Genomic DNA, 72,089 nt, shown 5'->3' on the forward strand with positions numbered 1-72,089 from the left:
GTTAACTGCCATATTATATTGAGAATGGGGCTGCTATAAGGCGTTGTGTTCAAGTTTTCTAACGAGAGAGATATTTAACTTGGTTTAAGTTCTAATCCCTAAATTATGCCCCTTAATCTGCTCCAAACTTCAGAGGTAAAAGCACAATTGAGAAAAATATGTTGCATATTCTCCGATTGCACGCGGTAGAGGCTGCATATAGAGGGGCCTGCAAGGCCTCTTTTCTGTAGATTTTTCCATGTGAGCCTCTTTTTCCGCAACAACAACCACAGAAAAAATGTTATTTTCGGCCAATGCTTTAATTTCCATAGGTTCTTCCACAACGCATTCTGATCACTCCACTGGCTGTTAGTCAAAAATTTATAGGCTTCAGAGCATGTCAGAATCTAAGGTTACTGTAGTATTTCGAGTGGCTAATTCTTGTTGCAGTAGTTTTCTTTCCTCTTCATGAATGTGAGCATATAGAGGGGAGGAAACATTCCAGGAGGGCCATTTAGAGTTGGAAGGAGGATGCTCCCAGAATTGAGCCACCATAGAAAGACCTTGATGCAAATGACAGTTTCTTATAGGAAGAGAGTTGGGAAGTGAAAAAAGTATAGGCCATTGGTTCCATGAATCCTCTAAAGATAAGGTCGTTTTGCCATCTTTGATTTCCCAGAAGCTATGGTCGTGAATGGGCTCTTTATTACTACTTGCAACATTCCATACATGAGAGACTTTTGGGCCATTTGCTAGTCATATACGTTGCCGAGGCGGTGAATTTGGAGCATATTTGTTTTCCGACCTGATGCACCAAGGTAGAAAGGGTTTTTAAGCTAACGCCACCAGGGTTTTGCACTTATTTTATTGAGAATGTCGAGATGACGAAGACCTAACCCTCCTACTACTTTAGGAAGACAAATTTTGTCCCCAGCCACGAGAGCCCACTTTTTCTGCAGGTTAGCACCTCCCCATAAAAAAGATCTGAGATACATAGGAATAGAGTTGTAAAACGTGTAAAACATATTTAAGAAGTGAGAAATGTATAACAAAATTAAGAGATCTAAAAGTCCAGCTAGAGAGCTTGGTTTCAAATTTCAGGAGAATATTTTCCCAAATTGAACATAGGAGAGGATTGGTAGTGAGAGGGGTGCCAAGATATTTGGTCGGAATGGAGCTCTTTTGAAAACACGGGTAGCGAGAGATATGCAATTGAATAGCAAGAAGAGTATTAAAGAAGAAAATCTAATATTTTCCTTTATTGATTTCAATGCTTGAGGCAATTGCAAATGTGTCTAGGATATCCTTTAAAATCTTCGCTTCTTTAATGGAAGGTTGAACCATAAGAAGGGTATCATCTACAAATTATTGGTGAGATGAACGTTAATGATTAGAGCCCAACGAGAGACCTATGAGTCTTTGAGTGGCAAGTGCATGCGTTATAGAACATCTGAGGCCCTCAATTACAAGCAAAAAGATGTAAGGTGATAGGGGTCCCCTTGCCTGATGCCTCTGGAGGAAGAAAAAGGTTGAGAGGGTGATCCATTAACACCAATGGATAAAAAAGCCTTAGAGATGAGAGCCATAACCCAAGAGATCCACATGTTGTGAAAGCCAAAGGATTTAAGGACATGATAGATATATTGCAAATTGACTTTATTAAAGGCTTTGGACAAATCAAGCTTGAGGAACATGCCAGGAAATTTGGAGGACCAGAGAGAGTGAATGTGTTCCTAGATAAGGATAATATTGTCTAGGATTTGACGACCCTTGACATAACTAGTCTACTCATGGGATATGATGTCAGGTAGAATGGACTTGAGACGGTTGGAGATGATTTTGTAAATTACATTGCAAAGGGAAATGGGGTGGAAGTTAACAGGAGAGAGGGCATGAAAAGATTTGGGCATAAGTGAAAAGAAGGTCGCGCCAAACGCTGAGAGAAGGGAAGTTGAGCTTCTTGAGTCCTCCACGACTTGCCAAAGATCCTTTCCTATAATTGGCTAGCAGAATTGGAAAAAATATGTCGTGAATCCATCTGGGCCTAGAGCCTTGTTCTTGGGCATGTTCATCACTATTGCTTCCACTTCCTAAAGAGTAATTGGTTTCAATAGTGTTTCATATTGCATGCATAAGATAGTAATTTAATAAGTCCATAAATTCTAAGGAAAATTAACCCTCATAGTATAGATTTTCAAATCTCAATAAATATTTATCATATTTGTTGTGATGAACTATCCAGTGGAATAACCACAACAGTTTACAGATTATCAATAAAATAAAATAAAAAGCATATATTCTATAATTATGGTAGTCTATAGAAGCATTTTTGCCCTCTCCAATGGTCTTGGATTACGTCTAAAAGTAGCTCTAAAACTAGGACATTCTCCATAGCTCTTGTAAGGCACAAACAGAGGAAGGCCCACCAAATCTTCTTAATCTAATAGATTTAGCTAAGTAAACTGTATAGCTATCCCAATATGGATATTAAAAATAAACATTAATTTAGAGGGCTATGAGAAGTGAAAATTAATCTCCATCACTAAATTTCATTGATTCATGAGTTCTTTAGTGAGACTTTTAATAAATTATTTCAATTGTTCTATGAAGATTTCCATCACTTAGTCTTCACTATAAACAAAAAATTACTTCTTTTGATTAGATCCATTAAATTCCCCTGGCCAACCTGCCCTTAAGTAGCATGTCAAGGGATTGATTGACATGGATGGTGCATGCCCATATCTCTTAAATAAGGTCTCTTAGAATATTCCTCTACAAGCTATCCATCAAGGTTGTCCAAGAAACTAACAAGAAAATTTTCGAGCTGCGCTTCCAACCATAAAATTCTCTTTCAAAGGGCCTACTCCAATCATGTTATCCTAGATAACCAAGGATTACAATTTTTTGTGATTCCCATGCTCATGGTAACCATCAAGTTATGCACACAACCATAAACATGCATCATTAGAATCAAATTACAATTTAAGTAGAAAACCATTAAAAACTAAAAATAATCCAAAAATAGAAATCCAAGTTCATACCATAATTGTCGCAATACTAACTAAATCATAAAACACTTATATAACTTTAATTAAAGGTTGTTTGCAATAGAGTAAGGGTGATCGATCCACTCCCAACCATAGGGCCCTTAGTGGTATGTTAATATCTCTTGCAGTTGAGTACCCCCTAGCTAGACCATAAATCCATAAGAGGAATTCTCTCTCTCTTAATCAATAAATCATGGAAGTATTAAGACCATTCTCCTTCATGAAAGAAAATTAACAAGACTTCACTTTAAACCCCATGAGCCAAGAGCGTACTCAAACCATGGGTGGTTTATCTAATGGCTTGCATAGCATAAGAGAGTCCCTTCATTACCCTAGCTATCCCTCAGTGACTTCCCCTCTTAGTGCTTCCATGATTTTCCTATCAAGCACTTAAAAATGCAATTCTTTTTTGCATGTTGGGTTGAGGGCACTTGTGTTCAATTTTCATATAATATTTAACATATGTGGATAATATTTAACATATCATTGAAAAGAGAGATAAGGATAGGAATTTGGAAAAATGGATGTGTTTTTATATAGGTGATTGATCCAATGTTTGTCAATTTGAAGCTTAAACCAAAAAAGTGTTAGAAATATGTTGGCTATCAACTATGCTTCATGTTGAAGAATGTAACTAGTGTCGGTCTTCATAATTGTATTTGATTCATGATGTAATGTATTTGTCAAAAGAAAGGAAATGAATTTTACTATTAAAGAAATTGACTTATTAAAGCATGGGTTTCATGCTTGGTTCAATTGTTTATAGGTCAAAGCCTCCATTGCAGGCTTCTAGGGTTTAATTCAAGTGTCATTGTCTTTGTCATGATGTAAAATACCCTTCTTGAGCTTCATCTGCCAAGAAAGAAATTTATTTTTATGTAAAATAGGTCATTTAGGCCTCCTCCACCAAGTTGGACTCAACCTAGACAAGTCGTCCTAATTGAGGGGCATAATCTACTATATAAAGGCAACAATTCAACCTCATTTGGAGGACAAGACACTCAAGGTCGACTACAAGAATTTGGGTTTGATTACAGGAATTCAAGACTACATGAATTCGGGGTTGATTACAAGAATTCGTAACTACAGGAATTTGGGTGTGATTGCAGGAATTCACAATTACAAGAATTCGCATATGATTGCAGGAATTCGCGATTATAGGAATTTGTGTATAATTGCAGGAAATCAAAGTTCAAGGACAAGTTGAAGTATTGAAGCTAGAGGACCAAAGTTTTGAAGTAGTTGGGTTGAAGTTATGGATTGTTGCTGGGGACCGAAATTTTGAAGTTACTGGGTATCGAAGTTCTAGATTGTTGTTGGGTTGTAGTTGCTAAACAAGAAGGGACTACCTAGGTTTGTTGAACCATCCTGATAGGCTGACTTGGTGGAGGAGGGAGGTCTTTTGGGTCTAAAGTCTTGTTCTATCTCAATTTGATTTACTAGTGGAAGAGTTTGACTAGGTTTACCCTTATAGAGGGGTTTTAACCCTAGATGAGAGCCTACATCTGGTGTCGTTGATCTTCATGTTTTGTTTTGATGATTTCTTGATGAAACAAAGATAAAAGAAGAACATAAGAAAGCTAATAAGAGCACAAAGGTATCACAATTATCAACATAAGAAAATATTTCTTCCTTTTCGATTTTCTAACACTTCATAGATCCAGAATAGATCTTCTCATAAATTTGTTACTGGAAAAACACATTATGAGGCCTGGACTGGGATGCAACCTGAAGTTAGTCATTTATGAATTTTCATATCTCAAGCATGGGCCCACATTCCTATAGAGAAGAGAAAGGATTTGGAGCCTCTGAGCAAGGAATGCATGCTTGTTGGATATTCCAATAGAGTCAAGGGGTACAAATTGCTTGATATCAATACTGAAAATCTCTTTATCAAAAGGAGTGTAAATTTTGAATAAGATCCTTTGCATGCACTACCAAATGAACCTATTACAAAGTCACCCTCACCACTAGTTGATGAGTATGTAGATGATACTTCAAATCAGATTTCTAATCTAATTAGACCACTAGTCACTGAACATTGAGATAATACTTCCTCATGCAGTTCAGAAGATTCTTGACCACCTTCAACACAAAAATGGTGTAGCATGAGTGAACTCTTCGATGATCCTACCATGAGACCTTAGTTCAAGGAAGCCCCATAAGTACTCTAAGCTATGGAGCCATGCATGCCCATGCATGCTTATATGATGCATGCATCTAATCCATAGACTTATGTAGAAGTAGTTGGGCATCATGCATGGGAAACAACTATGGATGAGGAATACAACTCTCTCATTGAGAACCAAACTTAGGACCTAGTTCCACTACCTTCCAATCATAAACTTGTCAAGTGAAAGTGGGTTTATCAGACCAAGCAAGCAATCGATGGCCAAGTTATTCGATATAAAGCACGGCTGGTGGCCAAAAGTTATTAATAGGTACATGGTGTTGACTATGATCAGACTTTTGCTCTAGTGGAAAAAACATATTCTATTCGGCTAGCTCTCATCATTGCAACAACAAGACAGTGGGAGGTGCATCATATGAATGTGAATAATTCCTTTCTTCATGGTGATCTTGAGGAGGAAATCTACATGGAGCAATCACAGGGATACATGAAAAATTCATCTTTGGTATGCAAACTAAAGAAATCTCTTTGGCCTCAAGCATACACCTAGAGCCTGGTATGCAAAGATGGATTCCTATTTGTTGTCTCAAAAAAAATTATGCTACAAATCTGATTCCAACATTTATTTGCTGAAGAAAATTGACTGCTTGTTGATCATAATACTAAGTCTATGTAGATGATCTTTAGATAATAGGTAGTTTAGTTGATGCCATTACTAATATTTAAAATGCATTGCATGAGCAGTTTTCTATGGCAAACGTGAGCCTACTCAATTTCTTCCTTGGACTAGATATCAGTCAAAATGCTTATGGGATTGCCATCTTTTAGTGGAAGTATGCTAGAGATATTTTGGCATGATATCACATGAGTGACTGCAAGTGAGTAGCCACACCTTTCTTGTCAGGGATAAAGCATGAGGATGACAAAGACACACCATTGGTTGTCTGCACATTATATTGTCAGCTTGTGGGGAGTCTTCTTTATCTCACTCAATCATGTCCTGATTTTTCTTATGCCATTGGAGCAGTTTCCAAATACATGCAGGAGCCACATGAGTTACACTGGAAAGATACAAAGCACATCATTCGATATGTCCATGGGACAATCACCTATGGGATTCATTATGCAACAAATTATTCTTTGGATCTCATTGGGTTCACAGATTCATATTGGGCTCACAACAACCTTGATTGCAAGTCCACCTCTGGTTACATACTTAGTTTGGGATCTGACACCATTTGTTGGTTAAACAAGAAGCAAGTTCCATTGCTTTATCATTAGTAGAGGCCGAGTTAAGTGCCTGCATTCAAGCCATTTGGTTGCAACATTTTCTTTTTAAGCTTGGTATCATTATTCATCATTCGATTGTCATATCATGAGACAATCAGAGCATACTAAAGTTTTGAAGAGATCCATTGCAGTGGAAGCAAACCAAACATATCGAGATCCACATGCACTACTATATCATAGGATTGATTTATAATGGGATCATTGATTTGTAGTATTGTCCTAATTCTAAGCAAAATGTCAACATCTTCACTGAGACTTTCACTGAGTAGAAGTTTCACTTTCTGCAGGATCGTCTAAGGGTGAATGACACAACTACCTCTCTCCCACCTCCCTCTCTCTCTCCCCCCATCACTCTTTCTCTCTCTCTCCACCCTCCAACTATGTCACTATCTCCCTCCCTCCCTCATCATCCCCTCTCCCCCCACAATTTATGTGTCTCCCTCTCCCTTTCCTCTCCTCTCTCTCTCTCTCCATTTATCCCTTGTCACTCCCTTAGACGAGGTAAAGAGAGAGAGAGAAAGAGAGAGAGATAATGATGGGGGAAGGGGAGGGAGACAGAAGGAGGACAGAGAGGAAGGAAGAGAAAGGGAGGGAAGAAGAAAGAAATAAAGAGAGAAAGGTGGAGAGAGAGAGAGGGAGTAACAAGGGAGAGATCGAGAGAGAGTGAGGAAGAGAGGAGAGTAGGAGGCAAGAGAGAGAGAGAGAGAGTATGTTTTTGGGTGAGATAGAGATACAAAGAAGGACAAACAGAGGGAGATAGAGATATAGATGGAGGGGGGAGAGTTAGAAGAAGAGAGAGACATGGAGAGGGAGGGAGTGAGAGATAGATAGATATAGAGAGAGTGTGTCTGTGTATGTTTGTGGGGTGAGATAAAAATAATAAGGAGAGATAGAGGGAGATAAAGATATAGATGGCAGGGGGAGAGGGAAGAAGGGAGGGACAAAGAGAGGGAGGGAGAGGTGGAGAGAGAGAGAGGGAGAGAGGGAAAGGGGGAAGAGAGAAGGAGAAAGGGAGGGAGATAGAGATAGAGGTGGAGGGGGCAATAGATAGATGGAGGAAGAAAGAGACATACAAAAACAATACAAATATTATATAGTATTGAATATTATTAACCATAGAGGAAGATGAAGTAAGGCTTTTACAAAATGTAAAAGAAGTTGGATTTAGAAAGCCATGAATATTTTGGTTTTTCAGTAAAATAGATGCATTGATATCAGTGTATTTTTTCATTTCTAATCTTATTGGATTACTTACACCAGATGTATTGTTTTCTATGTAGATATTGATTTCCAATACTTTTTTATTACTTGTACTAGATGCATTGATTTTAGTGTAGTTGTTTATTTCTAATCATGTTTGATTGCTTACACTAGATGCATCGATTTCATTCTAGATGTTGTTTTTAATCCTATTTTATTACTTGCACCAGACACATTGATTTCATGTAAGCACAAAAAAATTATTGATAATGTGCATTGATTTCCATGTTACAGTAATTCAACCATAAATAAAATACTTGAATTTTCATCTTAAATAAAATGTTCACTTACTTGAAATGTTTTCTCTTTGAAACTGTAAACTATTTGTAATTGACTACATTCTTATTATTCTCATTTTCCATAATTGAACATTGTTAGTCACTTTGCATTTAAATGAGGTAATATAAAACAATTGAAACTTACTTGGGGTTTAACACTCCATAAGTCACAGTGATTAACTTTGGAGAAATCTACTATTAATATTGGAGAGCAAGAGAGGCAAGGTATAATGTTTACCACAATAGCTTGAGTTAAATATAATAATGGTCTATGATTTCAACCATCCTTTTTATATGATCGATATGAAAATATGGCAAAAGTAACAAGTGTGACAATAAGAACAGTAGAAGAAAATAGTTTGAGATTGATGACAATGAAGACTATTTGTAATTCACTACATTCTTATTATTCACATTTTCTATCATTCAACACTATTACATTGTCACTTTGCATTCAAAAATTTCATTTCATCATTTTTCATCATTCAAGTTATTAATAGTCTCTATCATCTCAACAAACTAAGGTAACTGAGAAAATTTAAAATTAAATGAATAGATTAATCTTAGACATATTTAACATATTTAAAATAATCAAAATAATTAGATGTTCAACAAATTTTGTGTGACCGCACACGATTGAAACTAGCTTAGATCCATCTTAACCCTATTTCTATCAAGCGTCGAGAGGGATCAAATCTCTCATAGTGCAAAGTTTTCCTCAAGTTTTGCACTTAAAATAGAGGTTTGCACCTCGAGAGATTTGATCCCTCTCGGCGGTTGATAAATCCGGGGTTAAGATGGGTCTAGTTTAGTTATTTTTTAATTTGATGTCATTTAATATCAATGTGACAAAGTCTTCCCCATAATTGTTTGTAAAGCACTTGTGAACTCGATCAATGAAAAACATTACTATATTAATTTAGTTTATTTGATTTTGAGAGAAATCCTATCATTATATGAATTGAAGTTGAGAAATTCAATTCAATTGAATTCTTTTGATTATTTATTGTTAAACATGTTAATCCTTTAGGAGGGGTATCTTAGGGTATTTGTGAGTAATTGGGTTTTGAGGTTAATTTCTTAAACACATTAAATTTATTGCATAATGATAATGAAGAAACCTATTGATCATGGTTGACCATGTGGACTTTGTGGATGGTTGGTTGATATGGCTGATTATATTAACCAAATGATATTGAAAGCATTTCACGATATTGGTTATATTGACTATCTTTGACAATATTGACCTTGTTTCACCGTATTAATAACTTAATTTTAGGAATGTATGTGAATTACTAGAAATTCGAACATATTATTTTCAAATAGGGTTGGTGTCTCCCAAATTGTCAATTAAAACCCACATAAAACCATCTCCACCTAGTGAGATTGTGACATGTGTTTTTAGGATATTAAATAATACATGTATAATTTTTCACTAGGTATTGATAAATACCTCCAAAAATATTTTTATTAAACACCTCTCCTAATACATCTTTCCATGAAAAAACCCTTATTTCTAGGAAATACCCATTTTTATACCCCCTAATACTTATAAACCCCATTTTCCTACATCCTCCCACTCCAATCCTCCACTGCAAGATATTGACTTTGTTGTTCACAATTCTAAAACACCCTTTATGGGCAAGGCATAGTAGCTAGAATGATTGAGGTAGGTTTCTCATTCTCCCCACCAACATTCAATTATGGATGACTCCATTGGGCTCATTGTGATGAGATTAGAAGGGTAGGAATCCATAACGTGTGGGATCCCTATGGGTGTGTCTTGACATGTCTGGGTCCTTGTTAAGTCATAAGTTACCTGACGAGTGCTAGCTTGTGGGTTGTTGATGTTAGTAGGGATTTATAGTTGGAGCCACTATGGAGCCTCCCACTATAAACCTTTTATAGTAAACATAAAATTAAAAAAACACCCTTTATAAATGAACATGATAAGATATTGGTCAACAAGGTGAATCCCCTATGTCATCATATAAGTGCCACATCAACATATAAAAAAGTGAACACATTATAAAAAGATGCATGTGTTTCAAAATTTCATAAACAATATAACTTTTGTGTCAAGCATGTCATTTGTACTTGTAAATTTTATGATTTAAGAAATGGAATAACTTTTTTATAAACTTTGATGTGCAAAATTGAAATTTCAATAAGAGAAACCCAAACCCACCACTAGTACTTGTAGAAATTTCCAACCCTAAATGAGATGCAAACACCAAGATTAATAATATAAGTAATGGCTTTAAAAAATTAATTCGTAATTCTAGGAGGACCATAAAATCGTCACACCTTGCCTAGGCTCACGGAGGCTTCACATTGTTGACCAATATCTTATCACATTTACTCATAAAGAGGGTTTTAAAATTGTGAAAATTAAGTCAATGTATTATAGATATTAATTGGGTTGGGGATAAACGTTTTTATAAACATTGATGTGGAGAATTGAAATTTCATTAAGACAAAACCAAACCCACCACCATTACTTAGAAATTTCCTCTAACCACCCTCCTCCCACATCTACCCAAGTAACTGGCTAACAGGGGTAAACATGCGATGAGAGGCTACTATGATATGATTCAACCTCCTTGGTGACCTTAAGGATATGGAATTGATGGAAACACATCAACCATACCTTCCACATCAACAACAACACCCCCAAGAGACATCCCAGCCACTCAGGCATCCTGCCCCTAAGTCCCACTGACCTTTTAGACCTCTTGACCTCTGGACACTCTCATTCTATGGGCATGTCAGTGTCCAGGGACCTTTGGATGCTCTCACAAGCCTACATGCCTGCGTCCAGGGACCTTTGGATGCTCTCACAAGCCTACATGCCTGCGTCCAGGGACTTTTCCCATCAGACCTGTGTCAACGTCCATAGAATTTAAGGCACTTTTCAAGCACAAAACTTGTTGTAACTTCTAGAATTCATCAAACATGATGAAAAGACTAATAAACCAAAAATCAACTCCAGGACTAGGCATGACCATCCCCAACTGGGACTAACATTATATCAAACACTTGGCATCAATGTAATCTACAGGTCTAGGATACAAGACATAACATGAATAACTGAAAACTCTTATGAAACATGAAAAAACGGATCACCACCTTCTCCCTTGAACTGTTATGACATCAACTAGGACTTGCATCCTTCATTTAGCCATTACAAGTAAATACATGAAGTAACCATGACATGAACCAAACAACTAACCATGCTTATAACCAGCATAAAACCATGAAAATAACATAGATATAAAAGCCATTAAATCCACATATAAATAAGTACAAAAGCAAGAGAACTTAGCTTTCATTATTCATAGGCAAATCCGACCATATTTGGGACTTCCACGTACCACCCAATCATAGACATGGCTGAACCAAATCTTTCTTTCAGACAGTCACCCTTGTGCCATATTCTAAGCATGAATGTGGGATCTCATGGATAAACCAATCCAAAAACAATTAAGGGAATCTAGAGATTAAACCACCTCTACCCTTACCAAATTGTGATCACATCAAAATCGATGCTCCGATTGTAAAACCGAACTAAACTTTGGATTCCCTCTGAAATCCATCACCATCTTTTATAAACTGGTGTTTTGACGAACTCTGTGAGAGGCCCCTGAATTCTGATTTTTTCCAATTCTTTAGTGAGACTAAATGCATGGCCTTGTTTGGTATTCTTTTCTGTTTCTTCTTCACTTTTCCTCATCACTGAAATCTCTTTTGGAATGGAAACAATTTTTTCTAAAGGAATTTTATCAATTTTATCCTGGGAAGACTCACCTTGATGTATCTGAGTTTTGCTATTTGTATTTTGTTGTTGCTTTCCTTTATTTAACTGTTTTGCAGGTTGTGCTTCTTGTGGAGTCGTCTTTTGTAGGGGAGCAGGGACTCACTGCTCACCTTCATTTTCTTGAATTCTAGGTCTTTTTCTTGATCTCAAGTCATATTTCTTATGCAATTCTACCTGCATAAAATCAGTGAATTGCTTCCAGTATTCATCAATTTCATTTTCATCATAAATGGCATCTGTTTTGGTATATTCTTCTCCCTCTACACTTAGTTCATCTTCATCTCCTGCATACAATGTGGAAATATGATCATCATGATCCTTGGAATGCTCTTCTAGTATTTCAGCAGGATCTGCCTCTAAGTAAAGTGGTGCTTGAACCTGATCTTGGTCTTTTCTTTCCTTTTGCAAAATCTGCAAAGGTTGTCTTCTATATTGGGGATTAAAGTTTATGTTTTGTTGTACTTGCCTTTGAGAATTTTTACTCTCCAACTCCAATTTAATCAATTTGCTAGACAAATTTTTAATCACATTATTCATATCCTCTAATGTTTGACTTTGAGAGGATTCCACTTTGGCCTTTCCCTTATCTTGGGTAGGCTGTGCCTCTGGTGCTTTACCTGCAACCACCAGATTTGCTTCTATTTCTAAAGCATCAATTTGAATCTGGTCAAGGGTTGTGGATCTTCTCTCCCTTAATGTAAACCCAAAATCTAATTCAAATGCCCCTGCAAAAGTTATTTTTGCACCAGTAGGAGGGGGCTTGATCTCCACTAGAAGACTGTTGTAAAGTTTATTAAACCTTTTGATGAACTCAACAACACTTTCATCAGATTTCTTTTTAATAGAATTGAACTCTATAAGTGAATACCCATGATCTCGTTTCTCTCCCCATCTCTGGGTGAACTAGCGCTCCATCTCTTCCCATGTAGGAATAGAGTTATTAGGAAGCCCTTTAAACCACTTTCTTGCTTCACCATCTAAGGATTGCACAAAAAGTCTTAAAACAACATCTAGGTGTTCAACATTGAGATTTTCTGCAAAATTACAAAACACTGTTATATGCTTCTCTGTTGTTTGTTCATCTTCCCCTGAGAAACGAGGAAGAATTTTTAGGTATTCTTGAGGCATTGGATTCAATTGTTGAGGCAACTAAATAGGTGCATACCTATTCAACAAGAATGCAGGTGCTACCATGTTTGCACCTGAACTTACTGAACCTTGAGTACCAACAGATGTAGAACCTGTCTGAGGGGTAAATGGAGTATGAAAAGGGGGCAATGTAGATATAGGTTCAGGTTGAACAACTATAGCAGATATATTTTTGAATACTGAAAAAAGAAACAGACTCTAAAGATTGTTCTTGACAGTTGGGTTCTTGAAATAAAGTGGATGTAAAGGATAATTCTTGATCAATAAGAGGTGAAATATGAAAGATGTGTTGAACTATTGCCAGGTGCAGACAATGTAGGACTTGGTGTAAATAAAGTTTTTGGCTTTCCAACCCTCTTGGAAACTAATCTCTCAGGGTCTGAAAGGGCTTGAGCTTTCTGCTATGAGGCATCTAACCTCGTATGAGGCCTTTTTAAAGCCACAGTTGTTATTTTCTGTTCAATACCAAATATTTCCTCCTCATTGAACAACCAAAGGAAAATATTAAAAACCCAGGGAAAACGTTCTTGCTTTCGGTCCCCAGCAACGGCGCCAATTAATGTTGTCCCTTATAAACCAATTTCTTGGCTATGGAGAAATTGTGCTTAAGATATTAAATTTTATTATGCATGTCACTTATTTGTATAATGTATCTTCATGTGAAAGTCTTGAAGGACCTAACTTTTAACACTTAATACTTAGCTAATATGAAAATCTGCCAAGTGATGCTGGATGTAAATGTTATGTGAAGAATATCTTGAGAAATTAAAGATAATATGTTGTGTTTGAGAGGAACTATTATATGTAATTTAGAAGAAATATAGAGGAAAGACCTTTAAATATGGGAGCGCTCTTTTAACGAATTTTAACTTTATTCACATTAGTAAACAAAGCCCTGCAGCTTCATTACCATATTTAAAGAAAAGAAGAAACATAATAACACATAACTGAGAAATTACAAAATCATACCCAACACTGTATGGAAAACTCTTGATTCTTTCATTAATCATCCGTGTATCAAGTACACAATAGCATAGTCTTCAAGTTCTTCAAAATTCAGACCTTTTTTCTATAATTTTCCCTCTTTTTATACATCATGAGACAGTTGGTAACTACCAAAACTGTCCAACTGCTTAACTACTTTCTAACTGTCCAAAGTAAAAGTCATTACAGAATATTACATTAGAGGGTAAAAGACACCTCATTTTTCTCAAGAAATAAGATAGCATGAAGTAAAAGAAATTAAAGTATGATTGGTGATTGTTATTCACTATTTGAATTTGTGGCTTAAGTAGATGGTCCTGCTGGTGTATCTTTGGTCTGCTCTATCATCCATTCTTTGCATTTTCTCCATAATGGTACATTTGACTTTGGTGCTTCCTCCAATTTGTCAAGTGCTATTCTGCAAGCTGTAATCCTACTATAAGTAGGCTTATCTGTAAACAGAGTCTTCACCATCCATAGAAGCTTAAAATCTTTGTTAAGGTAGTTCACAATGGTAGCTCCCTTTAACATTGTTGCCTTTTTATGAGTGTTATCAACTTTGTTATTTGCCTCAACTAGCAAAGTCTCATATGTCTTCCATGGCAGCAAGTTTCCTTGTAGATCCCAGCAAGAGGGAAGTCCAGCTCTAACTCTTTTATCAAATAGGATGTTAAACTTGGAAACTGCTTCCTTCATCTCATTTATCTTCTTCTCAGCAGTATTTATGTAAATATTTCTGACAATCATCTTGTTAAAATCTATTGCACAACATTTTGTCTAGCATGTCATGCTCCTTCAATTTTGAAGTAGATTTAGAATTAATGAAATCTATCATTCTCTTTGCAAAATTTGATCTATCTAGATCTTTTTGCTTATTTTTCATGACCACACCTTCCATGTCTCGGACTATTGTTTTCTCCTCAGAGATAATAACAAGAAATTCCCAGATGCCCTTGATAATCTCAATGATTTCATCCCATAGGATTTCCCTGGCTTGAATTAAGGACATATTGCCCTTCATTTTTTCCTTCAGCCTTTTAATTTCATCTTCAACCCTTAGAAAATCTTACTGTAATTTTTTGCAATTTCTTTCTCCATTCTTGCTTCTTCCTCACTCAAATTCAATAGCTTACAGGTTGTTTCCAATTCTCTTTGTGCTTTCTTCACATCATGCTCAGCCATTTTAATCTTTGTTCCTAACTGTAAAACCTGTGTTGTTGGATCATCTGTGTTGGCTGGCATTACTATTGTACAGACATGAGTGTCTACCTATCATTGCATCTTATCCAAAGATTCTTTAGTAAGGGTGGTGTAAGTTCCAGATACAGGGTAATTCAAAGCTTGGTGAATTAATTGAGAGGTTACTTGGAAAACACTCTCCCCTGACTAATTCATTACAAAACACTTCTTGGGGTACATTGTTGAGGCTAACCATTGAATGAATTCAGGGAACAAATGAGTCCTTGGGACAAAAGCTGCTAAAACACCTGACCTAACCATTGCCATGAATATAGGGGACTTTTTATGGTTCAGAGTGACTTCTTGATATAGTGAAAGGTGCTTAATTGTGTAAAGGGTATCAGAAATATCACGTTCGACATCCATTAATGGGGTATGGATGACTGAGGAAGAAATTACTTGTTTGGCCATGGTGTTTGTAGATGACAGTTGCTGGGACAGTTGCTAACTCAGAATGTTGAACTGGAGGCGAGGTTGCTCAGTACTAAAAACAAAAGACTAATGCAACGGGGTTTTACTTTTCTTTTATATATATGGTAAGAAAAACAGAGGGAAACCCTGTAATTAATGTAACTAATTAATGGAGTGGCAGATGAGGTGACGAGGTCCGACGGGTGAGGTGGACGGTAATAAATGAGAGTGGCGGATGACGTGGAGAAGACGAGGTGGAGTGAAACGATGTGGGTGGCCCATTGCGGGGGTAGGGAGTGTACAAGAGGTTCATCAAACTTGAACCCCTATAGCGATCACAAGGCGTAGATCTTAGTCAACCCTATCGACGTCATGGTCAACTGCGGGGGTTGAGCCTGAGTTATAACTCGTGCTCGTTGTTCCCCCGCATAGCGCTTTGCCCGCCTCTTAAGCCATCGTTTGTTTATATTTCATAATATCACTTGAGCTTTAGCAGATGGGTTGGGCCCACCTTATATTGTATTTGAATGTTGCCAATAGTATAAATTAAATCACTGCGTCGGAATTTCAAATTCTCTTTTGATTTTTAAAACATAATATTTGATTTTTTTATTTGTTGTGATAATATTAAAAATGAAATTCAAATGACGACGGATGCTACAACAAAGTCAGTGACTCTCTCTCATCATACTCCCGTGATATTTGATAGGCCCTCTCCTCCTCGAACTTCATATCCCTCCTAATCACCACTCTTCGTTTAGAAGGAAATGAAGATATATAGGCCTTCGAAGTCTCACTGTAACCCATAAAGATACCCTTCTCTGCCATGGGTTCCAGCTTCGTCCTCTGCTCCTTGGGGATATAAGAATATGTGAGACATCCAAAGATACGAAGATGTCCCACATGAGGCTTCTCTCCATTGAAAGCCTCCTCCGGAGTCATATTCCCCAATACTCTGTGAGGACTCATGTTCTGAAGATAAACAACAGTATTGCAGGCCTCAACCCACAAAAACAAAGGCAACCCCTAATCATGAATCATCGCTCTAGCAGCCCCAACAATAGTTGTGTTCTTCCTTTCAGACACTTTTCGCTGGGGGTTGTAAGGAACCGTGAACTCTCTCCTAATGCCCTTTATGCATAGAAGTTAGAAAACCCACCATCAGTGTACTCACAACCATTGTCTGACCTCAAAACCTAAATCTTCCTACATGACTACTTTTCCAAAGAGCTTTGAACTCTTTAAAGCGACTGAATACCTCAACCTTGGACTTCAGGAAATATATCCAAGTCCTCCTAGAGCAGTCATCAATGAATATAACATAATGCTCATAACCACCCAAAGACACGTGAAACATACAACCACTAACATCAATATGAATCAAATCTAGTATACCTGTAGATCTGTTGTCGCTCGCTGGGAATGGTAACTTGGTGTACTTGCCCAAAGCACACCCTCTACAGACCTCATAATGCTCGACACTAAAATCAGGAACTCTAGTAGTGATCTCCCTCAGTACTCTCAAAGCTCCATGATGCATATGCGCCATCCTCTGGTGCCATAACTTGCACAAGTCTCTACTGTTGGTGGTACTAGTGTGAGTGCTACCAAATGTGCTACTCACCAATGCTCCTACCAACTGAAAACTGAACCTGTATAGTTTCCCAAAGCGGACTCCAATCACTTTGGCCGAAGTGATGGAAGCTCCCCTGGGATGCATCAATACCTGCCCTCCTGAGAAAGTGACGTCAAACCCCTTCTCCTCCATAACAGACACTAAAATCAAGTTCTTCTTCATCCCCGGAACATACAAAACATCCATGACCTTCAAAGGAGGCAAAGACTCCCTCTCAAAGGTCACAGTCCCCACACCAATAGCTCTCACAGTGCGGTCATCTCCTAGTACAATCTCAATATCAAGTGCCCTCTCTGCAAGCTCTGAAAAGAACTCTCGTGCACCTATCATATGGCAGGAAGCCCCGTTGTCTATGTACCACACATCGGATGATGTACTCCTACTAGATGTATAAGTAATAAATGCAAAGTCCTTGTCAAATTGTGAAGCAAACTGCTCCACCTCTGTTGAAGCTGCAGTACCCTTCTTCCCCTTGTTCTTCCTCTCAGGACACGTACCAACATAGTGTCCAATCTTCTGACATGCCCAACATTTGACTATGGACATATCCATATCTTTCTTCTTCTTCTTCTCCTTCACTTAGCCCCATCTGATGAGGCCCCTTTCTTAGTCTTTCCTTTGTTCTTCCCCTTGACTGTCAAGGCTACATCTTCCTCATCTGCTATCTTCACCCCACCACTGCGAGTCTTCTGTATCTCATGTTGCACACAATCATCCCAGAATCTATCACAATTAAGAAAATTCTCCCTAGAGGTAACAACATCTCCAAAGACCTCCCAATGCAATCTCTCTTTTTTCCCCCTTTGGTTTCCCTAAATGACTTTTGGGCAACCCTCAGATCTAATAGTTCAGATTCATTTAGATCAAGGAATGAGAATAAATTTGCATTTAATTCTCACTTTCTATTTTTTAACTCACCCATTAAATAAAGTACTCACATTGTACTTTATGTCTAAAGTCACTTTTCACTTTGTAATTTAACATTGACTTTACCACTTATAAAGTCTTTTTCACTTTATAAAGTCACACTTAGGAAAAGAGTTATTTTGGACACTTTTCCCTAGGTAGAGGCTAACCCATGGGAAACCACTTATCCAAAGTACATTAAAAATCAACAGTGAATCCAGGAATACTGTCGTTGTCTGCCTTCTGTTCCTCATTATAATGGTTGTTTGTAATTTGACTGGATTTAGTCAGTGATTGAGTGGCCTAAATTAGTTTGTACTTTGAAACTATAAATCCAGGCATATTGTCTCTGCCTGTCTTCTATTTCCTTGTTATAATAGTTGTTTGTAATTTGACTGTAAATATTTGGCAAGTGATTTGAGTGGCCTAACTTAGTTTGTACTTTGACACTTAAAATTTGTATGAATCTAAATTGAAGGGCAGTGAACATATTTGGCCTTCATGAATTTTTGTTTGATGAGCAAGGATGAACATGAATGCCAAATTATAACACTGACTGCGGCCCTTAAGAATGCAGCCCTTTCAAAGGTTGCAAAATGAAGCTGATAACATAGGATGTGGGTTGACCCCAACACCAAAGTCTCTAAAATGCTGAGTCACATGACACAATGAAATGGGGACACAATGATACAATCATCTAACATGGGATGCCTAGACCCCACTGAAACACAAATAAGACACAAATTTCTAGATCATTTACAAAACCTGGAATCCCTTCAAATCTGGTTTTTCTCCTTAACCTGTAGACTATTAGAGTGATTTCATGTGATTGAAGAAGAAAAATGAGAGGAAAAAATGCTTTTTAACTCTGTTTGTGCCTCCCATAGATTCCTTTTTCTAACCAAGGTGTCCAACACATCTGAACACACTCTGGCGGGGTGGCACACATGTTAATGTGTCCAACAAGCGATACATGACACATGATCCTACCCCAGCATCTACTGTATCTCAGTTAAAATGTTGCCCGGAGATTTACAAGCCTGACACTCTATCCATCCAAGAAAACCATGTTAAGCAGTGCCAGTAGCAAAGCAGCACTAAAAGAGTATGGGAAGGATTGGTAGTTCAGAGTAATGGATGCAATAGGTAAATCCACTGGAATGAGAGTCAGTCGGCGTTGTAATTTGACATCCAAATGATACACAGATCTGCACTCAGAGTTTTTCCTTTAACTAAAACAGAAACACTGAAACACCAATCAAAGCTTCAAATCTGCATAAACAACAATGCTGAATATAAAACTCAGAAGTGCAAACACCACATACCAAGAGATGAAATCAGCCCTGCAAATATATGAAATCTGATATACACAAACAGCAACATTAATGTAGTGGACAGCAAACTTTATCTTCTCATTCACGCGAGAAAAATACAAAATTGTTCTCAAGGGACTACAATAGCTTCTCACAAGCCTTGGGCACTCTCCCACACTCCATATATGCAAGAATGAAAACCCTAATTAGTGCATCCACCCTCACCCAGTCAAACTTGACAAGAGGGAAGGGCGGTTACAAAACAACTTGCTCACAATTATTAATAGCTACAAAGGTAGTGCCAAAAAATCTCTCCTAGTGGGGTACCCTACCCATGTAAAGTTTGTCATAACTGTGTCATAACTCTGCAAGGGGAATCTGTCAAAATTTGTCATACTCGTGTAAGTATAATCTGTCATAACTGCCATACATGTAAGGAATCTATCATAAGGGTGTAAGGGAATCTCTCCCACATGGCACAACCATGCTACGAGGAATCCGCTCCAACACTGATGTGCCATCCATCATTTAGTGTGCCATCTTCCTGGGAGAACAACTCAGAGCAACTAAAAAATAACACTTCTCCTTTGTAAGGGAGTGCAAGAAAGGTGTTCTACACCAGCTCATAGCTTCTCCCTCAAAATCTTAAACTTCCTCTTTGCTAGAGGTTTTGTCAGAATGTCAGCAACCTGTAAATCAATTGAAACATAGTCAATAACAATCGCTCCTTTCTGTACTATATCTCTCAATGAATGTATCAGATATCTATGTTTGGAGAGGGGAAAATTTTAAGGATGGAAATTTATTTCAATGTATAGGAACCTTCGCGAATCCTACTACTCCTTATATGGAAACTATAAAATTTGTGGTGATATTTTTATTTTTATTTTTAAAAAGCAAATTTTATAGGATTTTATATCGTTTTTATGAAATTTTGGCGATTTTTTAGATAAACATTTTTTATTCTATAGAACTTGGGCTAATCATTTTTAGAAAAATGGAAATTACCGAAATTTTTTTTGGGAAAAAGCATGGAAAATTAGCCCCCATAAATTTTTCACTAGTTTGGAGTAATCATGAAACACTCAATTCTTAGAGAGCCTGATGTAACTCCAATTGTCACAATACAAAACAGTGAGCTCCAACATCTGATCAGTTAACTCTTTAATCAAATGACCTCACAACAAGCAAACTACTATACACTCTACTTCATCTGAACTAAACACAATTGCCAACAGCTTCCTGGTTATGATCCCTAATCCCAACCTGAAGCAGTAACCTAAAGTACTCTTCCTCGTGCTTGTATCTCCTGTCCAATCTAAACTTACAAATTCATGTAAGAGTAACTATCCATCTCTCATGTACATCATGCCATAATGAGCTGTACCCTTCAAATATCTAAGCACTTGCTTGGCATCTTTACAATGAGTCTATCAGGGTTCAACCATGAACTGGATCAAGGTATTCACTGCAAAACAAACATCAGGCTCAGTATTTAGAAGATACATAAGTGAACCAAATAATTGCATATAAAAAGATAGATCTACCAAATCAAAACTTGAATTGGCAAATAACTTCAAATTTGGCACTACAGGAGTGATGAAGGTTTGCAGCCTACCATCTCTTCAAAATCTCCATTGTGAACTTCCCTTACCTAAAGCTTCACTTGCACCTTTCCAAACATCTAAACCCAAAAATAATCCATAAGCCTAACGTCCTTCGTGTTATATTTGCTTCCCAACTTTTTATTGCACCATGCAGTGAGCTGCTCATAAATACCTATAAGAATTAGATCATCTACGTAAAGGACCAAAAAAATCAAATTACATTTATCTTATAAATTATAAAGATTCAGTTATTTGCAGCCTTAGTGAAGCTCGACTTCTAAGTACTCATCAATCCTTGTGTACCATGCACATGGTGCATGCTTAAGCCCATAAAGGACCTCATCCAAGTTGCACACATGGGTATCTAGCCTATGTACCTCAAAGCCTCTCAGCTGATTATGGATACTTACTCTTCAATCAAGGCATTCAAAAAGAATTCTTTACATCCATCTACTATAAAGGCCAAACAAAATTGATGCAGCAGACATGATGACTTCAATAGAAGTATACATTGCAACTGGAGCAAAAGTCTCTTCATGGTTAACTCTTTTCTGGGAGAAACCTCTGGCTATGAATCTGCATTTCTACTTCTCCATACTCCCATCTGTTGTATGCTTAATCTTGAATAGTGATCCAGAATCTAATCTCCCATACAGCACTCATCAAGATGGAGTTATCCTCCTCAACCATGGCATCATGCCATACCTACCCTACATTAGCCTCCTAAAAGCTAGAAGGTTCTGCGTCAATTATAGAAGACATCAGTGGAACATCAGAAGGATATATTCTAGGTGGATGACTTACCCGAAAAGTAGATCTCAGTGCTCCTATTTCCACTGTTTTCTCCAATGTTTGAGTAAGCCATCTTGACTTTTTAGCTGAATATGAGGTAATAACCCCTCTCCAGTGAACTGGGATCTTCTTGGTCTAAATCTCAGTTGAATGACCATGTTGGTCTAAATCTCAGTTGAATGACCATGTTGATCTAAATCTGAGTTTCATTTACCCCCTGGATCAGACATTGGATCAACCACTTTCTCAACTTCCACAATCTCTGATGGAGGCTCCTGAGAACTTGAGACCCATCCATCCTCATCAAAATTTAAGTACCATCCATCCTCATCAAAGTTACATCATTGCTTATGACTGACTTCTGCTATGCTGGAATGCAGATCCGGTCAGCCTTGGGCACCCAACAAAAATACTCTTAATACTTGAGGGTTCAAACTTAGTTCTCTTCTTGTCAAGCATATGAATATAAAAAGGACAACCAAAAACAGGAAAGTGAGATACTAGTGGTTCCTCACCAGCATAGGCTTCTTCTGCTGTCTTGTCCTTTAATGCCCTATGAGAACATCAATTCAGAATGTACACATTTATATTGCACATCTTTTCCCAAAGACACATCGGAAAATCCGAGTCATGGATCATAAGCTTGGCTTTCTATATAGACTAATTCTTCTTCTCTACATCACCATTCTATTGTGGGTTATAAGGCACTATCAGTAGCCTCTTGACTCTTTCTCCCTTGCAATGCATCAAAGTCCTTGGAAGTGTACTCTCCTCCATTGTCAGACCTCAACACTATGATCCTTTTACCTATCTGATTCTTTACAAGAGCTTTAAACTCTTGAAACCCACTTAAGATTCCATCCTCAGTCTCCATAAATAATTGTAAATGGTAGGCCTATGGCCTGTCCATCTCATCAACACAGATCCTCTACAGAAATAAACAAATTTCTCTATTCTTGGTGCAATTCTGAGTGAAAAAATATCTGCTGTTAATCATCAACAATCATACAAAAATGGCTATGTTTCTGAGATCTGTTTCCAAGCTTGGGCTACTTGCTAACATTGCCAAGACCAACGCTCTAGTGAAAATGCAAAGGCACTTTACCAACAAAACAGAACTCCACAAGCTTCCAGCATTTCTTCCACCTATAAATCAACACATCACTCATGCACATCCACTATAACTTCAGGCAATTAATCAATTAGAAATCTTCCCAAAGAATAAAAAAAGGTTAACTCTCTTCTCTGCCCATACAAGCATATGTATGTGCTCCAGCAGATTAGCACTCTGTTATTTGAATGTGCCCATTGAAGATGGCCTTGATCGCGATTTCACTGGTTGTATATATCTGGAACAGCACCCAACAATGTCGTTGATTCACATGATACAATGAATCTAAATCTATTGACTAAATAGCGTGCACTCCCAAATCTGTTAAATAACAAGATTCATGCACAGAATTGGCTATAAGGACTTGCTTGGTTGTAGCAAGCTGTCACTCAAACCATCAAGCCAATATAAATCTGAACCCTTTTCCAATACAACCAGACAATAAAATAACCCCATAGATTGAACCCAAACATATGGCTGTAAGATATGGTACACACAGCAATTAAATCAAAGAGGATCACTAACATCCAGCATAAATTCACATGGGGATTTACATTGGACTTTCAAAAAACAGTTCTAGCATCCATATCAATGAACCAACAACATGAGAATGCTGCCCTTGTACAGGTTCCAATTTCATGGTAACAGCAACAGAGCAAGGAAACAATTGGGAATAGATGCCAATCAATGAATCAATTAGCTGTGATATCAATCTGTGGGTGCATCCAGCAATTCAACAAACTCACTCGGAGGAAACCCAGGCAGTGGCCATAGATTCACAGGAGTGCTGTAGAATGTGATTACTCACACCAGCAAACAGAGCTAATGAGAAATAGTGATGTGGGAATGCAAATGAACTGGTTCTGAGACAATTACAATTGGGTATCATTCCAGTGCTGCAACAACTCAATCACTGTGCTGTTATATGTGAATTAAACAGTGCACAGATTATGATTGTCCTTTATACCAGCAATTAATTAATATATTCAAAACCAAGCAAGCACACGGCCATTCATCAACTGCATAGAATTTAAACACCACGATGTTGAAATTTCTAAGTCTGACACATTAGAAATTCCTACTGCGTTATCTAGTTTATTTCACCTACCTGTTTATTCCATTAACAAGTTATTTATACATATAACTACCGAAAATAAACACAAATGCAGCCTTAACTCATATACAGATCAGCAACTAAAATACTAGACAAACACAGAAGGGACACCATTATTTTTGGACAATTGTCCCCGGAAAAACCCAATGCAGGAAAACCAATGTAGCAGTTCTGAGGGTTTTATTATTATGCAGATTTCTTGAGTACAACTAGGGTGCCGAACTAGCTCACCCAACAGAGATTTTTACACAGCAGTAATACCTCTTCTCGGAGACAAATATTCAGCTTCTCAGCACTAGTCTGCCCCACGAAAATCCTTCTGGCGCTTCTCCAAGGCTCTACGTCAGCCCTGCTAGCCTTTGCGTAGCTCTGGAACCCTTTGCGTCAGCCTTGCTAGCCTCTGCGTAGCTCTGGAACCCTTTGCGTCAGCCTTCTGCCCCTATGTGTCAGCGCTCTAGCCTTCTGCGTCACCCACGCGGGTCCCTCAACTTTTGCGCAATCTCTAGCTGCCTCTGTGTGGCTCCTGCTACCTCTGCGTAGTTTTGGCTGCCTCTGCATCAGCCTCTTCAGTCACTACGCTAACCCTCAGGCACTATCTTTGCCTCTCTGTTATGTACTCACTGCCCCTCGCTGCAACAGATCACTTGTTCGAATTTTCTCAGCAAACCCCGCTCCAAAAAATCGAACTGACTGATCAATCTTGGTGTATCTCCAACTGACCCTCAAGCCTCCTCTTATACTTTTCATGTTGAGTCTTCAACGGCCGAGATTAAGTCTCTAATCAACAGCTAAGATTAGATTTGGCTTGATCCATGTCATTTAGAACATTCTCACTCAGTTTTATATTAATACCCATTAATATTTTAATTTTCCTAAGTTTAGACTTAGGAACCCCGTTAAAATATTAATTATTTTAATATTTCTCTAACCCAGTGGAATTTCCCCAAACCATTTCTGGGTCTTGGAGATCTCATGTGTTTTAGCCGCTCCACCAATTTTCATGCCTAGAGCACATTCAATGCTACCACAAATCAACACTCCCTCTTAGCGAGGAATGTGCTCTAGTAATGCTCCACCACTGAACATTACACTAATCCTTTTGCACCGGTACCTGTGTTGATGCTTGGCCTGCTGCCCAACATCCACTGCACTGCTGCTTCCTGTACTGCTGCCCATGGCTCTGCCACTGCCACTACTACATCTGTACTGCAGCTCCCTCTCAACATGTTGCATCATGTTGCCCATAGCACTACCACTACTAACTGTTGCACTGCAACTCAGTTACCAAGAAGTAACTGATCTACCCAACTACTGACATCCTTGTTAGTCCGAAAACCTCCTGATGCTGAAGCTACCTCTGCTGCTATCATGTGCTCCCTCTGTTGCCTTTGCGCTGCTGCAAACACCTTTGTGCCTCTCGCATTGCTGCAACCTCCTTTGTGCCTCTCGCATTGCTGCAACCCCCACTACGCTGCTACAGACCTCTGCACTCTAGCACTGCCTTGTCGCTCCATCGCATCTTGCTTCTACTGACATCCGTCATCCTGCTACTGTCATTCGGGGCTCCCGTAGCCGGATATGATCCAAGAGTTTGGGTACCTCAAGGATCCTACCCCTACATCTTCTGTAGTCCTCCTGACTACAGCTCGATGTCACCCCACCTCTTCTCTAGAGGTGCATGAGCACTCATGGCACAGTGGTCATCAGTCTCAAATTCTTTCTCCGCCTTGGCCAGAACTTCCTTGGAGAAGGAAGCCTCTCCCTTGTTCTTCTTCCTGGACACTGGGTTGCATAATGACCCAACTCCCCACAATGGATGCACTTCACCTTGGAGATGTTCTTCTTCTTCCTCTTCCCCTGCTGTCCCGCAGATGCCAGAGCCGCATCCTCCTCCTCCTCTTTCTTGATTCGACCTCCCTTGCTGCTACTTCCTACCTTGGTCAGCTGTCTGATCTCTTCGTGGCGAAGAGCTGCCCACATCTCTTCCCATCTTGGAAGAGTAGCTCTGCCCAAAATACCTTGGACAAATGTCTCCCACTCCTCGAAGACTGCATTCAGCGCGGTCCTCACCATGAGCTCCTGATCCGGCATGGCCTTATGGAAGTAAGTTGGTCCCGAATCTCCTGCAATCTGAGGAGGTATGGATCTATCTGCTCCCCCTTCTGCATCTGATATGGCCACAGCTGATTCTCCAATAGCATCTTCCTCTGCATGGAAGTGCCCTGATACAATGTCGTCAAAGTATCCCACATCTCCTTTGCTGTGTTCTTTTCGGCAATATGTGGTATGACATGATCCTTGACCCCATCAAGGATTATGCACTTTTCCCTCGCCATTGCATCCTCATACTTCTCATTATTAGTTGGATCTACTGGGATAGCCACAGTTCTTAAGGCGAAGCCTTTGATGTGATGTCTATCCAGCACTGACAAGATCCTAGCCTTCCAGATGACAAAGTTGGAAGCCCCGTCCAACTTGTCCTAATCCCTCAATTCATTCACTGCCATCTCCACTCTTCTTCTGAACTCCCTCTGAGTCTCGACTTCCCTCCTAGAAGTCCTCCCGCCAATTGTCGAACCGCTCCTCTCCAATCCTCTTTGCAAATGCAACTCGGATCTAGATTTCTTGGCTAGAAATCTGTCAAGGCAGCGACTCCCTCTACCTTGGTTCTGTCTCGTTAGGTACTGTTCTACTCCGACAAAAACAGCACCCCACCAGCTCCACAATTTGCCCATGGCTCCCTAGGCCCTGGCAACTAAAGAAACTAAGCCTTCCAACTCTGCGCAATCCCGGCAAAGGCTGAATCACTCCTCTAGCCAACAACATCAAGCCTACCTAGCTAAGTAGGATGACGTGGCTCTTCGTGAGCCTCTTCTGCCTCTCTCTACCTCTACGCTGGCCCTCTCTCTAGCTCGAAACGATGATGCAGGCCCTTTGCATTACTCCTCTGCTGCCTTCTGCTTAGGAGCAGCTCTGTCTCTCGGGATAGCTGCTGCTGCTGCAAATTTCTGATATTGTTGGTGCCTTCAGTTTTCCTGTGATCTGCAACCCTCTGATACCATGTTGAAATTTCCAAGTCTAACACGTTAGAAATCCCTACTGCATTATTTGGTTTATTTCACCTACTTGTTTATTCCATTAACAAGTTATTTATACATATAAATACTGAAAATAAACACAAATCCAGCCTTAACTCATATACAGATCAGCAACTGAAATACTAGACAAACACATAAGGGACACTGTTATTTTTGGACAATCGTCCCCGGAAAAACTGAATACGGGAAAACCGGTGCAATAGTTCTGAGGATTTTATTATTATGCGGATTTCTTGAGTACAACTAGGGTGTCGAATTGGCTCACCCAACAAAGATTTTTACACGGTAGTAATACCTCTTCTTGGAGACAGATATTCAACTTCTCAGCACTAGTCTGCCCCACGAAAATCCTTTTGGCCCTTCTCCAAGGCTCTGCGTGATCCCTGCTAGCCTCTACATAGCTCTGGAACCCTCTGCGTCAGCCTTCTGCCTCTCCGTTTCAGCCCTCTGGCCTTCTGCATCACCCACGCAGGCGCCTCAGCCTCTACGCAGTCTCTAGCTACCTATGCATATCTTTGGCTGCCTCTGCGTCAGCCTCTTCAGTCACTGCGCTAACCCTCAGGCACTATCTCTGCCTCTCTACTATGTACTCACTGCCCCTCACTGTAACAGAGCACTTGTTCGAATTTTCTCAGCAAACCCCGCTCCAAAAAATCGAACTCACTGATCAATCTTGGTGTATCTCCAACTGACCCTCAAGCCTCCTCTTATACTTTTCCTGTTGAGTCTTCAACGACCAAGATTAAGTCTCTAATCAACAGCTAAGATTAGATTTGGCTTGATCCATGTCATTTAGAACATTCTCACCCATTTTTATATTAATACCCATTAATATTTTAATTTTCCTAAGTTTAGACTTAGGAACCCCGTTAAAATATTAATTATTTTAATATCTCTCTAACCGAGTGGAATTTCCCCAAACCATTTCTGGGTCTTGGAGATCTCATGTGCTTAAGCCTCTCCACCAATTTTCATGGCTAGAGCACATCCGATGCTACCACAAATCAACACTCCCTCTTAGCAAAGAATGTGCTCTAGTAATGCTCCACCACTGAACATCACACTAATCCTTCCGCACCGGTACCTGTGTTGATGCTTGGCCTGCTGCCCAACATCCACTACACTGTTGCTTCTTGTACTGCTGCCCATGGCTCTGCCACTACCACTGCTACATCTGTACTGTAGCTCCCTCTCAACACGCTGCATCATGCTGCCCATAGCACTACCACTACTAACTGCTACACTGCAACTCAGTTACCGAGATGTAACTGATCTACCCAACTACTGACATCTTTGTCAGTCCGGAAGCCTCCTGATGCTGAATCTACCTCTGTTGCTATCTTGTGCTCCCTTTGTTGCCTTTGCGCTACTGCAAACACCTATATGCCTCTCACACTGCTACAACCTCCTCTGTGCCTCTCGCACTGTTGCAACCCCCACTGCATTGTTACAGACCTCTGCACTCTAGCACTGCGTTGTCACTCCATTGCATCTTGCTTCTATCAACATTCTTCATCATGCTGCTGTCATTCGAAGCTCCCGTAGCCGAATATGATCCAAGAGTTTGGGTACCTCAAGGATCCTACCCCTACATCTTCTGTAATCCTCCGGACTACAGCTCGATGTCACCCCACCTCTTCTATAGAGGTGCACGAGCACTCATGGCACAGTCGTCATCAGCCTCGTCTTCTTTCTCCGCCTTAGCTGGAGTTGCCTTGGAGAAGGAAGCCTCTCCCTTGTTCTTCTTCCTGGGACACTGGGTTGCATAATGACCCAGCTCCCCACAATGGAAGCACTTCACCTTGGAGATGTTTGTCTTCTTCCTCTATTGTCCCGCAGATGCCAGCGCTGCATCCTCTTGCTCCTCTTTCTTGATCTGACCTCCCTAGTTGCTACTTCCCGCCTTGGTCAGCCGTCTGATCTCTTCGTGGCGAAGCGCTGCCCACATCTCTTCTCATCTTGGAAGAGTAGCTCCACCCAAAATGCCTTGGACAAATGCCTCCCACTACTTGGAGACTGCATTCGGGGCGGTCCTCACCATGAACTCCTAATTCGGCATGGCCCCTATGGAAGTAAGTTGGTCCCGAATCTCCTACAATCTGAGGAGGTATAGATCTATCTGCTCCCCCTTCTGCATCTGATACGACCGCAGTTGATTCTCCAATAGCATCTTCCGCTGCATGGAAATTCCCTAATACAATGTCGTCAAAGTATCCCACATCTCCTTTGTCGTGTTCTTTTCGACAATATGTGGTACGACATGATCCTTGAACCCATCAAGGATTATGCACTTTTCCCTCGCCATTGCATCCTCATACTTCTCATTATTAGCTGGGTCTACTAGGATAGCCATGGTTCTCAAGGCAAAGCCCTTGATGCGATGTCTATCCAGCACTGACAAGATCCTAGCCTTCCAGATGACAAAGTTGGAAGCCCCGTCCAACCTATCTTGATCCCTCAATCCGTTCACTGCCATCTCCGCTCTTCTTCTGAACTCCCTCTGAGTCTCGACTTCCCTCCTGGAAGTCCTCCCGCCGACTGTCGAACCGCTCCTCTCCAATCCTCTTTGCAGCTGCAACTCAAATCTGGATTTCTTTGCTAGAAATTCATCAAGGCAGCGACTCCCTCTACATCTGTTCTATCCCGTTAGGTATTGTTCTGCTCCGACAGAAACAGAACCCCACCAACCCCACAATCTGCCCACGGCTCCCTAGGCCCCGGCAATCAAAGAAACTGAGCCTTCCAGCACTACGCAATCTCGGCAAATGCTGAATCATCATTTGGCCAACTGCGTCAAGCCTACCTGGCTAATTAGGATGATGTGGCTATTCGTGAGCCTCTTCTGCCTCTGCGCTGGCCCTCTCTCTGGCTCGAAATGATGACGCAGGCCCTCTGCATCACTCCTCTATTGCCTTTTGCTTAGGAGCAGCTATGTCTCTCGAGACAGCTGCTACTGCTGCAAATTTTTTATATTGTTGGTGCCTTCAATTTTCCTGTGATCTGCAAACTTCTGATACCATATTGAAATTTCTATGTCTGACACGTTAGAAATCCCTACTGCATTATCTAGTTTATTTCACCTACTTGTTTATTCCATTAACAAGTTATTTATACATATAAATAATGAAAATAAACACAAGTGTAGCCTTAACTCATATATAGATCAGCAACTGAAATACTAGACAAACACACAAGGGACACCGTTATTTTTGGACAATCGTCCCTGGAAAAACCCAACGCGGGAAAATTGGTGCAACAGTTTTGAGGGTTTTATTATTATGCAGATTTCTTGAGTACAACTAGGGTGCCGAATTGGCTCACCCAACAGAGATTTTTACATGACAATAATACCTCTTCTCGGAGACAAATATTCAACTTCTCAGCACTAGTCTGCCCCACAAAAATCCTTTCAGCACTTCTCCAAGGCTCTGCGTCAGCCCTGCTAGCCTTTGCGTAGCTCTGGAACCCTCTGCATCAGCGTTCTGCCTCTCTACATCAGCCCTCTGGCCTTCTACCTCACCCACACATGCCCCTCAGCCTTTGCACAGTCTCTAGCTGCTTCTGTGTAGCTCTGGCTGCCTCTGCGTTAGCCTCTTCAGTGACTGCGCTGACCCTCAGGCACTATCTCTGCTTCTCTGTTATGTACTCATTGCCCCTCGTTGCAACAGATTACTTGTTCGAATTTTCTCAGCAAACCCCGCTCCAGAAAATCGAACTGACTAATCAATCTTGGTGTATCTCCAACTGACCCTCAAGCCTCCTCTTATTATTTCCCTGTTGAGTCTTAAACGGCCGAGATTAAGTCTCTAATCAACGGCCAAGATTAGATTTGGCTTGATCCATGTCATTTAGAACATTCTCACCCAGTTTTATATTAATACCCATTAATATTTTAATTTTCCTAAGTTTAGACTTAGGAACCCCATTAAAATATTAATTATTTTAATATCTCTCTAATCGGGTGGAATTTTCCCCAAACCATTTCTGGGTCTTGGAGATCTTTGTGCTTTAGCCTCTCCACCAATTTTCATGGCTACAACACATCCGATGCTACCACAAATCAACACACGAACCAACAAAGAGTGTTTTACCCTGAAAACCCAAATGGAAAAACCAGCATCAATGAGATTTGATTATTGCTTAGAGGATTATTACAAGGTTGACCTATGCACTCTAACATGATATTCGGACACATTCATACACACTAGCAGTCTTGTCTTTTGCAGATGGATTTGGCTCATGGGCGATCTTCTACTCATGCATGGACAGGCTCAATGGCTTCTTCATCCCTCGATCTTCCAGCAAGAGTACCATTTCTTGAGGCTTCTTCATCCCTCTGTCTTCAACCAAGAGTGCCATTTCTTGAAAAACCTCAAGAGTGCCATATGTGATATTGTGCATATTTGTGCTACTTGTAGATGAATACTAAACTATTATGAAGTTTGGAAATGCCATCCTCATCATTAGTATCATCCTAAAACAATTAATTACAATCAATGTCACACGGTTAGCCAAGCTTGAACCTTGAGGTTCAAAGTTCAGCAAACCTCAAAACAAATTTGACTTACGTTTGGTTTAGGTGTTCGATTCAACCTCATTGTCTCTTAATAAATAAATTTCAACATGATTCTAAATGGTGACAAAAGGAAATGCAATAAAAATGTGCCCTCAGACGTCCAAACAGTGATCAAATGTGCCCTTCATGACCCATCTAGCGTATATGACTATGGGTTTCTAAATGGAGGTCAAATGAAATGCAATGAAATGTGCTCTCGAATCCCCAGATAGCCATCAAATATTCCCTTCGTGACTTGTTTAGTGTATATGACTATGGATTCTTAAATGGTGATTGAACAAAACACAATGAAATGTGTCCTCGAACCTCCATGCAACCGTCAAATGTGCCCTTTGAGCCATCCGACGTATATGACTATAGATGATGTGGTTGTCAAGCTAGATAAGCCACCAATTGCCAATCATCGCCATTGTATTAAGTCACCAATTCTCAATTGCAATTTGAATAAAAGATACATTAAGTTTCAACTATGCTAATAAATTATAATTACATCTAAATTTTATTATATAAATATAAAATTTATCGCTTAAATTTTGTATATCGACATAAAATTATATATTACTTTATATAATAATATACTATTTATAGATTTTTTATATTATTATAAGTACGAATTTTGTTGAAAAAGATATTGCATAAATTATAATTACATCTAAATTTTATTATATAAAAATATAATTTATCACTTAAATTTTGCATATGGACATAAAATTATATATTACTTTATATAATATATATAATATTATTTATAGATTTTTTATATTATTATAAATATGAATTTTGTCGTAAAAGATATATTAAATGAAAAATGTATATTGTCGAACATAATGGCAAACCTCATCTGAACTTTATCAAAAAATTCAAATTTGAATCGAATCTAATCATTGTATGATTGTTGAACCAAACCGTGTGACATAGTTGGTGATATTAAAAATTTAAGTAACATTTCCTTTATCTATCTTTTCTATCCTTTTATTTTAAAAACTTTAAGAATTTAATATTACCATTAATTGTTAAAAAATTTGGTCAAACCTACTCAAAAACCACAACCCACAATCATAGTTCAATGCATCCAAGAAGCACTTAAGGAGCATCCTAAAAGCGCCTATGGAGCATGCAAAGAGCGCCTTGGGAGTATCCAGGGACAATCCAAGGAGTGCCTAGGGAATGCTCTCCTTGCTCCAAGAGCATCCCAGGAGAGCCACACACCCTACAATATCAAGGAGCCTCACAGGAAGCTCAGAACAAGCTCCCTGGATGCTCCTAATCAGAGTGTGGTTCCAAGGAAGGAGTGGCCCCTCGGGGAATGCTCCTCATAAAATCGTCCTAACCTGCACTGGAGCACTCAACAAAATCTTAAAATTGCTAAGAAAAATCTCAAGAATTGGGCGAAAACAAAAGTTGAAAATGTGGCAAAAAGGAAATTTGGAAATGCAGCAAAAAGGAAGTTAGAAATTGGGAGGGACTTAGCTACACTGCAGCTAAAACACCTAGAAGGAGACCCCTCATCAGAAATTCTTGAAGACCTTTTCCACAAAGAGAGAGAACGTAAGCTGCTAGCATGGGAAGAGGCACAGTGGTGACAAAAAAGTAAAGTAACATGGTTGGCTGAGGGGAGAAAAATTCAAATTCTTTCACAAGGATACCATAAGCTCAAAGAGCAGTAAATACTATCTGGAAGATTATGAACAGAAAAGGAGAGAATTACACTACCTTCTTAAATATTGTGGAGGCAGTGATGAGACACTATAAAGATATGTACATGGACAAAGGGAGGAGAACATCTGAGCAGCCTCTGAAAGCATTGCTGTAACAATCTAGGGTAATTCTGCCCTAGGGTTTCTGTAGCAAATAAATTTCATTATCTAGTACAACCGTTTAATTTAATTCAATTGTTATATTCTTCAATGATCATTACTATTCCCTTTCAATGTTGCAATAATCTCAACAGAATAACATAACGTTTAACAGTTCAATCCTGATAAACCAATGGCACAGTTAATCTCAGAAGAGCGATGTACCATTCAATAATACGCTAAACTCAACAGTACAGTGTTAATTACACAACGAATCCATACAACAATAAAATTTAAATCAGTAAAACATTTGATCCCTTGCAACAGATACAAGCCACATCTAATAGTGACAGACCAGAGATTAAATTCAACAAACGGAGTACCCTAACCAGTGATCGGATTCGTCCACAGCTAAGAGCCTATGTGAGTTTCGTCGAGACACACTGCCTCAGGTCTGTACTGGAACTCGGCCTGCATATATCATGTTACTGTCTTTCTATACCAATTCCGAGTCTGCAACGATCTTCGGGCCTTCCTGTTACAGTATTTGAGCTACAAAAGTCTTCGGTGTACAGCAAGGATACTGCACATCTAGTACAGGAGGACTTTTCACCGCAGGAGATGTATATGGACTGTACAGAATGCCACAAATTCAGCTTTGGAGGCTTTCCTTTAGCCTCAGAAATTGGATTACCTGCCCAGATCCTAGTTTCAGTGCCACAGATCTTGTCCTTCAATTCATAGAAAACCTCGGCTGCCTTAGGAAATTATGCCAACAGAATATTCGACCTGGTCAGAAATTGGGCATTCACAATTTCGTTCAGCCTTTAAGAGATCTAGTGTGCCTTGCTACCATACGTCACTGCTTCCTGTATGAAGAAACCCTGTGCCAGAACAACTTCAAGAATAAAAGAGAAAACCTTGCTGCCTCCCAAATGATGTTCCTGTGCCAAACAAGGATCAAGAACCAACTAATTTCGTTGCTTCTCCAGATAGTTTTCCTGTGCCAGAACAGAGAGAACAGATAGAATGGTGTGTTGAGAAATATACGGGCAGCAAATTAGGTGATTTCTCACACTTTGATAACTGCTTGTGATATATTTTACTTATCTTAATTAGCTTCTTCTTTAACTTAATTATAATTAGTGTTCTTATCATCAAACAGCTACCAAACCATAAAGAACAATATGACAAGAGGACACAAAATATAGGCGATCAACCAGGGCCAAAACCTCTCCTTGAGAGGAAAACTCCCAAGAATTCTTCTCTTCTCATAGAATCTTCAAATGATGAATTCCAAGACCTAAGACCCTTGACCAAGACCCCTCCAAGACCAAGTCAAACCTTTCCTCCTTGATGAGCTTTCCTTCCAGCAACTTCTGCAATTTCGACCCCCAGAAAATTCTTCTGCAACTTCGACCTCCAGCAGTTTCTTCTGCAGAAACCCTAGGTGGCATGTGTGAGAGAATGATAGTGATTTTGTCCTCCTTCGCTTGAGATGAATCCTTCTCCTTACCAACTCGGCTTGCAAGGGAGACTTCCTTTGACCCAAAACTCGGCTCTCTTTGAGTGACTACAATTCGGTACTTGCTGCTGCAGAAGGATGCCCTAATACACTTTGCACATGAGAGAAAGATGGCCCAGAAACACTCCCAAAGACTCTATTTCTTCTGCTGACTTTCACCTCTTCTTCCTCGCTCCTAGGTCTCTTCTTATCGTGATCAAACTTCTTTGTTGCTGAATCAATGTGTCCTTGAATGAGGCTGAGTGCTCCTATATATAGGCTTCCTTGAGTCCTCTAATAGGCCGACATGTCCTTCTAGATAGGCCGACTTGCTCCTTTGAAGTCTGACTTGATCTTTGCATTATGACGAGGTCTTGGAGGGTCTTTTGACTCAAATAAATTTTCTTTACAATATGTAACATGCCCAAAAGGGTCTTCCATACGTGACAATGACTCTTATGACTTTATAACAAACCTAGAAGCACTCAGTGGGTGTTTGACCTATAAATCAAATAACCTTGAGCATCAAACCCATGCCTCAAGAATAACAATAATAATTTTATTTTTCTCTTTTTCATCAAATACATAAAATCATGATTACATATGTCATTATGAAGACCGAACCTAGTTACATATTTCAACATGGTGTCAACTAGGGTGGAATCTTTCACCACCGAAATTGACAAGGAGAAAGGGGTCTTAAAACCCTCAAAGCTAATGCTCAAGAAACAAATTAATTGATCCACACTTCATGATCTTAACCCTCTTCTATTTATAGATTTTCCATGGGCTCCAACAATGTGAGAAATTGTGTGCAACCCTAATTTGGCCCCAGCCGACCCAATTTTTGCCCAATGTTGCCCCAACATAGGAAAAGTTGGGTTTTTACCCCTTTAACAAGACTATAGCCTACGGGGTTGGATAGGCTATTACGCCATCCATAAGCCCTCAATTTAAAGAGGAAATTACAGTCCCCCCTACCCAAAAAATTGTTTTCCCTCAAGCAATTGCAGACTTGGGTGCTGTAAAATTTGTTCTCTTTCCTGGGTGACATCCTCCTCTGGTAAATTCTTCCATTTAATAAGGTATTCTAGAATTACTCGTCTTCTTAATTTTTTTTCTCGTACAGCCATGATTGTTTCTAGAATCAATTCTAGTTGTCCCTCTTCGTCTAATGGTGGCAATTCGATAGAGATGGTGACCTACTAACCCACAGCCTTCTTGAGACATGACACATGGAAGATGTTATAGATTTTGTTGTCGCTCGGCAATTCTAAATCATACACCACTTCGCCAATCCTTTGGTGGACTTTCTAAGGTCCATAAAACCTTGCTTTCATCTTTTCTACACCGTTTGTCTTAAGTGTAGATTATCTATAGGGATGACTGTAGATTATCTATAGCTCTGCAATCTCAAGAAAACGAGGTCTCCTACCTCAAAACTACGTTCTATACGGTGTTGGTTTGCGTACATCTTTTGCCGGTTTTGAGCAGCCTGCATGTTTTCCTTGAGTAGCCTGAGAATGTCCTGACTCTCCTGTATCCAGTATTTCACACTGGGTGCCTTGTTGTCTCCAAAGGTATTGTCGATAAAGGATGGTACATCATATCCATATAGCACTCTAAAAGGTGTCATCTCAATGGATAAATGATGAGTAGTGTTGTAGCAATGCTCCCCAAGTTACAACCATTTGATCCATACTTTTTGCTGACTCATCACATAATTACGCAAGTACCCTTCAATCCACGTATTCACAATTTTTGTCTGCCCATCTGTTTGTGGGTGATAACTAGTGCTAGGGGTTAATTTTGTCCCTACTAGCCTAAAGAGCTCCTGCTAGAATGCACCCATAAACCTGGTGTCTCGATTACTAACTATATTTTTTGGTAATCCATGGAGTCTGAAGACTTCTTTGAAGAAGAGTTATGTTACTTGTTTGGTCGAATAGTCAGCTGAGATTGCAAAGAAGTGCGCGAATTCCATTATCTATACAACCTTTGCCTTGCGTTTTGGGTAGCCTTGTGATGAAGTCCATTGAGATGCTCTCCCATTTTTGTTCTAGAATTGGTAGAGGTTGGAGAAGACCTGCAGGATGTGTATGCTCGACCTTATTTTGTTGGCATGTCATGCATTCCTTGATGTATTTCATCACATTTTCCTTGAGACCTTTCCATGAAAACTGTTCCCTAATCTGTCGATAGGTTTTGAAGAACCCCTGGTGTCCAACTGATGGGATGTCATGCGTAACCTTCAAAATCTTCTCCTTGAGTGTGGATTCAGGAACCAAGTATATCCTATCTTTATAATAAATAATATCATTGACTATTTTGTACTTGTCATCATGTATGAGTCTGTCGATTAGTGTATAGGCAAATTGATCTTTGGCGTATTCTACCGAGAGGTGAGCCTTCAAGTCTTCTGTAAGTTCCATGAGGGAACATGTTATCGATTTCCTGGAGAGTGCATCGGCCACGATATTCTTCTTTCCCTTCACATACTCAATATCAAAATCATAAGCTTGGACCTTACTTACCCATTTTTGTTGTCATTCATTCAAGTCCTTTCGTTCCAAGAAAGGGCACAGGTTGTTGTGACTTGTCCTGAATACGAACTTGTTCCCCAACAAATATTGTCTAAATTTTGCCAAGGCATGCATGATAGCCAGCATCTCCTTATCATATATGGAGTAAAATCTCTATATATCCTGGAGCTTCCAACTTTCAAATGCAAATAGGATGGCCCTTTTGCATTAAGACAACCCCTATTCCTTCTCCCGACGCATCACATTCTAATACAAAGGATTGACTAAACTCAAGGAGGGTCAAGACTGGACATGAACTCATTACTTCTTTGAGCTTGTTGAACGTTTTGTCTGATTCTTCTGTCCACTTGAATGCTCCCTTCTTTGTCAAATTTGTTAACGGTGCACTTAATTGGGAAAACCCTTTGACAAATCACCGATAATAGCGGCGAATCCTGAAAAATCCTCGTAGCTCAATCAGATCCTTAAGTGTGGGCCAATCCAATATTGCTTGAATCTTCTCTTGATGAACCTGCACTCCCTTTGCACTAATCATATGTCCCAAATAAAGGATTTTCGTCATTCCAAACTCGCATTTTGATGCCCTGGCATAGAGTGACTATTCCTGCATTATGCTGAAAATTTCAACTAGATGCCCCAAGTTATCATCCCATGTCTTGCTATATATCAGAAGGTCGTCAAAGAATACTACTAAGAACTTCCTCAACTGCTTGTTGAAAATATTGTTCATGCAAGACTAGAAAGTGGCGGGAGCATTGGTTAACCCAAATGGCATGACCAGAAACTCAAAGTATCCATAGTGGAACTAGAATGTTGTTTTTGGCACGTCTTGCTCTCGAACTCGAATTTGATGATACCCTGATCATAGGTCAATCTTTGAAAAGTATATTGCCCCATATAGCTCATTTAGTAACTCATTTATCCTGGGAATAAGGTACGCGTTCTTGATGGTTTTTTCGTTGAGAGCTCGGTAATCAATACACATTCTCCACGTGCCATCCATCTTTTTCACCAAAACCACCGATGAGACAAACGAACTAGAGTTGGGTTTGAAACTTTGATGTGTCCCATTGCTAACAATTCCTGCATGGTCTTTTCTATCTTGTCCTTAAATTTCTTTAGGTGTCAATATGGTGTGGTGATTACGGGCTTGGCACCTTCTTCCAACTCTACAGTATGTTCAAATCCTCTTTAGTAGGCAATCATGGGGGAATGTCACCAAATACCTGACCATGCTTGTCCAACACTCGTTGAATGTTTGTTTTGTATTGTGGTTTGCCATTGTTGTGAGTCTTTTGGACCGTAATCCTACATTTTATTGCATATGCTACATCTCCATAACTAAATATGGCCTTCATTCTTCTGGCGGAAACAACCTACGGGCCACCATTTGCCATACCTCTCAAAACTACCTTATTGCCATTTGGTGCTTTAAATTCCATTTCCAATGCTTGGTAGTCCATAGTGTGTTTTCCCAACGAATACAACCATTGAACCCCCAATACCATATTAATATCTGCAAGATCTATTACGTAAAAGTCACTAGTGAAAGTATAATTACCAAGTGTTACACTCAAACCTAGGATCATCCATGTGCAATCCAAGTTGTACCCATCCGCTACTATCACATCAAGGCCTTTGAATTCTTCTGTGGGAAGCCCTCTCTTTGCTACTAATGTTGCATCAATGAAGTTGTGTGTAGCTCCCCCATCAATCAAAGTTGTGATGCGTTGTCCCTTGACGACTCCCCTGACCCTGAAGGTGTAATATCTGGGTGTTCCTGATAGAGTCGCAATCTTAACTTGTGGTCGGGATTTCTTTTCTTCGCGAGGTTTTTCCTCCTCTTTAGCTTCTTCCCATGGTTGTTCTTCCTTGGGATTGCTAGGCTCAGTGGGTTCTTCATTGCTAGGTGTGGGTTCTTCTCCTTCCTCCTCGTCGTCAGAGAGCACTTCAATGTAGTGAATCTTCCCCTTACCTAAGCAGCGATGTCCAAGTTCCCATGGTTCCCTGCAAGTAAAACATAGCTTCTTCCTCCTCAGTTCGATTTAGATCTCCTCATCTAACCTGTCTTTTTTGGGCCAATCACATTGAGAGGGCTTATTTTCCTTATATTTTTGGAGAATGGAGGGCTTGGATGGAGGCTTAGACTTAGTTGTTGCATTTCCCATATCCCGAGTCTTCTTGATAACATCTTGAAGGGTAGCAAGGTTGAATGCCTTGACCCAACCTTGTAGGGGTTTAGCTAATGCCTCTATGAAAAGCATGACTAATCGTTCTTTAGATGTATTTGTCACCATCACCGCGGTTCACTCGAATTCTGCAATAAATTCTTCATGCGATCTAGTTTGTTTGAGTTGTGCCAATTCTTTGAAGCGTATGTCTGAGTTCTTAAGATCAAATCTATTTATCAACCTTTGCATAAAGTCTTCATATGAAGTGATGTTTGTATGCCCCAACGTAACTAGACCATGGTACCACCATTCATGCGCTTCTCCCTCAAGATGTAGAGTGGTGAATTGGATAGCGTCTGCCTTCGACATAGGGTTGAGCCTGAAGTAGGTGTCCAATTTTTGCACCCACGCTCTTGCTGAACATTTAGATGATCCATCAAATGAGGGGAGGGAAAGTTTACTTACCTTGCGTGTGAGCTCAAAATTAGGTTGTCCTCTAGGTCTATTTTTGTATTTGAAGTTGTTCTATTCATTGAAAGTCATGGTTGCTCGTGTGTTTTCTTCTAGTGTTGCATACTCCCGAAAGTATTCATCCAGCAGTCTATTTGGTTCAACAGCTTCTTGGTTTGTCACGGCTTGATTATTTGTGAATTGAGGAAGTAACAGTCGGTGACTCCTTCCGCTGGTTGTCCTGGTGTTAGGGTGTATAGGGGGACCAAGGTTATGATTCTCGCTACCTTCAGTGGTGGTTTTGTTGTTGCCAATGACATTTTGGTTTCCTATGAGATGAGTCAACAGTTGAGTAAGTTGTTGTTGTCCTTGAGCCAATGTCTGCATCAATTGTTGTCCTTGTTGTTGCCCTTGTATTAATGCACCGGTCATTTGCTCTTGCCTCTAGAGTATTGTTGTTAGCATGACGCTAGGATCCTGTGGAACCACCTGTTCTCCTTGACTTGTTCTATCCCCCATGTCTAAACGATGGGTATTTTGTTTTTTCCTTACTATGACGTTGCTTGTATCTTCCGGAAACATATAATGCTCATCTATTCATAGGCTAACAATCTAGGTCAATTCTGCCCTAAGGTTTCTATAGCAAATAAATTCCTTTCTCTAGTATAACAGTTTAAATTAATTCAATTATTATATTCTTCTATGATCATTACTATTCCCTTTCAATGTTGCAGTAATCTCAACAGAATAACGTAATGTTTAACAATTCAATCCTTCCATCAATAATATGATAAACTCGATAGCACAGTGAATCTCAACAGAGAGGTGTACCATTCAATAATACGATAAACTCAACAGTACAGTGTTAATTACCCAACGAATCCATACAACAATACAATTTAAATCAGTACAACATTTGATCCCTCGCAACAAATACAAGCAATATCTAATAGTGATAGACCAGAGATTAAATTCGACAAACAAAGTACCCTAACCAGTGATCAGATTCGTCCACAGCTACGAGCCTATGTGAGTTTCCTCTAGACACACTGCCTCAGGTTTGTACTGGAACTCGGCCTGCGTATGTCATGTTATTGTCTTTCTATACCAATTCTGAGTTTGCAACAATCTTCGGTCCTTCCTGTAATAGAATTCGAGCTAAATAAGTCTTTGGCCTACAGAAAGAATACTGCGCATCTAGTACAGGACTTTTGCATGAGATGTATATGGATTGTCTAGAATGCCCCGAATTCAGCTTCAAAGGGTTTCCTTTAGCCTCAAAACTTGGATTACCTGCCCAAATCATAATTTCGATATCACAGATCTTGTCCTTCAATTCATAGAAAACCTTGATTGTCTTAGGAAATTATGCCATAGAATATTTGACCTGGTCAGAAACTAGGCATTCACAATTTCATTCAACCTTTAAGATATCTAGTGTGCCTTTGCTACCATACGTCATTGCTTCCTGTATGAAAGCCTAAATAAAAGAGAAAACCTCGTTGCCTCCCAAATGATGTTCTGGTGCCAAACAAGGATCAAGAACCACCTAATTTCGCTACTTCTCCAAATAGTTTTTCTGTGCCAAAACAGAGAGGAGATAGAATGGTGTCAACTAGGATGGAATCTTTCACCACCGAAATTGACAAGGAGAAAGCGGTCTTAAAACCCTAAGAGCTAATGCTCAAGAAACAAATGAAGTGATCCACACTTCATGATGCCTCCTTTGATCTCAACCCTCTTATTTTTATAGATTTTCCATGGGCTCCAAGTTCCAACAATGTGAGTTGTATGTGAAAACCCTAATTTGGCCCTAGCCGACCCAATTTTTGCCCAATATTTGCCCCAAACATAGGAAAAATTGGGTTTTTAGTATTTACCCCTTTAACAAGACTATAGTCTACGGGGTTGGATCAATGTTGCGAACATCGACATCGGGATAAAATCGGCAAGGTTCCGGAAAACCAAAAAATCGTAAAAACTTGGCAAACATCGGCAAAATCAAGATACCATCAAAATATTAGTAAAAATCAGCAAACATCGGCTAGGCCAAAAAATCATGATTTCGAGATAAAATCAGGATGTTATAGAGATGTTCGCAACACTGGGTCAGATAGGCTATTTCGTCCTCCATAAGCCCTCAATTTGGAGAGGACATTACAATTGCTGAGTTCAGAGCTGTCACTTTTGAAGAACAAAATCTATTACGTCAACCATAAGCCCTCAATTTGGAGAGGATATTACAATTGCTGAGTTCAGAGCTGTCACTTCCGAAGAACAAAACAATGAAATCATAAAAGCAGTATCGCAGGAGGAATTGGTAAGGGCTTTGAAATAATTTTAGCACTCAAGGACCCCTGGTCTTGATGGTATGCATATAGAATGTTACTTGAGTCTCTGGGACATCCTGGGAGTAGACCTTCCCAAAGCAGTGGAGCAGTCAACAGATCAGGGAAGATTCTCTCCACTTTCAACATAGCCTTCGTCATTAAGATCCCTGGAGATAGAAACCTTATGACCTTTGATTCTTAAAGACCCATTTTGCTATAAAACTGAGCTACAAAATCATTGCAAAGATCTTGGCAAGAAGGCTAAAACTAATCCATTCATCCTTTATCTCTCCAGAGCAGATGCACTTCTTGGAACAAATACAAATTCATGACACTGTTGGGTTGGAAAAGGAGGCACTACACTCTGCAGTCATGAGTAAACTGCCTACCTTCTTAGTCAAAATCAATATGCCAAAGGCATATGAGAGTGTGAATTGGTTGTATCTCCACCTGGCTGGTCATGGTGCATATTGGTTTAGGCAGGACAGGCATACAATGGACAGAGGTTTGTTTCAGCAAAGCCACCTATACGCTTCTAATCAAGGATGCTCCTTCGCCCTTCTTCAACACTGCAAGAGGACTAAAACAGGTTTGCCCTTGTCTCCTCGTTTTCTTGATGGTGACAAGGACTTTAAGCAGGCTGATAAATGCAGGAAATTGTAGTGGCCATATAAAAGGCCTTCAGGCTTGATTGTAGACTGTAAAAGACCATATGGATGTATCATTTTATTCAAATTGAAAAAAATCTTGAATGGAATCAAAGAATTCACAAAAGCCAAAGTCCTGATTCAAGGGTGAACAGAGAAGAGAGCAATAAAGAAAGTGCCCATGCAGTTAATGGGAGCAGGAAGGATATCGTGATTGAAAATGATATCAAAAAGTAGAGAAAGCATGTCTGACCTGAGTCTAGCACAACAATGAGCTCAAATAAATGAAGCAGATATCGTGATTGAAAATGATATCAAAAAGTAGAGAAAGCATCTCTGACCTGAGTCTAGCACAACAATGAGCTCAAAAAAATGAAGTGCGTAAGTTCAAAATGAGTAATGGTGGAAAAAAAAGTGAAGTGAGTTGATCTGCCAGTGCGAAGCAATCCATTAATCTAGACAACTAAGTCACTTGCCCATCACAACAGGTCTTGAACAAAGACTTAAGTTAATACCATTCTTTCCTTGTTATCCTAAATTTTTAGGTCATTTGTAACCGCCTTTTTGAATTGAAAAATGCACCCATAGCATCAGCTAAGATCATGGATATGTGATATATATGCAACCATAAACATTTTGCATTAGATGATGTACGGAAAGTGGTTGAATAAATGAGGTCAGGAAACAAGTCTTGAAATATACAGAAACCAGTCAAAGAACACCTCAAGTAATGTACCTGTAGCAAGCATTGAACCAACCAAAAGACAAAGATTGGAACAAACTGACAGCAGAGGAAGTTCATGAGCATAGTCTCCACATCTGTATCCGGATTGATCAGGATATGGAAGAAGAGTAGTACATTCTTAAAATAACTAGACATTACTTTGCATAATAAGCATGCCAACTCCACCTATCTTGGAAACAGTGATACTGACATCAAGTTGAGACCTTTGTAATAATGCCAATCTTTACGAGATTAATCATTGCCTATAATTTCCTCTTTTGTAGGTGTGAGCACCACGGTTATTATAAGTTTTCATTCAAAAGAAAATGCAGTCATAAATATTCTTTTAGAAACATTTGTTAGGTCACCATTAACTGTGCCCTTTGTATAACTCTTATCCGGTAACTTGTTGATAAGATCATCACTGGAAATTATATGCTATTCTTAGTCTGAGGACCTCTCATCCATAACATTATCAACATCAATGTCATTGTCATACCTAATTATAGTATCAGCATCTCTGTTCCTTGTGGCTGCCAGCTGTATCTCCTTAAGCATTTCTGTTTTTTTTATAGGTTCCTCCTCAGCCTGTTCCTCAAACCCTTTTTCCGCTGAGCACTCATCCCTTGCATTGTCATCAGTGTTAACATTCTCATTCTCATCACTGGTAACGTCAATATCTGTGTTCCTTATGGCTGCCAGTTGCATCTCCTGAAGAATTGCTGCTCTTCTCATCTGTTCTTTCTTGATCTGCTCCTCGTACCCTTCTTTTAAAAGCTGACAGAATTTCTCTTTAATAACAACCAGTGGGTCTCGATCAATCAATTCTGCATTATCATATGCTTCTCGCAAAATTGCTGTTTCGACCCCACCTTTCAAGGACAAATAAAATATCCCTGGGTGCCTCGTAAATATTTTTGGAAAAGCATTTGGGAATCTGAAGTCTTCAAAGAATTTCCCCAAGATTGGAACTGCCATCCTCTTAAGCACGCAAAGTGAAAGAATTTCATGTATAACCGCCACAGTACGCTTCTCCATTTCCGCCGAAGCTGGATCTAGATGTCTGGCATCTAAATAAGGTGATATGTATGGCCGTTCCATCCAACTCCTTGTCCATTCCATCATTTCCTTCTTCAACATCATCCCTGGCGGTAGGCGGACAACAAAAGCAGGATTGGGAGGCGAGCCATTCTTTCGGGACTCTTCATGCGCTCTCCTTTCTATGGAAGACAAGGGAACAGTAGCATCCGGAGACACAAGTTCCAAGTAAGAAGAATTATCACCGGGTGTGCCAACAACACGGAACAGATTGGTATACCTGGGCACTAAACTTGACATGAAATCATCAGGAAAGCCAAAGTCTCTCTTTACATGGACAAGCTTCTCGGCACTGATTCTCTTATCGTTGGACATCATCAGTAGCCTCTTCAACTTGTCTACCAGCAGAAATTCATTATCTTCCTTAATTTTCTTCTCATCCTCAAGGAAACAAGCCAAGCGATCACTCGGCCGCAAAAATTTCACAGGCTGGGTTTTAGGTTTAATTCTATCCATGTAGATATCGAACAGCCCAGGGTTCTTCTTTAAGAAGGTGGTGACCTTAACAGGTAAACGCAACCTCTCCCTCCTCTTCTCCAGGTATCTGAGAGGAATTACCTGCCCAGGCTCTTTAAGTACTTCTCTGACAACTTTAATGCAAAGCTTCCATCTTTTATCATTCTCCATTACATCATCCATTCTATTATCCTTCCTCCATTTTACCTTGAGGGATGACACGGATGGCCCCTGACTACAAGTTTGGATGGCTGGCCAGTTCATAGCCGGACCAGATAACTGGGTTTTACTCGTTTCTGAGGCAGCCATTGGCAGTTTGGGGCTTCTGCATCTGTTGAAGGTCGATTTTGTCGCAAATGTTCTACATAATATTTGTTTTACGGCCATGGTTGACACCCAGATTCAATTATGGATGCAGAACTGTGGGATTTATCTCCAGTTTCGTACGGTCATTAACTCATTACAAGACAATATAAACATTTTGTTTCGATACACAATTGGAAACTAGAAAACCATGTACCTTGAAGAAACGAACAGCAGGAGTTCGCCGGAGCATGTCTGGAGATCTAGCATGCCGTTTGCGGTGAAGTTAGATGATTGGAGTACCCATCAAGTCTTTCGATAGATGAGCAGTTCAGAGTGAAATCACATTGTGTGAAGGTTTTGGTGTGGGTGCAAGTAAGGGCGCATAAATTTGATAAAATCTAAATCAGTTGGAGGAAGGGAAATTAGGTATCATAAGTTGAACGATGTATACTTTGAGAGCAAAGAGTGTCAGGATGGGTGTAGATGTTTGGGATCAAGTTTTTTTCATTGAACGTGTTCAGAAACAAGTGTGTTTGAAGTTTTTATAATATGAATGTCTTAACTGTTTTTGAAGATGCCGAATTGAATTCATATATATATTTAAAAACTTATTTTAAATAATAATACTAATAATAAATAATATTCCAGATGCTGAATTTATATTTGTATTTAAAATAATGGAAGAGTCCGTCCGTAGAAAGAAGGACGCTCTTCGTTCTCCCTTTGAGGGGTTGCTAAATTTCATTTAAAAAAATTAATATTTATAATAATGAGATAACACTGTATTTATTTAATTTTTAATTTATAAAAGATATAGAAAATTGAAAAATAATTTAATAGTAAATTTAGTGGTGTTTAAAAGAGATGAAAGGGTGAGGAAATGAAATTGGAGAGAAGACGATACCCTTGGGAATGAGAAAACTGGACCTGGAGAACGAGGCGCAGAGCTAGGGTTTCACATTGTTGCAGGGGCGGTTCCCCATGGAGGGGCGCAAAGGGGGGAGCTCTTCTCCCTCCTACAGGCAAGTCGTGGCCAGCCGGGGCAAGAAACCATTAGAATCCGTCAGAGGACCTTTAGAGGAAGCAAAAAAAAGCATGGAAGAGGAACAAGATTTTACCAAATCAAGGAAGGACAACAGAACCAAAGAAAATGAGGAAGAAGACAAAAAACAGGGAGCAGAAAACAAGGCACATAAGGAACCATGTAAACCTAAGGTTGACGTCACTCCTAAAGTAGTTTTAAATGATCCTGCTCTGTAGGCGCACAGGGATCACATGCGGACCTATGCTATCATTTGCAAATTCATGGGTTTATGGCCCACTGAAAAGGCTCTGCAAACATGGATCAAATACCATTGGAAACCAAAAGGAAGCATAGACCTACATCTGGGGTCAAAGGGTTTCTTTACTGTGGTCTTTACAAATATTGAGGACAAAGACAGAGTGTTTGAAGGAGGGCCCTACTTCTATGCAGCAGCAGGACTCTACATGCAGTCGTGGATGATGAATTTTGTACCGGAGCGTGAGACTTTCACCTTGGTCCCAGTCTGGGTAAGACTCTATTCCCTACCTCTTGATTACTGGCAAACGTAAACGTTATCTGCGATAGGAAATAAACTAGGCGTTTTGTCAAAGCTTCTGAGGCCACCAAAAGGGGTAAATACACTTCCTTTGCAAGAATATGTGTGGACTCTCTGGAGCTCTACCGGATGAAGTCATCTTGGAAGTCTTTGATGAAGAATGGGTGCAAACAGTAGATTATGAGCATATACCTTTCAGATGCCGCAAGTGCCATGAACATGGACATCTTTTTAGAGACTGTCCTCTTAGTAAAATCGAGAATAAGAATAAAGCTGCTACAATGAAAGATAATGAAGGCTTCCACAAAGTGGGATATAGAGGAAAAGGGGGCAAAAGGGTAACAAAACAACATCAAACAGAAGGGCAACAGGTCAGCCAAAATAAGTTCCATGTACTTGAAGAAGAGGAGGAGATAACAAAAGAAGATCAGGTCATGGAAGGAAGCCCTAGGGAGAAAGAGAAAGAAGTAAATAGTGAACAAACACAGGATATTACCAAACAGAAAGAAACCATGCAAAATGATGAAGAACTAGAGATGGACCAAGAAATGATCCAGAGTGAGATGGAAATGAAGGATCATGAACTACAAGAGATTCTGGATAGAGAACACCTAGATCTGGAAAGGTTCTTGAAATAGGGTACTATGGGAGGGGTAGACTCATTACCACAAGAAGAGTTCAATAGAGTACAACAACTGTTCCTATGGAAAGCTCAGGCAAAGGGGCCGGAGAGTCATAAAAACAAAGAAACGCAGGGCAACGAAGGTGTGAAACCTATGAAAACCTCACCAGGATTAGCTCCTAAAAACCCAAGGAAGAAAAGAGGCAGAAAAAAGCAGAATGAGTTATTGATGGAATGTGGAAAGCTAATGATAGATTCAAGTAAGATGAAAGACCTAACCAGCTACTCTTTTACAAATCTGTAATAATGAAGTTTACATCTTGGAATATAAGAGGACTAGGGAGTAAGAGAAAACAAAGAATACTTAGTCACAGAATGAAACAAGAAGCATCGGATATGATCTTTATCCAAGAAACTAAATGTTCCATTCAAAAAATCAAAGAAGTGCATAGCAGCTAGCTCAGCTGGTATGAATTTTTAGAAGTTAAAGCAGACAATACAGCAGGGGGTTTACTCACTCTTTGGAACCCCCAAAAGATTGGAATAATAGAAGCTAAGGCATCTAGGAATTATTTATTAGTGGTTATCTAGCCTGTGGGAGATAGGGATACTTATCTGGTCACAAATGTTTATGGCCCTCAAAGAATAAATGATAAACTTAGGTTTCTAGATTCTCTTGAGGATTTGAGAGATAGATATGCAGGAGTACCATGAATCATGGGAGGAGACTTCAACATGATCAAATCACTTTCAAAGAAAAAAGGGGGAAACAGAACCTTAAGCAAAGAGTCTACAACATTTCAAACTTTTATAGATAATATGAATCTAGTTGAAACGGACATGAGTAATGGCCTATTTACTTGGAACAATAAAAGAGGAGAGTCTCAAGTCGCCTCCAAGTTAGACAGATTCATAATCTCAGAGGATCTTATGCTCAACGACAAGGATATAGTAGCGAGAATTCTCCCCTTTGGAGGCTTAGACCATTAGCCGGTACAACTAGAGATGCAGGGCATCGGTACCCCCAAGAACAAACCTTTCAGATTTGAGAATATCTAGCTCACACACCCAGATTTCAACAGTAATATTGCAAAATGGTGGACAAAGGATCTGCAGCTGCAGGGTACAAGTATGTTTCTACTACACAAAAGACTAAAGCACATCAAGTTTAGGCTTAAAGACTGGAACAAAAATGAATTTGGCAACATTTTTGAAGCGAAAAAAGCTGTTGAAGTCAAAATGCAGGAACTGAATCAAGACCTTATCATGGATGGTTTTGATAAGGTCAAAAATGATCAAGTCACCAAACATCAGATAGACTGGGAGAATCTACGTAAACAAGAGGAAATTTTTTGGAGACAAAAATCTAGAGTTTAGTGGCTCAAAGAAGGGAGTGAAATACTAAATTTTTCCATAGATCCACCTTGGCAAATAGATCTCATAGTAGGATCTCTTCGATCAAGAATGAGGAAGGTCATATTCGTAATACCCATGCAGATATAGAAACGGTGCTAGTTCAGCACTTTCGAGACATAGCAAAGGAAAAAATCTCAGAAAATATCACTTCATCAGGGACTTAACAAGGCAAATACCTAGGATTGTTACAAGAGAGGATAATTTCAATCTTAATAGGCCAGTGAGTGAAGAGGAGGTTGGTGAAGTCATTAAAGAAATGCAGAATGGTAAAGCGTTAGGCCCTGATGGTTTCAATGTGGATTTCTTTAAAGCTTGCTGGAATATTGTTAAACAAGACATTCTGAAGGTGGTGGTGGATTCCGGAATGAATAGAACCATTTTGAAAGTGCTCAATACTTCCTTCATATCCTTGATCCCCAAATAGGATAATGCACTGACCCCAGACAAATATAGACCCATAGCTCTATGTAATGTGGTGTACAAAATTATATCCAAGGTAGTGGCCAATAGGCTCAAACCTCTTCTTCCCACTCTAGATCCTGTGGAGCAATCTGGGTATGTGGAGGGTAGACAAATTCTCAATAACATCATTCAAGTGCATGAGGTGGTTCACTCTTTGGAAAGCAATCGGAAAGTGGGCATGATTATGCAATTGGACCTAGCCAAAGCTTATGATAAGATGAATTGGTCCTATATCAGGAAGGTACTTATAGCCTTTGGGTTTGATCATAACTAGGTCAGATGGGTCATGACCTTAGTTACCACTTCCAACTTCTCAATTCTGGTTAATGGTTCTCCTTCCAAGACCTTTACTCCATCCAGAGGCCTCAGGCAGGGAGATCCGCTCTCTCCCTTTCTCTTTATCCTCATGATGGAAGGACTTGCTCGGTCAATCAAGCAGGCGAAAGAAATTGGAAAGATCAAGGGTCTTCAGCTTTCTAAGGCTAGTCAGGCTTTAACTCATCAACAATTTGTTGATGATACCATGCTTCAGGGAATCCCCACAGTCAAAGAGGCACTTGCCTATAAACGTATCCTGAGTGACTTTGCCATGGCTACAATATGGAAGTTAATCTCTCTAAATCTAAGATTTTTTTTCTTTAATACCAATATTGCTATTCAGAGAAACATCTCCAAAATTATGGGCTTTCAAAGGGATGTCCTTCCCTCTAAGTACTTGGGAGTTCCTCTAACTGTTAAATCGTTGCACAAGAGTATTTGGGAGCCGGTGATCAATAAGATGCAGGATAAAATCAAGAAATGGACTATTAGGTCTTTAAACATAGTTGGTCGGTTAGTGCTTACTAAAGTTGTTCTTCAATCTATCCCCGTCTTCATGCTCTCTGCCCTGCCTGCTCCTAAGGGAGTGTTGCAACAATTTTGAAACATTCAAAGAGACTTTCTTTGGGGCAAGGGGGAGCAGAGAAAGAAATGGGCCTTGGTTGCTTGGGATAAGATCTGCAAACCTAAAAATCAAGGGGGTCTTAGATTGGATGATCCGGAAGTGCTAAGTAGAGCTCTAGGGGCGAAATTATGGTGGCGTTGGGTAAAAGATCCAAAGGCTCAATGGGCTAGTATCTGGAAAGCAAAATATGCTAGCAATTGGCAAGAGAATGAGCACATTCGGATGACTGACATCTTTAAAGGTTCACATATTTGGAATAAGGCCTGGGAAAATAGAGGATTGGTACAAAAAAATAGCTTTTGGGAAATCAGAGAGGGGGATCTTGCTTTGTTTTGGGAGGATAAATGGCAACAGGAACCTACACTGCTAATAGAGGACTTTCTAGATCTCAAGAAAGAAATTGATGCCTAAGGTTTAATCAAGGTTAGGGATTTTTGGGTTCAAAACAACAGAGATGGAAAATGGAGAATCTGGAAGAAGTTTGAGTATAGGGATGATAACCCCTCAAAAGAAAAAGTGAAGGCCCTAATGAAAGTGTTGGACCAAAGAAAAATTTTAGTGACAGGGGGACATGATTAACTTAGATGGGGTAATAATAATGAAGGTACCTTCAATCTCAAGGAGGCTAAAAGCATGCTCCTTGAGCTGGACCACAATGTACCGGACAAGGCTTGGAAGAACCTATGGAGGCATCAAGGATGGATGAAGATTAAACTCTTCATGTGGCTGGTTCAACACAAGAAAATTATGACTTGGGATAATATTCGAAAGAGGGGTGTTCTGGGTCCTTCCAGATGCCAGCTCTGTGAGGCCCAGGAGGAAACCATAAAGCACCTGCTCAATAATTGCAATTTCACTTTGTGATATCGCAGTCGCGAAGGAGAAGGGATGGGTCGATCGCATTGGGATTATGGAGCAATGGACTATGAATAATGTCATAAAATATTTGTGATTGTGATGTTCAAGGGTGACGTGGGAGTGTCGTCATGCAGTGACATGATGGTGACGTGGACACGACATCTTTTAAAATATAATTTATTATCCCGTCAGGTCTGGCTTATTGCAATCGCAATGGAGTTAGGCCTTCTAGACTTAAGCCGTGGATATTGCGTTCTGCAGACGCGATGGCTTCTATAATTGCATTAAGACCGTCGTTGGGTCCATTCTTAAAATCACAATCACAATGGAATTAGTGGAGGGGCGTTGTTTATTTGCGATGCAGGGGAACGGTAAAGAATAAGTTGAGGCTTTATTATTAAATAAACTCTGATTATTATTTAAACTCCAAATAACTTCGATTATTATTTTAATACTCAAGGCTAAGTATAAGCTTGGTTTCAGGGTTTTATTTGGAATTTAGTGTTGATTAAAACTAATTCAAATGTTTTTAAAACTACAAAAAAAATGTTTTATTATTTTTTTATGAAAATTAAAAATGTTTTATTAAAAAGAAAAATATTTTATTTATTTATTTATTTATTTAAATTCAAAAAGGGTCTCCATTTTTTATGACATTTATATAAGAAAAATGAGGGGGAGGGGGGGGGGTGCGGAGCGGGGGCGGGTGGGGGTGTGTATTGTGGGGGGTTGCTAATGAGCACAACACCATCTTAAACAATTTTTTTAGATTACCATCACCTTTTGTTTATCAAGAGCTTTCCAACAATGTAATGTCATCGAAATTTGAGCTATAGACACAAAGTTATGCTTATTTGAAAATATGTCATCCAGGTGTCACGTCAACATTCATACCATTACCATGTGTCACCATCACATAACACCATGCCATGTCAACTCACCACGCCAACTAAACTTGCCATGTCAGCATGCCACATTAAATTTTTATCGGGTTCTACTAGTATAGAGAGGAAAACATGATGGTTAGTGTCCCAATCTCTCGTCACTATCCTAATACGCTAAAAGTCTACAAAAAATTGTTATCCCATTACTCTGAAAGCCAATATCTTGATACTCTAAAAGTCAATATCCCCATACTCCAAAAGTTGATATCCTAAAATTCAAGTCAACAGACCACTCGGCTACCGAGGGAAGACTAAAAGAGTCTAACTATTTCTCCAAATCCAATAATGGAAATTAAACTACCGCAACTCTACCTTTCTCCATCAACTAACATTTTGTCCATGAGGCCACCGAACCATTGGCCGACTAAGAAGGACAAAAAAATTTGCTTCATGACACTTGTCAATTCAGTTGATAGACATCAACCAATGGGAAATTCTCTTCTAACTATCTCCATTAGTTAATGGATGTTCGATTTTTGTCAATATTGAGGGTTTACATTTGGAGGTGGTTAGAAGTGTTATTGAGACCCAAGAGCTTGATACCCTAACTTCTCGACATCACATCTTTCAAACCTTATCTCCTTTTGGCTAAGCTCTTGGTCATGGCCTCCTTTTCAGAACATATGATTAGGGGATAGGGCCAAAGCCTCCAAACCCAAAATTTCCAGAATTTTTACTAACAACCCAAAAATCAAAGGGCTGTCCTTGAAATTTTGAGTCTTTCACTAAGCTCCAAAGCTAGTTTTAGACAATTGAAATAGACTCTAACATGGTAGAAACCTTTCCCAAGACTTCAAAAGGTTCAAAAAATTTCTCCAACCTACAAAAGCATCCCAAACACTGCCTTCAACATCACATCTACATAACAAAAAGACATAAAATGGCCAATGGTAAGATCCTTTCAACTTCACCCAACCAAGGTGAGATACTCTCATTCCTTTGGACTGCAAACTACAACATTACATTGTCAACTCTAACAGTGACAAACAGAGGGGCCAACCTTCTAGCTTACCTCTAAAAGAAACAAGGTCTCCCATCACTAAAAATTATCAAGTCTTCTCATACAAAACATGAATACAACCATAATTGTTTCCTCCCACAGCTAGCCTCGTAAAAGTTATTAGTTTTTGTAGCTCAGGTGGTACTTTTACATTAGCAGTGCTTAGCATGTAGAAGTGACTGAGCATATTTCACTCTCTAGGCACTTTACTTCAGAAAGTGAATTTCTAAAGTTGGAAAGTGTGCCTTTTTAATTGAATACAAATTGACTTTTTATAGAGTGAGTGTAACTTTAGAAAGTTGGGTCACTTAGGTGATTTAAGTGGGCCCAATGTGAAATTACGTCATGACCATCAATCTTGATATGGTGAGATTTAATCTCAACCATTAAGATCTAGGTTTAAGGATTTTGGTTATTAAAGAGAAATGAAAGGAGAAAGGGAGAGCGAAGAGGCACACCATTTTCCTCATGAGATTTGGAGAAGAGGAGAAAGAGAGCAAAGGAAGGAAGTTTAGCAAAAGGAGGTAAGTAGAGAAAGAGAGAGCAGTTCATACAACAGTTGAGAGAGGGCATGAATCTCTAGGAGTAGCATAAAAATTGAGGCATGCACAATGCAAATTTCGAGGTGTTGTTTATGTAACAACCCCCTTCCTAATCCTCACCATAACACTGATTAAGAGGAGGTGGTTACTATGCTGACCCAAGATCCAAGGTGTTGTTATGGAAATGGGGTCTAAAAATTTTGATCTTTTCAACTTACTTAAAACCTTAGTTTGACATCACCATTGCATTCGTCTTGTCGAGATGATTCTAGTGATATAAAACTTTACCTCAATCCAACCTTCAAATCATGAGATGTGATCATTGAAGTTATGGCCAATCAGAGAGCACCACCTCATCAACATGGTCGCATGGCTATACCCCTTAGCTATCCTCCCAACACCACTTGGTAATTACTTGTTGGTTGTCGATCTGTTCATGGGTTTGGGGTCCACACCCCATACTATGCTTTAATTCAAGCCTTATATATATATATATATATATATATATATATATATATATATATATATATATAACGTTACCGACCACTTGGCGAGTTGTTAGCTATCAACAAAATTATTGTCTCTCAGGTTTTGTTACCCGACCTTTGCAATCGTGCACTCGTCGTTTTACTCCTAGGTTGACCCATCAGGCTGACCTGTTTATGGATCTACAAAACTCTAATGGATGTCTTGTCAGGCTCGTGTGTATGCCACCGCAGCTGACTTACATCATCTCGCTCATCATAATGTGCGCTCCTCTTCATACTTTCGAGGAATAACCTTTGGGCTTAGGGGTAACATGAGCCATGCCGCTTAGCGTGCAATCTCTTGTGATTAGTCCTTCTCGACGCCAAGTTGATGACTTTTCCATTGCAACACGGTCCTTATAGGCCTAACTCTTCTCTTTGCGTGACTCTTAGTGGGTTTCTGGGATACGGCCCCTCTGGGCTTACGTCACCCCGGTCCCTTGCCGAGTCATCAATTGCCTTTCCCACTTAATCTTAATCGCTCATTATAGAAGCCTTTCCTTGAGTAAATATCTGCAATCTTTGGCTAGCAAAAACCCAACCCTTACTCGGCCTAATAAATTCCGCCACAACTACAGGTAAGGTTAAAGGTTAAGGGAATTAAATGAGGTTACCACCTGAGCCATTGTGAAGGTTTACGACCATGACTATGCCACGGTAGTTCCATAATTGTTTAAACTCACGCCAACACCCCAACATCATTATTTATGCTATATGAAGCACACACTGGTGTTATTTCTTCTAAGCTTACGACCAGTTCTGCTCCTTCGGGTTCTCGATGGACTAAAATTCATAACACAAACCAGGGAATTATCCATCCGAGCCCTTAGAGGTCAGTTGTTCCCCTTAAATCTTAATAACATGTGGGAATAGGTGGATATCATTCCAGAGGTCCATAGGTCTCTGTGGAGGAAGAATTGAGTATAACAAAACTTATAAGGGCAATAAAAAAACATACATTGTCCAAACAAGGTCAAAATTCCGTAGATAAACATGATATCCCCTTGTTCAGTTCATATGACAAGCATAATCATACATTCAGGAACATGGTAGCATTATGACAAGCCACAATCATCGCACTCATGCTAAATCAAATTTCCAAGCATAAGCCACACAATGAACATAAAAGAACATTAACATAGGTCGGAGGCCACACAATGAGCATCCAATGCTCATACCACATACAAGATGTTACTTAGTGCACACAACAGTCGTAAAGATAGGTGTATTTATGTGTTTCCTGCATCAAGAGCGTTAGCAAAACACTACAGCATTAGAGTACATATTCATTAGAATTTCCCATTCCAATCACAATGAAGCATGAACCATTCACACAATGTGTACCATACCCATGTAACAACTCAACATTAACTCAATGAGCAAGAAGACATTGATAAACACTTATTTTGAGTTTAATGTTGGAGTTGGAAACTAAGATGTGGACTACAACTCTCCACCCAACAATAGAAAGTTGCAGCCATGATCCAGATTTAAACAAGAACGCAACAAATTACAGATATAACCATAAATACAGAGATGCAACAGAAATAACACTTCATTTCATTAATATCAAATATTGAAGTATGCTTACAAACAGAATGGAAATAAGACTAGCTCGGGCGATGGTAGCTTATCTTTGAGAAGAGATGTGGCAGCTACATGCCTCTAAATTGAGTTACAATGAGGCTGAAGGGCCTTTTTATTATTGAGCAATAAGAGAAAACCCTAAACAACCAAAACCCTAACCCGAGGAGATGTAACACCAAGAGTTTATGGGCCCCGTTGGGGTTAGTTGGGCAACCAACTTCCCGGGGTCGTAACTTGGTCATATTATCTTTGTTTGACGTGCATGATACCTCATTGGAAAGATATCTCTGAGGACTACAGCTACTGATGTGATTGCCATAATAAAGATTGAAGAAAGTTTGCAAAAAAAAGGTCGTTTAAGGCCTCAAAACGGCTCTGAAAGTTCAGGACCTGAAAAACTGCCAAAAATAGTAAACTATGCTACAATTAAGGAAACATATGAAACTGACTGAGGGGTCTAGGTGGAATAGGCGGGTGGCCACCAATATCAACCTGGGTCATTCCTCCCCCCTTAGGAAGCAATGGTCCCCATTGCGTGCAGAGCCTCCATAAGGTGAGGAAATTTTTGTTGAACCTGGTCCCTAGTGAAGGAGTTGGCTTGCTTTGAAAACTTGATATAGTTGTATCCTCTGTTGCTGAGTGTTCTTGATCTATGTGTCCATGATCTGGTCAGTTGTGGCCTGTTCCATGTAGTCTAGGTTGAGCTTTCTTAGTGTGAGCTGTTCTGCAATGTCAGGTGTGTCCAACAATGGTGGAAAGTATGGCCGAAGGCGATCTACATTGAACACTGGGTGCAGACCAAGGAACAGTGGAATGCTGAGATCGAAGGCATTGTCATTGATGGCCTTGGTGATGGTGTATGGTGGGTGAAGCTTGCGGTGGGGTCTAGTAAGGCACTCCTTCTGCAAATGAAGCCAAACTTTGTCGCCCACCTGAAACTTGTGTGGCACTCGATGTTAATCATGTCACTACTTTTACTTGGCATTATCCACAATGGAGTGGAGATATATCGGCTTGTTGGGTAGAGGTGCTCCAGGAGTTAGATCGAACGAATGCTTGACCTGACAGTGCAACGGTGCCCCTGTGGGTGAGGAGAAGATGTCCCTATATTCTTTCATGAATGTATCCACCTGCTTCTGTTGCGTGGAGGACCCTTCCTGGGGGCCATGGATGTGGTTATTATCTTCTCCTTACTTTGAGAGCAAACCAGAAAGAAAATAAATTTCCTATTTGGGAGATGATCTTACTGCATTTCTTAGCAGAGATCAAAGAGGTGGCGGTAGGTGGGGCTACTTCCGTTATCCTATATAATGTATTACCCAAAGAAATAATCACAGAGCGAGGTCTAGACTCATATACAGCATGTCGCTTCCATAAGTATGGTTGTCCTAATAATACATCACAAATGTCAAGAGGAGCAACTTCACACAATACCTCATATGTTAAGGGCTTCATGTTGTAGGGAAGTTAGCACTAGTGGTTGACTCAGAGATCTCGTCCTTAATGAAGCCACCCGATAGTGTACAACTGTAGGTGTGGTGTAGTCGGTAGGCCTAGACACTTCCCGACCTCTGTTGAAATAAGGTTCTTTTGGCTCCCATTGTCGACTATGAATTGTAGCAATGAACCCTTCACCCACATCTGTGAGTGGAAAAGACGCTCCCCCTCTGGATCTTTGGGCTCATTCTTTTGGATCTTGTTAGTGGCAACAGTGGCGCGAAGCTCCGCATCAATAATCTGCTTCCCTTTGTCATTCCTATTATTGTGTTCTGACTTTGAGTCAGAACATGCATTTGATTCTGAAGCCTTCAACTCGGCCACCAGCGACTGCTTGGCATGACACTCACTTGTGTTATGAGTGGGGCTATTATGGAACTCACACCACTTTCTTGTGTCCTTTGACTTTGTGGTGTTGTTCTTTTCTTGCGGCTTTGACAGGTTGTCTTGGGTCACCCTGTCTTGGCTTTGTCCTTGGTTCTGCAGTTTGGGGAAGCCTTTCCCTTGCTTCAAATTCGCATACTCGCTTCTTTTGTTTAAACTTTTGCTCGATCTTGACAGCGTATCAGTATGTCGTGTTCAGTGAGGAGATGTCCAGGAACTCCATTTCATCCTGGATGTACCTATGTAGGCAGTCGTGATACTTGACTACCAAATGTTTCTCAGAATCCTTGATACCCAACTTCGTGTGAAGGGTATGAAAAATATTAGTAAATTATGGCACATCTTGGTCCCTTCCCTGCCACAGTGTGGTCCACTTTATGTATTTATCCTCATAGCTTCTGATAGGGTATTATTGCTCCTTAATGGCATCTAGGAATGAATTCCAAGTGGGTGCGGCTGAAAACAGTGAGGGTTCCCTCTCGTCCTTCTATTCACAGTAGGTTTCCCACCAATCCTTGACTTGGGGGGCGGCTTTGAGAAGTGAAAAAGTAATCTTTTTCCTGCTAGAAAAATCATGAACAGAAAAGCATCCTTCTAGCAGATTTAACCATTTATCTATGGCATTTGCATCTATCTAACCTTCAAATATGGGAATATCAAAGTAAACTTGTACCTTAAATGGTATGGCGCTTCCAGAGTAGCTGCTGGAAGTAGATGCTTCGCTCATGCATAGCCATTGAAGGATTTAGGCAAAGTAGTCCACCATTGTGTTCCTTTGTCGCTCGAGGGCTTCTTCGAGCAAGATTTTGATAGGATATCCTGCCCCCTCATATTTATTTTCATCTACCATGGGAGGTTGTCTGGATTTGCGAGGCTGGTCTTGCAAAGGTTCGACCAGTTCAAGCCCTAACTCCTTATATCCCGACCTTGTTGGGGACATGCAAATAATAATAGAGAAAGAGCAGACTGCTCTGATACCACTGATCCGGATTTAAACAGGAATGCAACAAATTACATATATAACCATAAATACAGAGATGCAACAGAAATAACACTTCATTTCATTAATATCAAATATTGAATTATGCTTACAAACAGAATGGTGATAAGACTGGCTTGGGCGATGGTAGCTTATCTTTGAGAAGAGATGTGGTGGCTACATGCCTCTAAACTAAGTTACAATGAGGCTCAAGGGCCTTTTTATTATTGAACAATAAGAGAAAACCCTAAACAACCAAAACCCTAGCCCGAGGAGATGTAACACCAAGAGTTTATGGGCCCCGTTGGGGTTAGTTGGGAAGCCAACTTCCCGGGATGTAACTTGGTCATATTATCTCTGTTTGACGTGTATGATACCTCATTGGAAAGATGTCTTCGAGTACTGCATCAGCTAAGCAATATCCTTACTAATGGAAAAAGCAATTTTGCCAAAAAAAAATGTCGTTTAGGGCCTCAAAACAACTTCAGAAGTTCAGGACCCGAAAAATTGCCAAAAATAGTAATTTGTGCTACAATTAAGGAAACAGATGAAACTGACTGGCGGGTCTAGGTGGAATAGGCGGGTGGCCACCAATATCCACCTGGACCAAGCCAATTTTCACTTGCAGCGATCACCCTTGAGCTAGATTCCAGTGCTTGAGGTGGAGTGCTTTTTGGAAAGGGAACCAAACCATGTTTTTTGTCGAACATGATGTTACAAAGACACAACACCTTCATCCACCAACTACACAAAATTCCTCTTAGGCTTTTAGACTTACAACTAAGATTAGCATCCTTATCATGATGTTATACAATAGAGAATTATCAACTCACTATCAAGAGATGAGAATCCACACTACAAGAATTTTCTTTAGTGGATAAGTTATTGTTGGATAGAAGAATAACTTCTTCGGGTGATTCATTAGTGAGGCAAACACCACAGTTTCAGCCCCAAGGAAACTCTTGGTGGTTCCTAAGTCTCACAACACTAGAGTGTTTCTTCCCCAACATAGTAAGTTCTTCAATCCCCAAGCTTTCAGTGGATTCCTTCAATATTCAGTCAATTGTTTCTCTCTCTATATTTATTTCCATCAACCTTGTTCCCGAGGGTTCTTTGGCTGGTCTCGATATTTTTTTTCCCAGCAAGATTTTTCATGAGGGCTCTTCAACTGGTCACTCTGTGTTTTCATCCCAGCAAGCCTTTTCACAAGGGTTCTTCAGCTGAACTTTCAATTATTTTTCCCAGCAAACCTCTTCATGAGGGTTCTTCAAGTAGTCTATGAATTCTTTTCTTTTACCCAACGCTCTTCACAACACTCTTCCTCTGCATTTTCCCTTGCACATCCAAAATTAGTAAGTGAATTATCAAAAAAAATTCCCCCATGTTTCTCTTTAGGAGTCTTCAATTATCCTTCATCCATTCACCTAATTGACAGAACTGTTCCTCCTTCTCCCAGACTCCACACAACCCACTCCTCTTGGAAAACAACCATGCCAACTCCATTAAGTTTTGTCCTATTTTCTTGTTGTTAAAGGCTAAGTACAGCTAAGCCAGTCCTTTTCTCTGTAGTTAGATTTAATTCTTAGTGAGCTTATTTGATTGTTTTAGCCAACCATGGCTGATGTATTTAATTTTGCTCATTTCCTCAAGTGATATCCACCTCAAGCAAACTGGAGTTTGTGTTCCATTTCTCAGACTTGTGTAATTACAATTATTTAGAATTGGATTTAATTTTACTAGGATTGTTAGAAACCCCTCCCCCTTGTGGGAACATCATACTTAGTGTTCTGATCCCAAAAAAAAACAAAACATGCTTAACTCAAGCATAAGGATAGTGAGCTTTATATTTGTAGCTAATTTACATTCAACTTGCACACACAGTTGCTTAAGTAAAAACTAAAAGGTTATAGTATTTAGTACATTAGACATATTTCATTGGGTCTCTTACAACCCTCTGGTGCTTTGTTGCACACTCTGATATCATCTCGTTGTATTTACTCCTCTTGCAGCCAAGCTCACTCGCACAATCTTCCTGCTTCACAATATAAGAATTCTAATGAGATTTATCGTAGGAAAAATTTCAAGGAATGTAACCATAACTTCATGAAGCTAATTCCTTGCAACGTGGCTTGGGAGTATTATCATCCATCAATTTTTAAGATTGTCCCCAATGACAATATGTGCCATCCTCATGGCTTCCCTGGTGTAACACCCCCTCCTCCCAGGTCTAACCAATCAACTGGCCAGCCAGTGTAAACATGCGACGAGAGAGGTCACTATAAGGGATTCAACTTCCTTGGTGACCTTAAGGAAATAGAATCGATGAAACACCTTAAACAAACCCATTCACATCAGCAACAACACCCTCAAGAGACATGTCAGTCACTCAGATATCCTGTCCTTGAATCTCATTGATGTTTAAAGTCTTTTAAACCCTGGTCGCTCTCATGCTATAGGCATGACAAAGCCCATAACCAAAATTTGCTCTCACAGGCCTATGTGCCAGCGCCCCTAGACTCTTTTCAACAGACCTATGCTAGTGTCCCCAACATTTGAGCCACTTTTCTAGTTTAGAATCCCGACCTCTGCCCATAAATTGTTACAACCTCCAGAATCCATCAAAGACATGATGACAATGCTAATAAATCAAAATCAACCTTAGGATTAGGCTTGATCATCCCCAACTGGGACTGACATTCTGTCAAACACTTGGCATCAATGCAACCTACAGGTCTAGGATACAAGATAGATAATAAATGACTGAAAGCACTTATGAAACATAACCAGAAGGATCACCACCTTCTCCATTGAACTATTATAACATCAATTAGGTCTTGCATCCATCATTTTAACAATTATAAGTAAATACATGAAATAACCATGACATGAACCAGTCATATAACCATGCTTACAACCAACATAAAACCATATAAATATCATAGATATGACAACCATTAAATCCACATATAAACAAGTGCAAAAGTAAGAGAACTTAGATTTTATTAATCATAGGCAAATCCGACCAAGTTCGGGACTTCCACGTACCACTTGACCATAGACATGGCTGAACCAAATCTCTCTTTCAGCGAGTCACCCCCGTACCATATTCCAAGCATGAATGTGGGATATCATAGAACAACCAATCTAAGAATGATCAAGGGAATATAGAGGTTAAACCACCTCCACCCTCATCAAACCATGGTCACACCAAAAGCGGTGCTCCGATCACAATCGAACCACACTTGGAATGCCATCTGGAATCCATCACTATCCTTGAGGAATTTATGTCTCCTTTTCTCTCAGGCTTTACCGCAATACCAAAATCACTAGGCCCTAAACTGAGACCAGTCTCTCAGGCTTTACCACAATCCAAACTCAGATCATTAGGCCCTAAATCAAGACTCCTCCCTCAACCTTTACCATGTATCCTGCAAAAACTGGTCAAGGGATTCCTAGGCCTTTGGGAATGAAACTTGGGACCACCTTCACCTTGAATTTTGAAATCCATCCGGAAAACCAAAACTAAAATTCAAAATAAAAATTCCAACACCATGGCATCCGAAAAAAGGCAAGGTTAGGCTGAAAACCACTGTCATAACCCATCAAAACCATGATAGCGACAACAAGAGAACCATACACCAACATTCAAAGCCATGCATGTCCAAACTTGCTAGGAAATCACAGATGAAAAAGGTTACCTACAAGGATTCCTATTGAAGCTACTTTATCCTGCTTTTCCTTCCTTTCTCCTTGCTTTCCTTCCTTTCCCTTTGTTTTCTTTTCCTTCCTTGCTCCAAAACTAGGGTGCTCCAAGGAAACTCTAAGTGAGAGAGAGAGAGAGAGAGAGAGAAAGAGAGAGAATAATGAAAGGGCTCCAAAATTGAATTGAAAAAAGGTTACCAACTGATCCTCAGAAACCTTTTTATTAATGAGGCCTCTATTTTATTCATTTTCCATTATTTCCCTTCATTTTCCTCCTCACATGCAACCTATGACCTTTCACCTTACTTTTCTCCTATTTTCCATTATTTTTATAAATAAATGCGCCAAAAAAGTCTTTTTGTCTTTTAATGCCTTTACCTTGGCCTTTTCCAATTTCCTTAGCTTCAGTGATTCCCATTAGGATATCTTTGCCCAACATTCAGCTTGGAATAAGTGTCCCTTAAACGTGGTCTTGTTTTTCCTTTATTAACTTTTATTACATGAACTTTTCACCAAGGTTATTACAGAACCCTCCCCCTCAGGGAACACTGTTCTTGATGTTAAACCACACCAAGACCTCAGAAAAACCACTGAAAAGCAAACATACAACCCTTGGAGCTTTATAAATTAGCTCGTTGCAGTATTTACAATGAAAGACCTGCTCAAAAGAAAAACCTCATGACAACATGACAAGATAACAACCATAATAACATGACACCCATACCGCTTATTGGAGCTTTATAACTTAGCTTATGGCAGTATTTACATCCCTATACATATACATACACATACAAAAACATCAAAAAAACATATGCCAAATATATACCAACATCAAACCAAACCTGCTTTGCCTCAATCGACAAACAATGAAGGATATAGGGCCCACATCTGATGCGCCATGTCCCATGTAGCTTCTTCAAGCCCAAAGTGCTTCCACTACACTTTAACTTGCTCTATGGCTATGTTCCTAAGAATGAGATGCTTCCGCTGCAATATGCACTAAGGCTCCGACTGGAACTCTCCTTCTTGCTTCACCTGCAATACAGACCAATCAATAACATGATCAACATCCTTTATATACTTCTTAAGCAATGAAATATGGAAAACATCATGGACTTTCATTGTTGGAGGCAGTGCAAGTCGATATGCCATTGGTCCAATCCTCTCAAGGATCTCGAAAGGCCCGCAATATTGTGGTGCCAACTTGGCACATGAACCAATCCTCAAAGATATTTTCTTGGGCTTGATGCACAAATACACATGCTCCCAACCTGAAACTCCTTGAATACCTTGTGCTGATCTGCATAAATCTTCTGTCTATCTTTTGTTTCCTTTAGATTCTTCTTTATAACCTGCATTTCCTACTCCATGTCCACCAACATATTCAGTCCAATAAGTACCTTGTTCACTAGATCACTCCAGCTAATGGGAGTGTTACAACTTCATCCATACAATGCCTCGAAAAGACTCATCCTCAATGACTCCTGATAACCATTTTTTTACGTGAACTCAACCAATGGAAGATACTCCTCCCATTTCCTCTGTTGGTGCATCACGTACATCCTCAACATATCCTCCAAGATCCTATTGACCCTCTATGTTTGTCTGCCGATGATAGGTTGTACTAAAGGCCAACTCTATACCCAAACCTGCAAATAGCTCCTTCCAAAACTTGGAAGTGGACTTTGCATCCTTGTTCGACACAATCTTCTTTGGAACACCATGTAATCCCACTATCTCTTTGATAAAAACATGTGCTACCTCACTGGCTGAATATGTAGTCTTCATTGGAATGAAGTGAGCTACCTTGCTCAACCTGTTGACCACGACCATAATAGAATCATGCTGCCTCATTGTCCTCGGAAGACTTGTAATGAAATCCATGGAAATGACCTCCCATTTCCACGATGGAAATGATGAAATATAAACATCTAGCTACAAACTCTACCACTTCCTTCTTTAGATTCGACCAATAGTAGAACTTATTCACCATCGTCAATGTATTTTGATATCCTGGATGACCCGAGTATGGATTGGTGTGAAACTCCCTCAAGATAAGATTATTGAGCTCACTGCAATTCAACACATAGATATTTTCTCTAAATCTCTCCAAACTATCTATTATGAGACGATAGTCTGCATCTCGATCACTTGTTCCTGTACCTGTGCTCTGTTGTAAACTGTGCATAATCTCCATGTATTTTTCATCCCGTTGTTCTGCATGCAAGATCCTATCCTGTAACTCTGTCCCATCAGAGCTCATAACTACTATATGATTTACTTGTACCTTCCTACTAAGAGCATTTGCAACCCAGTTCTCCTTCCCTTTGATGTATATGATCTCAAAGTTGAACTCACTAAGGGTGGCCAACCATCTAGCTTACCTAGCATTTAAATTTGGTTGGTCAAACAAATACCTCAACCCATTGTGATTTCTCATCAATGTAAACCTCCTGCCCAGAAGATAATGTCTCCACATCTTCAATGCATGTATAATCGTTGCTAGCTCAAGATCATGTGTTGGATAGTTCTGCTCATGCTCATTCAGTTTCCATGACTCATAGCACACTACCTGTCCTTCTTGCATGAGAAATCCACCAAGTCCTCTCTTGCAAGCATCTGTACACACTACAAAATCCTTGTCCGGATCCGCAATCTTTAGCACTGGTGCATGTGTCAACAACTACTTAAGCTGCTCAAAACTAGCCTCACATTCTTTTGTCCATTCGAACTTCTTACCTTTCCTCTACAATGATGTGATAGGATATTCAATGCGTGAGAAGTTCTTGATGAACCTCTTGTAGTAACTTTCCAATCCCATGAATGATCTCACCTCATCCACATTCTTAGGAGTTGCCCACTCCATGATAGCCCTTATCTTTTCTAGATCCACTATTATGCCATCCTTGGAGACAACATGCCCCAAATAATGTACCTCGGTCTGAAAGAAGTTGCACTTGCTAAGTTTAACATATAACTAATGCTCTCAACAATTTCAATGTTGTTGTTAAATGCTCGACACGTTCTTCCTCATTCTTAGAATATACAGGTATATCATCAATGAATACAATAACAAAATTGTTCAGATAAGGACGCAACACAATATTCATCAAACACATAAATGTATTTGGAGCATTATTCAAGCCGAATGGAACAACAACAAACTTATAATGCCCTTACTTGGTCTTGAAGATATCCTCTTCCTTATGCGTACTTGATGGTATCCTTATCTCAAGTAGATCTTAGAGAACACTTTTGCTCCCTTCAACTGATCAAACAAATCATCAATCCTTGACAAATGGTACATGTTCTTGATCGTTACTTTGTTTAGCTTCTTGTAGTCAATGCACAATCTAAGAGTACCATCTTTCTTCTTCACAAATAACATTGATGTTCCCCAAGGTGATACACTCAGCCTAATGTACCCCTTGTCCAACATTTCCTTCAACTGCAACTTTAACTCAACCAACTCAGGTGTGCTCATCCTATAAAGTGCTTTTGATGCTGGAGCTGCCCTAGCACCAACTCAATAGAAAAGTCTACCTCCATGTGAGGTAGCAACTCTATAATGTCCTCATGGAATACATCCTGAAATTGCTGCAAAATTGGGTACGTGCTTAACACATCTGCATCCTCAACTTCCTTACCTTTATCACTATAAATGTGCACTGCAAACATCACACAACCTTTTCTACAACTATGCTTAGCCTGCATAGCGGTAACCATCCTCACTGATGTAGGCTTCTTCTTTCCCTGCAAAGTGCTCTTTTCTACACTATCATCCACACACTCAACGGCCTTGTCAAAGTAATCCACATTGGCTTTGTGAAGGTATAACCAATCCATACCCAAAATCATACTATACGATCCCAATGACAATACATTCAAATGTGTCATTGTAGGCATACCATTTAACTCAAATGCGTAAGCTCTTACCCAATGGTGAACTCGCTTCTTGGTACCTGTAGCCAACTGTACCAACCAAGATTCTGCATGCACTTCTTTTCTCAAACCACACTTATCAACCAGGTTAGGATTAATATAACTATAGTTAGATCCAAGATCAATCAAAATAGAAATAACTTGATCACAAAGCTCATTGTCATCTCAATGATTGATGCCTGATGATCTGCTTGCCTGTTGTCAACAGCTACATAAATCTGAGGAATGCTATGGCCAACATCGCCAACTGTATGCGCCTCCTGAGCAGTGTAGACCTGGTGTCTACCACCACTCTAATATTGCGTACAATCCCTCTTACGATGATCCTTACCACATATCCAACACTACAATGGTTCCCTACCACCGCCTCTAGGTTGCTACTCTCCACATCCTTTCTCAGCTGTATTGAATCTCTTGTAAGGAACTACATTTTCTTTCTCACTTGCATCTTGAGGTCTTCCTCCCTTCAGTAGCCCTTTTCCTTTAGATTTCTCATTTATTTTCAAGTCATGCTTAGGCTCAACTTTGCACTTCGACTGCTCATAACAATGTTTCAACTTTCAGATGGCCAACTCCAGCGATCTAGACTCATCAAACTCAATCCGGTCTCTGTATGCTACTGGCAGTCCACTGATGAATCTTTGAACCTTGGCCTTCTCCTCCTTGAGGTAAGGCACATATCTCAACAAATCCAAAAACCTGCTAGTATACTCATCATCTGTCATAGAACCCATCCGCAACTCATAAAACTCCTTAGCTCTGTCATTATAGTACCTCTCCGACAAGTAATTCTTCTTGAAGAGCCTTTCAAACGCATGCCAAGTCAAATCATCCTCATGTATACTTTGACATTCTTCACGTCTTCCCACCAAATATTCGCTTTACCTTTGAGACCAAATATGGTTATCTTTGCTTTCATGTTTTCTGAATAATCATGCAATTAGAAGAATTTCTTCATACCAAGCAACCATGCCTCTGCATCCTATGATTTCCTCATTTATCCATCAAAGGTAGGTGGCTTTGCTTTCTTAAACTCATCTGTAAAGTATCCCCTATCACTCCTCTTGTAAGGATGATAATGATGACGATCATGATGCCTATCAGATCCAGAACTAGAATAGTACCTGTGTCCATAACCTCTCCTATCTGAAGTATCCAACAACCTACCATCTCTCACTATTTCAGATCTATCAGACCCGTGTCTACCAGGAGACCTACTACCATATGCCCCATTATTTTTTTCCTCCTATCCATAGCTGATCCGAAGTGGCCCTTGTCGTTGCAATTCAGAAAAACTTTGAAGAAGTATATCATTCACCTCTGCTTGTTTCTATTGTGCCTGCATGATTTTTTCATTGTCTTCTTCGTAGCTCCTTATTTCTTCCTTTACGCTTCTCAACGTGTCTTCCAAATCATAAGAGTGCCCCACAACACGCTTCCCATCTGATTCATAGGGAGATTCTATGTATTCTACCACCTTGCTAGCCATTTTATCTCTTTCCTGCAAAGCATACTATGTCAGCTAAATCAAATCACGATAAACCAACGTACCTTAGCATAATTAGGGGAGGATACCTTGTCTTCAAGATCATCAAATCAGTGTGATACATGTGTAACATAAACATAATAACATATACCAAATAAGTGTATCAACACATAAACATTATTCTAGTTAGGGTCTCGTCATCAATGCAAGGCCATATCAACAATGCATGTTATGACCTCATGCATGACAACAACCATTACTCCAATGTACACATTGCCACATGCAACTATCAACATGCATAAACAATGCCTAATCAACTACACATACATAGGAATGCATGTAGTCGAGCATAAGAGATCAATTCTTGTAACCAACCTACAAGACTGATACATGTAATCAAACAACCAAGAATGCAACTTAACATACAAGGATGTAATCAAGCTACATATAATCATATAACCAGTCATATACTTCTGATGATGCATTCCACAAAATCAACATCAAGTTCCTCATGACAACCTTACTACAATCATGATCAACATGATGCAATGCAACAAGCACATGGAATGTAAGTGTAAGAGACACACACGCAACTGACATGCATGCACGACCAACACATTCACCCAAGGAGAGTGCAACCATGCTTTGATACCAATATGTAACACCCCCTCCTCCCGGGTCTACCCAAGCAACCGACTAGCCGAGGTAAACATGCGACAAGAGAGGTCACTAGAAGGACTTCAACCTCCTTGGTGACCTTAAGGAAATGGAATCGACGAAACACCTTAAACAAACCCATCCACAATAACAACAACACCCTTAGGAGACATGTCAGCCACTCATACATCTTATCCCTGAGTCCCACTGATGTTTTAAACCTTTTAACCCCTGGTCGCTCTCATGATATAGGCATTATAATGTCCATAACCCAAAGTCGCTCTCACATGCCTATGTGTTAGCGTCACTGGACTCTTTTCAGCAGACCTGTGCCAGCGTCCCTGAGATTTGAGCCAGTTTTCTAGCCCAGAATCCCGGTCTCTGCCCAGAACTTGTTACAAGCTCTAGAATCCATCAAAGACATGATGGCAATGCTAATAAATCAAAATCAACCTCAGGATTAGGCTTGAGCATCCCCAATCGGGACTGACATTCTGTCAAACACTTGGCATCAATGCAACCTACAAGTCTAGGATATAAGATAGAGCGTGAATGATTGAAAGCACTTATGAAACATAACCAGAAGGATCACCACCTTCTCCTTTGAACTATTATATCGTCAATTAGGTCTTGCATCCATCATTTTAACAATTACAAGTAAATACATGAAATAACCATGACATGAACCATTCATATAGCCATGCTTGCAACCAAAATAAAACCATATAAATATCAGAGATATGACAGCCATTACATTCACATATAAACAAGTGTAAAATTAAGAGAACTTAGCTTTTATTAATTATAGGAAAATCCGACCAGGTTCGGGACTTCCACGTGCCACCCGACCATGGACATGGCTGAACCAAATCTCTCTTTCAGCCAATTACCCCCGTGCCATATTCTAAGCATGAATGTGGGATCTCATAGAACAACCAATCCAATAACAATGAAGGGAATCCAGAGGTTAAACCACCTCCACCTTCATCAAACCATGATCACACCAAAACTAGTGCTCCGATCACAACCGAATCAAACTTGGAATGCCATTCGGAATCCATCACTATCATTGACGAATTTTCTGTTTCATTGTCTCTTAGGATTTACCGCAATCCAATCCTTGATCACTAGGCCCTAAACCGAGACCAGTCTCTCAGGCTTTACTGCAATCCAAACTTGGATCACTAGCCCCTAAACTGAGACTCCCCCTTCAGGCTTTACCGTGTATCTTGCCAAAACTGATCAAGGGATTCCTAGGCCTTTGGGAATGAAACTTGAGACCACCTCTGCCCCGAATTCTAAAATCCATCCAGCAAACGAAAGCTCAAAACCAAAATAAACATAATAACACCATGACATCTGGAAAAAGGCAAGGCTACGCTGAAAACCACTGTCATAACCCAAAAATACCATGCCACCGACAACACGAGAATCATACACCAACATGCAAAGCCATGCATGTCTAAACCAGATAGGAAATCACACATGCAAAAGGTTACCTGCAAGTATTCTTGCTGAAGCTGCTTGATCTTGTTTTTCCTTCCTTGATCCTTGCTTTCCTTCCTTTCCCTTTGCTTGTTTTTCCTTCCTTGCTCCAAAACTATAGTGCTCAAAGGAAACTCTAAGTGAGAGAGAGAGAGAGAGAATAATGAGAGAGCTCCAAACTTGAACTGACAAAAGGTTACCAACTGATCCTTAGAAGCCTTTTTATTAATGAGGCTTCTATTTTCTTCATTTTCCATTATTTTCCCTCATTTTCCTTCTCACATGCAACCTGTGACCTTTCACCTTACTTTTCTCCTAATTTCCATTATTTTCATAAATAAATGTGCCAAAAATTCCTTTTTGCCTTTTAATGCCTTAACTTTTTCCAAATTCCTTAGCCATAAACACATCCAGTGATGCGCATTAGGATATATTTGCCCAACATTCAACTTGGAATAAGTGTCCCTTAATCGTGGTCTTGTTTTACCTTTATTAACTTTCATTACATGAACTTTTCACCCGGGTTGTTACACCTGGCACTGTTCACTTCCACTCTCATGAATTTCCCCAAGACCTTGGACATAGAAGGTAGAAAAGAAAAAGGAAAATAAAAAATTCATCATAGTTTGTAAAATACACAACATGACCATGGACTAGCCAACAGTAAAGCGAAAAAGATAGACTCAACATGAGCACAAATCAATAGGCAAAATTTATAACACACGCGATTAAAAATAGTCTAAAAACACCAATGTACAAAAACCATCGATATTTATAACAACATAGTATCTAACAATCTAATTCAACTTCTGCACAATCCTTTATAGTTATTTACATCGTTTCCCATGGTGATGGGGTAACAATCTTGCCACATTTAACCAACCCTCTCACTAGTTGAGGCTAGATGACCATCTTTCCTATCTTCCACATCTATGTAGACTCTAGGCACATTCAAAGCGACATCCTGAACTGTCTTGGCTTCCTAAACATGATACAACCTTGAGCCATCATCCCTGTGTTGTGGGAAATCCTTTCTTAGGTGATTCTCCCCGTAAGTCTTTTTGGGCTCTTTTCTTTCCACCTGAGTAGGTTAATCTTCATTAGCAACATTGAACCTCTATTGAATCTCACCTCTATTGGTGGTAAAATTTCTGGCCTTCTCCTCTCGTTATTGCTCCAAATTTTTGTGCTTTCTTCATTTAGGTTCAAAATTGCCCCTTACCTTCAAATCGACTTTGAGCTTTGACCTATGTTTTGATTGCTCATAACAATGTTTTAGTTTCTTGATGGCATTGTCTGATGTCTAGGGTTCTAGGATTTCAATTTGATCACTGAATGATATAGGTAACCCGCTAATAAACGTTTGAACTTTTTCCTTCTCATCTTTAAGATACGACACATGCCTTAGCAACTCCAAGAACATGGTGACATATTCTTCATCCGATATTGTCCCATTTTTGGCTCATAAAATTACTTTGCTTTGCTATTGTAGTAGTTGTCTGATAAATATTTTTCTCTAAAGAGTCTTTCAAATTCTCTCCAAGTCAACTCTTCTTCTCCCATTCCCTTGAAATTCTTCAAATATTCCCACCATATGCCTACTTTCCCCTTCAAACTATAGGTGGCTATCCTTGCCTTCAAGTTCTCGGAATAGTTATGGATTCTGAAGAATTTCTTGATTCCGAGCACCCAAGATTCTGCATCCTCAAATCT

The 72,089-nt window shown here is 39.7% G+C and overlaps 1 protein-coding gene across 3 annotated transcripts; it reads right to left on the bottom strand.

The window, feature by feature from the left end:
• Positions 1-19,580: 19,580 nt before the first annotated feature.
• Positions 19,581-46,288, bottom strand: LOC149260409 (protein WHAT'S THIS FACTOR 1 homolog, chloroplastic-like). 3 transcript variants are annotated; one of them, XM_089420656.1, is made up of 2 exons: positions 44,403-46,287; positions 19,581-20,129 (listed from the first exon to the last, which is right to left on the bottom strand). In XM_089420656.1, the coding sequence occupies exons 1-2, from the start codon at positions 45,842-45,844 to the stop codon at positions 20,114-20,116; spliced, it is 1,458 nt and encodes a 485-aa protein (XP_089276782.1). In that variant the 5' UTR covers positions 45,845-46,287; the 3' UTR covers positions 19,581-20,113. The 3 variants fall into 3 exon arrangements, with proteins under 3 accessions (XP_089276782.1, XP_089276775.1, XP_089276766.1); XM_089420649.1 differs by lacking the exon at positions 19,581-20,129 and adding an exon at positions 20,810-20,908; XM_089420640.1 differs by lacking the exon at positions 19,581-20,129 and adding an exon at positions 34,088-34,535 and having other exon boundaries at positions 44,403-46,288.
• Between the last annotated feature and the right edge of the window lie 25,801 nt (positions 46,289-72,089).

This window comes from Pinus tabuliformis, chromosome 6, assembly GCF_031772625.1.
Source record: "Pinus tabuliformis cultivar Carrire ecotype Pingquan chromosome 6, CPIR1, whole genome shotgun sequence".
In the NCBI taxonomy this organism is placed as follows: Eukaryota; Viridiplantae; Streptophyta; class Pinopsida; order Pinales; family Pinaceae; genus Pinus; species Pinus tabuliformis.

Excerpts from the sequence above, each read along its gene's own strand:
- LOC149260409 (XM_089420640.1), bottom strand. The coding sequence starts at position 45,844 with ATGGCCGTAAAACAAATATTATGTAGAACATTTGCGACAAAATCGACC. Across the intron at positions 34,536-44,402 it reads GATGCTGATACTATAATTAG|GAAAACTATCTGGAGAAGCA; the intron begins GTATGACAATGA and ends GTTCTGGCACAG.